This window comes from Ovis aries, chromosome 13 (genome assembly GCF_016772045.2).
Source record: "Ovis aries strain OAR_USU_Benz2616 breed Rambouillet chromosome 13, ARS-UI_Ramb_v3.0, whole genome shotgun sequence".
Lineage (NCBI taxonomy): Eukaryota > Metazoa > Chordata > Mammalia > Artiodactyla > Bovidae > Ovis > Ovis aries.
Window position 1 is genome coordinate 60,302,134 of NC_056066.1, and position 70,643 is coordinate 60,372,776.

General features: G+C 48.9%; 3 protein-coding genes across 7 annotated transcripts in view; all 3 read right to left on the reverse strand.

Annotated features, from left to right (window-relative positions):
- TRIB3 (tribbles pseudokinase 3) overlaps positions 1-8,302 on the reverse strand; it is an 11,477-nt gene extending 3,175 nt beyond the window's left edge. Inside the window, exons 1-4 of one of the 4 annotated variants that reach the window (XM_042229966.2) lie at positions 7,995-8,302; positions 6,004-6,205; positions 4,012-4,302; positions 156-448 (exon numbers count right to left, since the gene is read on the reverse strand). In XM_042229966.2, coding sequence (XP_042085900.1) covers positions 156-448; positions 4,012-4,302; positions 6,004-6,141 — 722 coding nt within the window. In that variant the 5' untranslated portion in view covers positions 6,142-6,205; positions 7,995-8,302. Of the gene's footprint in view, positions 1-155; positions 449-4,011; positions 4,303-6,003; positions 6,206-7,793; positions 7,907-7,994 lie in introns of those variants that run through there. The other 3 variants (XM_042229967.2, XM_027977042.3, XM_042229968.2) reach the window with 3 other exon arrangements.
- Positions 8,303-33,654: 25,352 nt separating this feature from the next.
- NRSN2 (neurensin 2) lies at positions 33,655-40,096 on the reverse strand. Of its 2 annotated transcripts, none has more exons than XM_004014464.5 (3): positions 40,041-40,096; positions 37,170-37,364; positions 33,655-35,557 (listed from the first exon to the last, which is right to left on the reverse strand). In XM_004014464.5, exons 2-3 carry the CDS (start codon positions 37,353-37,355, stop codon positions 35,132-35,134), a joined length of 612 nt encoding a protein of 203 aa, XP_004014513.1. In that variant the 5' UTR covers positions 37,356-37,364; positions 40,041-40,096; the 3' UTR covers positions 33,655-35,131. The 2 variants fall into 2 exon arrangements, with proteins under 2 accessions (XP_004014513.1, XP_012044374.1); XM_012188984.5 differs by lacking the exon at positions 40,041-40,096 and adding an exon at positions 38,607-38,741.
- A 13,024-nt stretch (positions 40,097-53,120) lies between these two features.
- On the reverse strand, positions 53,121-58,010 carry SOX12 (SRY-box transcription factor 12). Its single transcript, XM_027977043.3, has one exon. The coding sequence runs from the start codon at positions 57,627-57,629 to the stop codon at positions 56,685-56,687; it is 945 nt and encodes a 314-aa protein (XP_027832844.1). The 5' UTR covers positions 57,630-58,010; the 3' UTR covers positions 53,121-56,684.
- Positions 58,011-70,643: the final 12,633 nt, after the last annotated feature.

The window sequence follows — 70,643 nt, forward strand, 5'->3', positions numbered from 1 at the left end:
TTCCCCTCAACAGCATGAATCTCCTGATAGAACCGGCTGAGAAGGCCCCATGGCTTCTGTGGTATTCTTGCCAAAAAATGCATCACCTCAATCTAAGCGTGACCAGAACATCAGTCAAGGCCAAACTGAGGGGCCTCCTCGGCCGCCACACTCACCTCTCCCGGTCGGTGAAGACGAAGCGCCGTAGCTTGAGGTCGCGGAGGACCAGCCCGTGCTGGTGGCAGTGCGCCAGGGCGGCGGCCATCTGGCGGAAGAGCGCGGCGGCCTCGGGCTCCGGGAGGCGACGCCGGCGGCGCACCAGGCTGTGCATGTCCCCGTGCGGCCGCGGGAAGAAGGCGTAGAGGTGCTGCGTGCCGGCCAGGACCTCCGCCGGCCGGGCCACGTGGCCGTGATGGGGCAGCCTCCGATAGGGCTCCAGCACCGCCAGGCTCTCGCAGGCCGGGTACACCTGTGGGCAGAGCGTGGTGTGAGCATGGGTGGGGACTCCAGGGGGCAGGCAGCAGGGGCCGGCCTTGCAGCAGGTCACAGCCCATCCCTTAGGCACTACTGTGGGCTGGGCCCTGTGCCCAGCGCTTCCACTGCATGTCACTCAATACTGACCAAGCTGAGGGCTGCCTGACCAGCAAGGAGCAGAGCTAGGATTTAAATCCCTGTTCTCCATCATCTGTGCTCTTAGCTACAAGCTCATGTGCTCTTAAACTTGAGATAATTCAAAAAGATATCAGGTAACCAGAACAAAAGTAACTAAAACAAGAGGAATCTGGAAGAGCAGACAATACAGAAGTAACGTTAAGTCCTCATCATCCATCGTGGCTACCATTCTCTAGCATTCACTTCCCACCCACCCTTTCCTTCATCCCACAAGCAGGCATTGAATGCCCACCTGTGCCTGCCGCTGGGACTATAACTTGACTGACAGCCACAGTCCCTGCCCTCCTGGTGCCCACAGTCCAATACATGAGACAGTTAAACAGGCCAAAAAACTAAATACTTACAAATTCTGATGAGCATTGCAAAGGAATGCTGGAATCAAGAATATTTTGGCAGGAGACACCTATTTTAGAAAGTATAGTCCAGAAGGGACTCTGGGGAAGTGACCTGAGTGACTGAGATGCCCAAGGAGTAAGCTTTCCGGGTGGGAGGCACAGGCAGTGCCAAGGCCCTGAAGTAGGAAAGAAACTGAGCTGCTCCAGAAACCCAGCCAAAGCTCAGTGTGGCTGGAATGTGAAGGAAGGTGGGGCCTGTGGTGAGCATGGTGAAGTTATGGGGAAAGATGCTAGGGGCTTATGGACATTAGATGGAAGCCATTCCATAGTCCTGAAAGGATGTTCAGAGGATGGTGACTTGGAAGCCACATGGCTCATCACTGGCAGAGCAGTCTATGCACTTTGGTTTATCTGCCTTTAAACCCTTTGCTTGTCATTTTGTCTAGGACATATAGCCAATAAAAATAAATAAAGCATATACACATTTAATCCATGAAAAGATGTAAGTACATGTCTTAAAGCAATTGGGGTGGCTTTGAGTAGACAATTCACAGACGGAGACTTTTTTAAAAATCAGAGAGGCAAGCGCATCCCTGCCTCTGAGCATTTACACTTGCTTTTCCTGCTACCTGAGCATTCTCCTCTAGATACCCACAGGGCTGGCTCCCCCAGTTCAAGACACTATTCAAGTCACCTCCTCCAAGGTGGACTTCCCACCTAAGATCACCTGCACCTTCTCCCCTTCCCTCTCCCCTTTCTCCTAGCTCCTAGTTTTTCTCTGTAGCAGTTAAGATCACCTGATACATGTGTTACTTATTCACCTGCAGCATGAACTGTGGTGGCACAGCTTGGCCCACTTTTTAGCCATATGTGGTGCATATTGCATGATGCACGGAGTATACAAGTGCTCACTGAGGGTTTGTTGAATTAATGAATAAGGCGATAGCCTAGAAAGACAGGATGTTGATCTTTCTACATGCCGACCAGAAAAGCCTAGGCAATGTGGAAACAGAAGGTCAGCTCCCACAGTTCACGCTGGGTGTACGGACAGGCACTCCTAGTAGATTGCCCTAAATGTTCCTGGGTATCTGGGGTCATGTGAAAGCTTCTGACTTCAGCTTGCCATGGTCATGCCTTTCAGTATGGACCAGAAAAAACCTGTGATGCTACAGGAAGGGGACCCAGAGTTCATGGGTTCCCTAGAACACCTGGGGTAGACCTCGGAACCTGCATCAAGCGGCCAGAGCCCAGGTAAGCTGGTGTCTGATGTCCAGATGTGGCCCCGCCCACTGCACCCCCATGAGCAGGAACAGGAGCCACTGCTGCTTCTTCCCCTCATCCCCCAGCCAACTGGATGGAGGCGTCAGTCCCCCTGCCTGTCTGTGCCTTCCCAAGGAGTCCTAGCTCCCTTCCGCCCCTCCCTGTGTACCTGGGTCTCCCCTATCCTCCTTACCTCTGCCCGCCAGAGCAAACCTGCCCTGCTTGTATCTGAACCACCTGTCCTAGCATGAGGTCCAAGGCTCTGGGTTGAACCTGCCTTGGCCCAATTTCAGCTCTGACACCTCCTGGCTTTGTGAGGTGGCAAGTAACCCCGGGGCTTCCTGGGTGGCTCAGACAGTAAAGAACCTGCCTGCAATGCAGGAGACCTAGGTTTGATCCCTGGGTTGGGAAGATCCCCTGTAGGAGGGAGTGGCTACCCGCTCCAGTATTCTTGCCTGGAGAATTCCATGGACAGAGGAGCCTGGTGAGTTAGAGTCCAAGAGGTCGAAAAAAGTCAGACACAACTGACTGACTAACACTTTCACTTTCGAGTAACCACAGCTTTCTGAGCCTCAGAACCTGTCCTCTCTCTGTAGAATGGGCCCTATAATAGTAACTATCTCATAGACTGTGTGAATATTAGAGAGGATGCAGACTGCATGATCAATAGAGTACCTCGTGCACAGTAAATACCTACGATTATGCTTTCTCAGGGCCTTCCCCGGTGGCTCAGTGGTAAAGCATCTGCCTGCCAGTGCAGGAAATGCAGGTTTGATCCCTGGGTTGGGAAGATACCCTGAAGAAGGAAATGGCAACCCACTCCAGTATTCTTTCCTGGGAAATCCCACGGACAGAGGAGACTGGCAGGCTACAGTCCATGGGGTTGCAAAAGAATCGGACATGACTTAGCAACTAAAACAACAGCAACAAATGCTTTCTCATCTCTGTCCTTGTGGGCTGAGACCTGGCAGTGTCCTGTAGGGGTCACGAGGCTCTGCCTATTGCCTGAATTCTGTCAAGAACCCTGATTTCTGTCAGGAACCCTGGATCTTGCCCTAGGATCCACGTCTGATGCCATGTGGCTTTATACACGGCCCTTCTCTCTTGACCTCAGTTTTTCCATCTATAAAATGGTCACGAGTAGGCCCAATGACCTCCATGGTCCCAGGAGTTCTAATGTCTACCATATCTCATCCTTCCCTGGTGCAAATACCTTCAGTGGCTCCCCACAGCCTCATGGGGCTTCTTCGTAATGCTTTCACAATCCGCAGCTGCCAGCTCTCGTCTGTCAGCCCTGTCTGCATCCCTTTCCCGCTCTAGCCATAATGAAGTCCTTTTCATGCTCTGAAGTGCCATGTTCACTTCTCTTGGCCTCTGACAGCTATTTCCCCTTCCTGCAACCCCCTTTTCCCACTTCTCCTTGGCTGACTCCTCCTCAGCCTTTTCTGACTCTGCTTTCTAATATACTAGAGGTTTCTCTTTGCACTTCTGGCCCCTAAGCCTCACCCCAACAACATTTATCACACTATACAGCCTAAGCTCTGTATTCCCCCAGGGCTGAGACCATCTGGTTTACCTTTCTGGTGTCGGCTTGGCCTGGGTATTCACTGGCTGCTTCCCCAGAGAGCTGGGTATTCACTGCGTGCTTCCCCAGTAAACACAAACTAAATTAATATAAGGGGCCCTCAGCCCTGGCAATTCTTTGGAGCCAAAGCCTTTTCCCAGCCCTCGTGATGCTCATGGAGATGGCCTCTGGGACATGTACCTTGCAGATGTACTCCATGCCTGTGGGGCAGTGCAAGGCTCGATAGGTCTGGCCCCCCTCCTCGGGCTCCAGAAGAACATAGGGTCCAAGCCTGGAGGGAGTGGTCACATTGGGAGCATGAACAGGAGCTGGTGGTGGGTTCAGGTTCAGCGGGCACAAGGGTAGCCTGGGCTGGGGCCCACTTCGAGCTTGCTTCCGGCTGGGACACTCAGTGTCTAGGTCATCATCCAGCTCCAACCGCTTCTTTCTGGAGGGGGCATTTGCTGGAACAGCCAGAGGGCTTGCTCGCATCTAGAAAGAAGGGGAGAAAGGCACTGAAGTCAGGCTACTCGGCTCCTCTCTTCCTCTGCTGGTGGGAGGTTACACTGGCACAGCCTTTATGAAGGGTGACTTGGCAGCGTGCATTAAATAAACAAAAGCATATACCCTTGACTCGGTGTCCCACTTTTGAGAATTTATCTTCCAAATAAAATGCTCACCAAAAAAAATTAAATACATGAAAGGCTGCTCATCAGTGTCTTGTGTCTAACAGCAAAAAGTAGGACACTCTCCCACATGTCGAGCAGTTGGAGGTTGGTCAAGCCATCATGATACAGCCACATAGTGGAATACTATACAGCTCTAAAAAATGCTCAAGAACTCTCTATATACTGATGCAATGGTGCTAGTACAAAGTTATTCCTACAGCCCATATGATAGAATCAATTAAACATCCATTGTTAGGACTGGTTAAATACATTATATTTCACCATATGTAAAATAGTTGTAGCCATTTAAGAGATTGAGGAAATCCTTTATGTGCTAATTGGAAAAATCTCCAGAGTGAACTGTTAAGTGAAAAAAAAATAAGTACAGAGGAGAGATGGACTTGATGATTGGTGAGAAGAGAAAGAGACTTTGTACTGTCTCTGTTGAGTGCTGTAGCACAGGCAGTTATTACCTCTGAAAGGGAGGGAGGAATGGGAGGAGGGAGAGGAGGAGAATGGATGATGAAGGATGATGCATGAATGATGTATATACTGAATGTACATATGAATGGATGTTTCTGGAATGACTAAACGTATTGTCAAGTGAACAGAGCTAGCTCTGAAATACATGAAATGATCTCATTTGTTTAAAAACCCCACAAGTGTGTAATATGATATGTGTGAAAGTGTTAGTAGCTCAGTTGTGTCTGACTCTCTGTGACCCCATGGACTATAGCCCTCCAGGCTCCTCTGTCCATGGAATTCTCCAGGCAATAATACTGGAGTGGATAGCCGTTCCCTTCTCCAGTGGATCTTCCTAACCCAGGGTTGAATGTGGGTTTCCTGCATTGCACGCAGGTTCTTTACCATCTGAGCCATCAGAGAAGCCCTATTTGTATACACAGGTGCGTAAATGCACAGGAAAAGGTCTAGAAGAACCCAGGCTAAATTGGCCACAGCAGCTTCTGGCCTTCTGGGAGACTCCAGGAATGGAAGGGATTTAGTAGGGAGGCAAGGGAATGTTCAATTTCAGTATTTTAAAATAAAGATTCTACATTTATTTAGTGCTTGGGTACTTCAAAACAGATGGAGTTTCTTTCTTTTCTCAAATGTGAACTTCGTCTGCAATCAACCGATGGCCAAAGAGCTACCAGAATCACAGGATCTACGTGTGGAGTTAGTCCACCAGCCAGCTCAGTTTTACCATCAGGTGAGAATGAGGCAGGGAGGCAAGGTGGCTGGAAGCCCCAGGATCCAGTTACTCAACTGCACAGGAAGCACCTCCCCCCACCCCGCCCCCACACAGCTATGTCACTGTGTGCCAGTGTGGTGCGAAGAGGAGAGGGCAATGGCATGTTAGGGCAGAAAGGTTCTCTCCAGGACCCATCTGCCCACCCATCCAGGTTCCAGGGGAGGAACAAGGTGTTAAGGACAGTGGACTGCAGCCAAGTAAAGACCTTCCCAACAGTCCCAGGTAGGATTAGAGGGAACATCACTCAGAGACAGTTCTCAGGCTGATGCCCACCTCTCCAGTCTTGCTGCTCCCAAATGCATGGGCTGCCTTGGGAGGGAGGGAGCCACCATCTTGAATGAAAAGGCATAATCCCGTTTTGGTGAGAATGCAGTAGGGTGTGGCTGTCATCAGATATTCCCTGGATTTCATTCTGTCTCTGACCCTTCCTGGCTGGATAGCCCTAGGCAAGTTTTTCAGACTTTTTGTGCCTCATCTGTAAAGTGGAAACAGGATGCAAAGCCCGTAAGATTTTGTGATGATGAAATGAAAGTACAAATAAATTAACATGGCCCTGTTGCAGGGTGAAAGTGAAAGTGGAGTCGCTCAGTCCTGTCCGACCCTTAGTGACCCCATGAACTGCAGCCTACCAGGGACCTCCGTCCACGGGATCTTCCAGGCAAGAGTACTGCAGTGGGGTGCCATTGCCTTCTCCACTTGTCACTGCCAGGCACTGTTAATTCAGGAAATGGTCACTACCATTGTCTCATTACTATTATTATTCATAGCTGAAGATGCTGAAGTGCTACCTTTGGGAGTCTCAGAAACTTCCTCAGGGATGAGGCTAGGATAACACTCTTTACTGCACTGGTTCTTCCAGAAGTAAAGCAAGCTGATCCCTAGGTGTGTAGATGTTTTGTGTCCTGCAAAGCGAGACTCCCTGGAGTGACTCTCCCATGGCTACATCTGTACCCCAAGCTGCTCTGGCCTTATCTAGGGCTCAGGGTCTGGTCCTGCTCGGGATGAGCTCCACTGGACAGATGGGGTAACTGAGTTTATAGATGAATATAGGAATTTGCAGGCCACAGGGCAAGATTAGAATCTCTGCAGTAGGATGCAGGCAGCCCCTAGTTTCTACCTCTTGCTGGTCCCTGACCCTCTCAGGGGAATAGGGTGGGTCACACCAAACACACATAGTCACATAACCCAGGGCAGACAGGTGTACACGCGCCCCTCCCAGGCACATTCGTCCAAACCGGCCCGCCACGGGACACACAGCTGGCCCTCCACCGGCAAGGGTGCAAGCACACGCACCGAGAGCTCTCCCAACTATACTCACGACTGTAGGACGGACACCAACAAGGCCACACGCTCAGTCTGTACCCCCCACCCCCACCCCAAGTTCCCACCGAGAAGGCAGTGGGCGGACTCGCCACACCCTCAGCAGCTGGGCTCCTCCCTTGGGAGCGGAAGCGGCGCGGCGGCAGGAGTACCGCTAGGTCCCCGCCCGCGACCCCCAGCAGAAGGTTGAGCGGAAACCGAGGGGCTGCTAGAGGACTGGGAGGGGACCGGCAAAGGGAAGGAGGCTGGGCCCTGGCGCTGAGATAAGCGGCCTTGCCCGCACACCCCAGAATCAACAGGCATACCACACACCATTGGCAGAAACAGAATACGCGCGCATCCTACAGCTGGCGAACCGGTGGTCATCAGACCCGGCACATCTGTGCGCTCGCACAGCGTCCAGGCCGCCCTTGACCCCGCACCCGCCCCGCCCACAGGCACCCCAGCGCGTCCCGGCACGGCCAATACCTGCCGCCCAGTGCCCAGGCCTCCGCATGGTCCTCGGACACACGGCCCCACCCGGAACCCACCGGCCCACGCGGACTCCGGCAAATCCTCACGAACACTCTCACAGGTACTCAGGACCACCCGACACCCAGGGACCCCACAGACCTCCCCGCACCCAACCACGGACCTCCCCGCACCCAACCACACACCTCTCCTGTCCGCCCCACACTCAGACAGACTCGGACCGCGCACACCCTCCTCCCCGGGACACTCCTCCCCGCCCCGAGGGGATCTACCGTCCTGCAGCCAGATCGGCCACACTTGGCGACCCCGCGCCCTGCGGAGCCGCGTCACCTGGACCCAGCGGGAACACTCAGCCAGCGTCGCTCCCTGGAAGGCGGGCTTCCTTAAAAGTTGTGTGTGTCTGTGTGTGTGTGTGTCACTCGCGGCAACTTCAGCCGCCCCGCCTGCCCGCCCCTCCCGCCCCCACCGAGTACCTTGCCCTAGCACGCGGCGGGGTCCTGGCGCAGAAAGAGCTCAGGGTCGCCTGGCACCCCTCGGGGGCCCGTGCTGCTCCGCCGCCGCCGAGCTCGGCTCCGGGTGCGGCTCTGGCCTCGGTCCCTAGCAGCCGGACGTGTGCGGAGCCGCCGCCGCTTCCGCTGCGAGTGTCTCGGGAGAGCGGAGAGCAGGGCTCCAGCTCCGGCCCGGGTGATGTAAACCTGAGTTAATCAGCCACCGCCTGATGCCCTCAGGCCGGGGATTGCACCATCCCTCCCCCCCGAGCCCCGCCCCCACCGCCTGTCACCTCCAAGCGCGCCCCGCCCCTCCGCGAACAGCTAGCCGTCCCGGAACCCCTCCCCATGGCCCTCTAGGGGTGTTTTGCCTCCACCCCCGACCCCTCCCGCTCAGCGGTCGAAGATTGAAAGCGATGCCAGAGGCTGGCTCTCCCTATCACCTTGGAAAAAGCATTTTGCTTTTCTGAGTCTCAGTCTTCCCATCTGTTAAATGGAAGGAAGAACACCCTTTCTCAGGATGGGTGGAGGAGAAAAAAAGCAAACCCTAACAGTTCCCTGGGTACTTCCCTGGTAATAAAGCACTTTCCCACCAGTGCTTGATTGATTGTTTAGGAGAACCCTGGGCCAGCAGGAAGCTCCATTCTCCCCATTCTAGTAAGGGGCAGCCTGAGGCCCAGCTATGAGAAAACAACCCAGGAGCTTTGCAAAGACCACAGACTTAGGGGCTGACTCCCGGCTCAACAGAACCATTGTGGTGCCCTGGAGAGGCCTGGGGTCCAGTGGGCTTCACAGCACTCACTTGATGCAGGCACTGTAGCCTGGAAGTTAAGAGGAAGTACCCTGGAATCTGATGTTTTCAAACTGTGGTGTTGGAGAAGACTCTTGAGAGTCCCTTGGACTGCAAAGAGATCAAACCAGTCCCTCCTAAAGGAAATCAACCCTGAATATTCATTGGAAGGTCAGATGCTGAAGCACCAGTACTTTGGCCACCTGGTGTGAAGAGCCAGCTTGTTGGAAAAGACCCTTGTGGGAAAGACTGAAGACAGGAGGAGAAGGGGACGAGAGAGGATGAGGTGGTTGGATGGCATCACCAATTCAATGGACATGAGTTTGAGCAAACTCCGGGAGATGGTGAAGGACAGGGAAGCCTGGCATACTGCCGTCCTTGGGGTCGTAAAGAGTCGGATGAACAACTGAGCGACTGAGCAACAACAACAAAACCCTGGAACCAGTCTGCGTAAGTGAGCCCAGACTCTAACTCTGCCAAACCCACTGTGCTACGTCAGGAAATGGATTAAATAAGTTAACACGTGTCAATTGCTTTAAACTCTGTGGCACGCGGCTGCTGCTGTTCAGTGGCTAAGTCATGTCTGATTCTTGCTGTCCCAAGGACTGTAGTCCACCAGGCTCCTCTGTCCATGGGATTTCCCCAGCCAAGAATACTGGAATGGGTTGCCAGTTTCTTCTCCAGGGGATCTTCCCGACCCAGGGATCAAACCTGTGTCTCCTGCATCACAGGCAGATTCTTTACCACCGAATGGTGGAAGCTCAGTAAACAGAGTGGGAGACTGTAGAGGCTTAGAGAGGAATGGTACCTATAATAGGACTTGCACCCCAGGCTGGGAAGCCCCGGTGCCAGTTGCTGTTTGGTGAAGCATCCCTATGCAGCCCCAGAGAGTCCAGTCTCCTTAAGGCCATGATGTTTGAATTCACCAATGTCAAAAAAAATAACTCCTGCAGGCAGAGGTTAATGGGAGGCAAGTGGAGTCACCTTTGTTTCCCTGGTTGCAGACCTCCAGGGACCAGCTCACCTGTGTCTCAGAGTCTTCAGGGCACAGCAGGAGGCTGTTCTCAGGTCTCATTTAACCCTGCTGCTGCTAAGTCATTTCAGTCGTGTCCGACTCTGTGCGACCCCATAGACGGCAGCCCACCAGGCTCCCCCGTCCCTGGGATTCTCCAGGCAAGAACACTGGAGTGGGTTGCCATTTCCTTCTCCAATGCATGAGAGTGAAAAGTGAAAGTTAAGACGCTCAGTCGTATCCGACTCTTAGCGACCCCATGGACTGCAGCCCACCAGGCTCCTCCCTCCATGGGATTTTCCAGGCAAGAGTACTGGAGTGGGTTGCCATTGCCTTCTCCATTTAACCCTGGAGACTCCCAAACCTGGGAGGAATGAATGAACTCATTTTCTACACCAGGACCTAGACTCCTATGGACACATCCACAGCTCTAGAGGGCAAGGAAAGATTGGCATATTGTTTTCCCAACACCTCTCCGAAACCAAGCTGTGGCTGGGTTTGCTTGTACAGTCATAACTTTTGTTTCATGCTGTGTCAGACCCTGATCCAAGTGCTGGGAACTCAGCAATGACCAGACCAACTCATCCCTGCCCTCACTGATCTTATAAATCAGTGGAGGAGACAGACATCTCTCAGGAAAATAAAATCAATAAACCAGAATTATTTAAAATAGATTATGCATCATGTGTTTTCTTAAATAAATAGCATAGATTTATTCTCTATCAGATAAGACTGAGAGGTGGCTATTTTTAGTAAGACTTATCAGGAAGGTGATATTTAAACTAAGATCTTAAAAAAGATAGGGAGTGGAAGCATGTGAGAAGAGACAGAGGAAAAAGTATGTGCAATGGCCCTGGGGCACTTACAGAACTGTAAAATGGGCAGTGTCACTTCTAGTCTATAGATGAGTCAAGACCACCCAGCTTATTATAAGAGGCAGATCTGAGATTTGAATCTGGGGCAACTGACTCCAGTCCCCACAGTGTCCAGGGACATTTCACAATCTTTGCAACCTGACAGCCTCCTCTAACACTTGTGGTATGGTCACTGGAATTGTACCTTGGGCATGGACCCCAGGTCTGGGGACCTACAGTTAGGGGTATCAAATCCCAATTCTCTAGACCAGGACTTTTCAATAGAACACGGCGTGAACTGAATATGTAGTTTCAAATTTTCAATTATGCATAATATAGTCTATTTGATCCTATTTGTGTATGTATATATATATATATATATATATAGCTTATGATCATATCAACAGATGGTAAAAAATTGTTAACGAGATAACCTAAATTTTTTTTCATAGTAATGTCTTCAAAATCTGGTATAGGACTTCCCTGATGGCTCAGTGGTAAAGAATCCACCTGCCAATGCAAGGGACATAGGTTTGATCCCTGATGTGGGAAGATTCCACATGCCGAGGAGCAACTAAGCCCATGCATCACAACTACTGACCCTGCAAGCCCAGAGCCAGTGCTCCGCAGCAAGAGAAACCATAGCAGTGAGGAGTCGGCGCTCTGCGATGAAGAGTAGCCCCACACTCGCCGCAACCAGAGGAAGCCCATGTACAGCAACAAAGAACCAGCACACACAAAAATAAATAAAACTTTAAAATCTGGCATATATTTTACACTTAGTTTGGATACAAATCAACATGGAAGCTAACTGTCAGTGACTAAAGTAAAATTGTCAGTGGTTATAGTAAGTTAAAGTATCAAAACAGTTAAGTTGTGTTTAATGGAGAAACTGTTTCACTTGTTTTAAACTTAAAATTCAAAAAAATGAAAAGTTCAGTTCCTCTGTCACCCTGTGCCTGTGTGCATACTCAGTCACTAAGTCGTGTCTGACTCTTTGTGACCCCAAGGGCTGTAGCCCTCCAGGTTCCTCTGTCCGTGGAATTTTTCTGGCAAGAATACTGGAGGGGGTTGCCATTTCCTCCTCCGGGGGATCTTCCTGACCCAGGGGTTGAGCCTGTGTCTCCTGTGGATCCTGCACTGGTAGGTGGATTCTTTACCATGAAGCCACCTAGGAAGCCTGTCAGTCGCCCTAGCCCCATTAAATGGTCAATAGTTACCTGCAGCAAATGCTGTCATACTGAGACTAAGAATCCTTGGCTCAGAATCCAAGGACTATAGCAAAATGTGAAGAGCCTGTTGAGTCTACAACAAAGATGCCAAACAATCTTGAGCCTCAGTTTCTGCATCTATAACATGAAATTAATGATACCTTCCTCGCATTGTGGTCCTGAGGATTAAATGCACTGAAGCATCCTTATGTTCATAGTCAAACCACATTTTCTGGGTTCAAATCTCACCACTCCTGAGTAGGGAGATTTGGGGTAAGCTACTTAAACTCTCTGTGTCTTAGTTTCCTCATCTGTAAAATGAAGATAATAATAGTACCTACTTCATTATTTTGTCAGGCTTCCCTGGTGGTTCAGATGGCAATGCAGGAGACCTGAGTTCAATCCCTGGGTGGGGAAGATTCCCTGAAGAAGGGAATGGCAGCCCGCTCCAGTGTTCCTGCCTGCAGAATTCCATGGACAGAGAAATCTGGCGGGGCTACAGTCCATGGGGTCACAAAGAGTTTGTTGTGAGGATTAAATGACAGTGTTTGTGAAGTGCCTGGAATATAAATCTGATATAAGCATTTGTTAAAAAGTGAGAAAATAGATGGTAACCAACACTCCCTCCTCAAATTAAATGCAAAATATATGCACTTTTCTGAAAAGAGAGTTTGGCTTTCATGAATTTCCTTCTCTCCAGGCTCAGAACATCCCTCTACCTAGATGCCTGAGCCAAGCAGGCTGCACTTCTGTTTACTGTAGTTCTGAGGATGCTCGGTGCCTCCAGGAGGAACTCTAGGGAGGAAGGGAGAAGGGATCGTGAATGGCTGTCATAGCAGCCACTCCTGCTTCCTTCCTCTGCACCCAGACCTCCCTGGTTCCTGCTCCAAGCCTGAAATTCCACCATTGGTGTCCTTCAAACGTTCCTCTTTAGGTTTTTCCCCACAAAAGTGAAATGATGGCTTAGGAAGAGTTCCGGTTGCATTCCAGGTCTGGCTGAAGTCATTTGCCTTGTGAGATGGTGGGCAAGTCACCTCCTCTCCTTCTTGGGAGCCTTAATTTTCTCATGTGTAAAATAGGAAGAGAGTTGTATTAGGTCAGGGTTTTCCCCAATATGTTACACGCATACAATGCCAGGAGGTTTTAGGGTCTCAAGACTATTAAATAACATTGAATCATACTGTGATACGCGTATTTTCTTCTGATTTTCTTCTAGTTCTTGAAACTACTGGGGAAGAAAATCTCATTTAACAGCATCTGTCTTTTTAACACCTCACTGGCAAGGAAGGGAGAGCAGAGCTCAGTTCAGAACCTTCAGCAAGAAATGAGATTTGGCTGGGATTTAAGAATTTTGTTTTGCTTTCCTCATATTTAATTATACAGTTACTTCCTCTTTATGGCAAATGATAGCAGTTTTCCAGTTGAGGTCAGTGATTGAAATTTTCCCTTTTACATAACTTTACCTACGGGTTTGTTTGTTTGTTTTTTAAATGACCTGACTGAAAAAAAAATACTATGAAACTATATAATACAGATGGGTAAATGGATTTGGGCCGATCAATTTGGGAGAAATTGTGGATTATTCAAGAGTTACAACTCAGTGCCTGGGCTCCTCTTGGGGAGCATTTATTAGGAGACTAGGCACCTCCCCCTTCTCTAGGGTTTCCCAGGGGCTCGGCAGAAATCCCTCAGCATCAGGATCTGGATCAGGCTGGGCGCCAGGAAAGGCAGGAAAACCAGCGCTTGGGCAGAGCACTAGCCTAGTGGGGGCCCTGTGGTGACAACGGCTTTGCTAGGTGATCCACCTCTACCCCACGGGCCTGGGTTTTCTTCACGAGAAATGTGATTCTTGTGCCCATGGATCCAACATGGCCCCGTGTGGGTGCCTCCCTTACATCATCTCTGCCTCCACAAACTTCTCCACCAGCTTGCTATTTTCATCCCTGGAGGCAGGTGAGGAAACCGGGGCTCAGAGAGGTGACATCGCTGGCCTAAGGGAGGGGCTAGGCACTGGGATTTGGAGCCACACGGTCTTTGGATGCACAGCCTCCTTGGCCGGTTCCAGTTGGATGACACTGAGCAAGTCACTTAACTACTCCGAGACCCACAGCCCTCATTATAAATCGAACTGGGGATAGATTCCTCCTGGTAGGGTTACTGGACTGCATACCATTATGGAGAGCTATTATTGGATTAAATGGAGAGTTATATGAGTGAGTTCATTCAGGTAAAGAGCTTACAAGAGTTCCTGGCACATGGTAAGCACTTGATGATATGTGATTAATATTATTTCCATGGGGCCCAGGCTGCTAACTCTGCCCCCAAACAGACAACCCTTGAGAGCTGAGCATCCCCCTGTGGCATGCTTGAGCTGTGCCTTCCATCTACTTTCTCATGGAATCCTGACTACAACCCTGTGAGCTAAAAGTAAGCTTATGCCCATATTATAAGTGAGAAACCAAGTATCAGAGAGAGGAAGTAACCGGCCCAGGTTCACACAGTAAAGCGGGAGTGTTGAACCCAGATTTGTATGGCTCCAAAGCTCATGTCTTTGGAAAAGCTCTGTTTTTTCCAGTAGTCATGTTGGACCATAGAGAAGGCTGAGGGTCGAGGAATTAATGCTTTAGAACTGTGGTGTTGGAGAAGACTCTTGAGAGTCCCTTAGACTGCAAGGAGATCAAACCAGTCAATCCTAAAGGAAATCAGTCCTGAATATTCATTGGAAGGACTGATGCTGAAGCTGAAGCTCCAATACTTTGGCTGATGGGAAGAGCTGACTCATTAGAAAAGACCCTGATGCTGGGAAAGATTGAAAGCAGGAGAAGGGGATGACAGAGGACGAGATGGTTGGATGACATCACCAGTTCCATGGACATGAATTTGAGCAAGCTCCGAGAGATGGTGAAGGGCAGGGAAGCCTGGCCTGCCACAGTCCATGGGGTCGCAAAGAGTAGAACACGACTGAGCAACTGAACAAAAAGCTCACGTCAGTCCACCAATTCAGGAGTCTCAACAAGAAAGAGCGAAAGTTCCCGGGGAAGCCCCACGCCCTCTTCAAGAGAAAGTGGGTGGAGCCGGGAACCCAGGAGAAAAGCTCGTTTCTGGTTCTGACCTTGCCTGGGACAGTTGGTGACCTTGTTTGGCTCAGGGTTCAGTCACATAATTACGGTTTTATGTGTGTTGAGGTGGCACTCTCCGGACTTCCGGGGATCCCCACTCCCACCTTTACCTAACCCCTGGGGGCGGAGGAAGCCCCGGCTCCGCCCCCTCGCTATCCTGGCGTCCTGCCCCGTTGAGTTGCTGACTCATCTGATCCCTGCCCTGCCTTCCTTCTGACCTGCCTCCTCCCTGTCCTGAAGCCACCAGGGTCAGGAAAGGAAAGAGATTATGAGTGTTCAATCCAGGCCACTGCCTGGCCTTCCCTTTCTGAGAAAAGCTTGCAGAGTGTGGGGTGGAGAGTGCTGAGGTGTTCAGCCAGCAGCCTGTTGCATCAGAGAGCCTTGCGCAAGGCACCCTCCTGGGTCAGGCACAGAGCCCTGTCCCACAGCCTTACCCCCACCCCACATTACCCCTACCCCATACCCTGGGGTAACAGTGGGGATGGTTAGGTATTGTTGGGGACACTGAGCCAGGCTTGGACCCTGGGGCATGACCTAGCCCGGGCCAGAGATGGAGGGGAGGGTTGTGGCTCGTGCTGTTCATCTGTCTGCCGGTGGCAGAGGCATGGAAACTTAGACTAGAAGATGCTTCTCAACCAGTCCAGGCCAACCCACCCATTCAGCCCCTCCCTGGAGAAAGAGGAGACTAGTCCGGTGCCCTGGACTGACCCCGGGTCATAGACCAAGCCTTATTCCCTGATTGTGGACTCTGACTAAATCTTGACCTAAACCTTCAGATGTGGCCTAAGCCCTGATCACTGTCCCCAGTCATGGCTAGATCCTGACTCTGGTCCCAGGCTGAGTGCTGAAAGTAGATGGGGCACCCACCTTCTCCCATCTTGACCCCTGACCTAAATTCCAATGCCAGCTCCTGACAGCTACAGTCCTGCAGACAGACTTAGCTCTAATCCATTACCCTTGACCCCAGTCTCAGCTAAGCCGCAACTTTTATTTCAGGCCCAGAGAATCAGGAACTGCACTCAGGCGCAAGCATCGATAGGTTGGCATCTGCTGGCCTCCTTTCTGAGCATCTTACGCCTTCCTAGGATGAGGATGGCCAAGGGGCTGGGTTGAGCTGGGGCCCCATGGAGCTGTCCTCTGATTACCCCAGGACTGTGACTCAGCAGGGTGGGGGCTGGACAGAGTCAGGCAGGGCCACTGCGGGGCGGGGGTGGGTGGGAGGGGAGCAGTGCAGGGGAGGGGGCCTGGGGCTGAGGCAGGTGCTGAGTCAGGGCAGGGAGAGAAAGGATGATGTCCCTGAGGTTAGAGATACGGGTGGCAGTGAGGGGGGCCCTGTGTCTGGAAACAGGTGGTGTATGTGGCTAGCTGAGACCATTAAGATTAAGCAGCTCAGCCCAAGTCCTATCTACCTCCATCTTCCCATTTATTGCCATTTTCCAAGGAAAGGGAGATAGTGAAGGACAGGGAAGCCTGGCCTGCTACAGTTCATGGGGTCGCAAAGAGTCTGACATGACTCAACCACAGCAGCATCTATGTTTTTCTCACTCAGAGCACCCTGTTTTTTCCCTTCATAGCACATGTTACAATTTGAAATTATACACGTGTTTCAGTTCAGTTCAGTCACTCAGTTGTGTCCAACTCTTTGTGACCCCATGAATCGCAGCACGCCAGGCCTCCCTGTCCATTACCAACTCCCGGAGTTCACTCAGACTCACGTCCATCGAGTCAGTGATGCCATCCAGCCATCTCATCCTCTGTCGTCCTCTTCTCCTCCTGCCCCCAATCCTTCCCAGCATCAGAGTCTTTTCCAATGAGTCAACTCTTCACAGGAGGTGGCCAAAGTACTGGAGTTTCAGCTTTAGCATCATTCCTTCCAAAGGAATCCCAGGGCTGATCTCCTTCAGAATGGACTGGTTGGATCTCTTTGCAGTACAAGGGACTCTCAAGAGTTTTCTCCAACACCACTGTTCAAAAGCATCAATTCTTCGGTGCTCTGCCTTCTTCACAGTCCAAATCTCACATCCATACATGACCACAGGAAAAACCATAGCCTTGACTAGATGGACCTTAGTCAGCAAAGTAATGTCTCTGCTTTTGAATATGCTATCTAGGTTGGTCATAACTTTTCTTCCAAGGAGTAAGCATCTTTTAATTTCATGGCTGCAGTCACCATCTGCAGTGATTTTGGAGCCCCCCAAAATAAAGTCTGACACTGTTTCCACTGTTTCCCCATCTACTTGCCATGAAGTGATGGGACCGGTTGCCATGATCTTAGTTTTCTGAATGTTGAGCTTTAAGCCAACTTTTTCACTCTCCTCTTTCACTTTCATCAAGAGGCTTTTTAGCTCCTCTTCACTTTCTGCCATAAGGGTGTTGTCATCTGCATATCTGAGGTTATTGATATTTCTCCCGGCAATCTTGATTCCAGCTTATGTTTCTTCCAGTCCAGTGTTTCTCATGATGTACTCTGCATAGAAGTTAAATAAGCAGGTTGACAATGTACAGCCTTGATGTACTCCTTTTCCTATTTGGAACCAGTCTGTTGTTCTATGTCCATTTCTAACTATTGCTTCCTGACCTGCATACAGATTTCTCAAGAGGCAGGTCATGTGGTCTGGTATTCCCATCTCTTTCAGAATTTTCCACAGTTTATTGTGATCCACACAGTCAAAGGCTTTGGCATAGTCAACAAAGCAGAAATAGATGTTTTTCTGGAACTCTCTTGCTTTTTTGATGATCCAGCAGATGTTGGCAATTTGATCTCTGGTTCCTCTGCCTTTTCTAAAACCAGCTTGAACATCAGGAAGTTCATGGTTCACGTATTGCTGAAGCCTGGCTTGGAGAATTTTGAGCATTACTTTACCAGCATGTGAGATGAGTGCAATTGTGCAGTAGTTTGAGCATTCCTTGGCATTGCCTTTCTTTGGAATTGGAATGAAAACTGATCTTTTCCAGTCCTGTGGCCACTGCTGAGTTTTCCAAATTTTCTGGCATATTGAGTGCAGCACTTTCACAGCATCATCTTTCAGGATTTGAAACAACTCAACTGGAATTCCATCACCTCCACAAGAATCAGAGACAGTGAGTACAAACAACTTTTTCAAAGACTTTTGCTACAAAATGGAGTACAAAAATGAATGGTAGCTGTGGGGAAGGTTGCAGAGTCAAGGGAAGCCTGTTGTCTTAAAGATCGATCCATTTACTGTATATTGATGAATCCATTCAACCATCATTTACCATCAACCTGTCCATCCACTATTCACCACACATCTGCCCAAACATCCATTTCTCATTCATAAGCTAAGAAGTTTTTCCTGAACCTCTACAGGAGACCAACTCCCGTGCCAGGCACTGCAGTGCTGAGTGGAGGGAAAGAAATGGAGAACCCAGAATCTGGTGATGATGGCTACTCAGTTTAAGTGAATTGAATGAATAAAAGAGCGAGAAAACAGGGTGTCTGCTTTCCAGGTCCTTGGTCTAGCAAGAGGACACAGGATGTCAGAGCTGGGGCATTGTATGCATGTCATCTAGTACAAACCAGAGAGGAAAATGTCTTGCCTGAGGTCATCTGAAGGGCCCACAAAAGAACCAGGATTCACACCTGGCTCGCCTGTCCTGGCAGACAGGTATTTTTTCTCTCCCAGGACGTTCTGTCCAGGGGGACAGAACTTAACTCGGAGCAGGAAATGTGTGAGAATACAATATTTTCAAGAGGGCAGATTTGAAAATATTTTTATTTATGTTTTGGTGCAAAATTCAAAAGGTTCAGTTCAGTTCAGTCATGTCTGACTCTTTGCCACCCCATGAACCACAGCATGCTAGGCCTCCCTGTCTATCACCAATTCCCGGAGTCTACTCAAACTCATGTCCATTGAGTCGGTGATGCCATCCAACCATCTCATCCTCTGTTGTCCCCCTCTCCTCCCGCCTTCAATTTTTCCTAGCATCAAGGTCTTTTCCAATGAGTCAGTTCTTCGAATCAGGTGGCCAAAGTATTGGAGTTTCGGTGTCAGCATCAGTCCTTCCAATGAATATTCAGGACTGATTTCCTTTAGGATTGACTGGTTGGATCTCCTTGCAGTCCAAGGGACTCTCAAGAGTCTTCTCCAACACCACAGCCCAAAAGCATCAATTCTTCGGTGCTAAGCATCCTTTATAGTCCAACTCTCACATCCATACATGACTACTGGAAAAACCATAGCTTTGACTAGATGGACCTTTGTTGGCAAAGTAACGTCTCTGCCTTTTAATAAGCTGTCTAGGTTGGTTATAACTTTTCTTCTAAGGAGTAAAAGTTGAAAGTTAAGTCACTCAGTCGTGTCCGACTCTTTGTGACCCCATGAACTGTAGCCTACCAGGCTCCTCCATCCATGGGATTTTCCAGGCAAGAATACTGGAGTGGGTTGCCATTTCCTTCTCCAGGAGACCTTCCTGACCCAGGGATTGAACCCAGGTCTCCCACATTGTATGCAGACACTTTACCATCTGAGCCACCAGGGAAGTCTCTAAGGAGTAAGCATCTTTTAATTTCATGGCTGCAGTCACCATCTGCAATGATTTTGGAGCCCCCCAAAATAAAGTCAGCCACTATTTCCAATGTTTCCCCATCTATTTGCCATGAAGTGATGGGACCAGATGTCATGATCTTAGTTTTCTGAATGTTGAGGTTTAAGCCAACTTTTTCACTCTCCTCTTTCACTTTCATCAAGAGGCTCTTTGGTTCTTCTTTGCTTTCTGCCATAAGGGTGGTGTCATATACATATCTGAAGTTATTGATATTTCTCCTGGCAATCTTGATTTCAGCTTGTGCATCACACAACCCACCTTTTCTTATGATGTACTCTGCATCTAAGTTAAATAAGCAGGGTAACAATATACAACCTTGACATACTCCTTTCCTGATTTGGAACCAGTCTGTTGTTCCATGTCCAGTTCTAACTGTTGCTTCCTGACCTGCATTCAGATTTCTCAAGAGGTAGGTCAGGAGTTCTGGTATTCCCATCTCTTTCAGAATTTTCCACAGTCTGTTGTGATTCACACAGTCAAAGGCTTTGGCATAGTCAATAAAGCAGAAATGGATGTTTTTCTGGAACTCTCTTGCTTTATCAATGATCCAGCAGATGTTGGCAACTTGGTCTCTGGTTCCTCTGTCTTTTCTAAATCCAGCTTGAACATCTGAAAGTTCACAGTTCACGTACTGTTGAAGCCTGGCTTGGAGAATTTTAAGCATTACTTTACTAGTGTGTGAGATGAGTGCAATTTGTGGTAGTTTGAGCATTCTTTGGCATTGCCTTTCTTTGGGATTGGAATGAAAACTGATCTTTTCTAGTCCTGTGGCCACTGCTGAGTTTTCCAACTTTGCTGACATATTGAGTGCAGCACTTTCACAGCATCATCCTTTAGGATTTGAAATAGCTCAACTGGAATTCCATCACCTCCACTAGCTTTGTTCATAGTGATGCTTCCTAAGGCCCACTTGACTTCACATTCCAGGATGTCTGGCTCTAGTGAGTAATCACACCATCGTGATTATCTGGGTTGTGAAGCTCTTTTTTGTATAGTTCTTCTGTATATTCTTGCCACCTCTTCTTAATATCTTCTGCTTCTGTTAGGTCCATACCATTTCTGTCCTTTATTTTGCCCATCTTTGCATGAAATGTTCCCCTGGTATCTCTAATTTTCTTGAAGAGATCTCTAGTCTTTCCCATTTTATTGTTTTCCTCTATTTCTTTCCACTGATCACTGAGGAAGGCTTTCTTATCTCTCCTTGCTATTCTTTGGACTCTGCATTCAAACAGATATATCTTTCCTTTTCTCCTTTGCCTTTTGCTTCTCTTCTTTTCACAGCCATTTGTAAGGCTTCCTTAGAAAGCCATTTTGCTTTTTTGCATTTCTTTTTCTTGGGGATGGTCTTGATCCTTGTCTCTCGTACAATGTCACAAACCTCCACCCATAGATCTTCAGGCACTCAGAAGGTACAGGGGGTTAAAAATCTCCCTCTCATTTCTGTCTCCAGCCCCTTCGTTCCTCTTTTTGGAGGCAATCAATCTCATGTGTTTCCTTTAAGACATAAGTTATGACTATTTCCCCCTTTTTTATGCAAATGGGGTCATACATACAGTCCTTCAGGTTGCTTTTTTCTTCCTATTTATCTAACAGTTTGTCTTGTGGATTATTTCACATCAGTTCAGAAAAGCATTCCCTGATTTTTTTTTCCAGCTTTGTAATATTTCCTTGTGGGGATGTACTGGTTTATTGCAACCATCCCTTGTGATTGAACATGTCATTATTTCCAGTCTTTCACTGTTACAAACAATGCTGTGATGTTTATCCATGTGGGAGTAGAGAGAAAGGCAGAGGTAATTTCCCAGAAGCTAAATCAAAAGTTTGTGCAGGGCTTCCCTAGAGGCTCACTGATAAAGAATCCACCTGCTTGCCAGAAGTTTGTCCTGAATCCCTACAGTGCACCAACTCCCATGCCAGGCACTGGAATGTGGTGTGGAGGGAAAGAAATGAAGAACCCAGAGTCTGGCGGTGGTAACTACTCAGTTTAAGCGAACTGATCAAATTAAAGAGCAAAAAGACACGGTGTCTGCTCTCTAGGTGCTTGGTCTAGCAGGAGGACACAGAATTTCAGAGCTAGGGCTTTGTCTGCATGTCGTCTAGTACAAACCATAGAGCCCTAAAGCCCATGCTATGCAATAAGAGAAGCCATCACAATGAGCAGCACCCACCTGCCACAGCTAGAAAAAAGCCCTAAATAAATAAATAAAATTATTTTTTCAAAAAATTTGTCCATTTTCACTCTTGGTGCAAATTTCTGGATGATACTCCATTAAGATTGTGCCAGTCTACCTCCTGATGTGAAGCGTGTGAGAGCTTTTTTCCCCGCAACTTGGGCAGCACAGGGTGTTATCGAAATTTTTTATCTTTATCTATCTGATTCAAAAAAAAATGAAAGTGACTTCATGCAGATTTGTATGTTTCTCTCGCTCTGACAGGTGAATCTTTTCACATTTTATAGCTACCTATGAAGCAGAAGTGGAAGAGGAAGTCCTCAAATTTTGTCCTGCCCTGGCTGTCTCCGTGGTGGGCAGTGAGTGACCCATCTTGGGAGGTGACCCCAGGGAGGTGCAAGGAGGCCCAGAGGTCAGCTTGTCAGGGGCTGTGCTTCTGAAAATGCTCAACTCCCTCTGCTCCCTCTGATCCTGGTTCTCCTCCTCCTCCCAGATGGGCTGTCTCTATCATCTTCTCCCATCTCTGCACCCCTATAGGTCACCCCAAATCTCCCACACCCCTTCCTCAGGAAGCCCTTCCCCTCTTCCTGCCATTTAACCTTTCCTTGGCCCAGAGCTTTTGGAAGGCTGGGTGAAGGTAACATCCAGCCCTCCTGCCTGGTCCCTTAAGACATCAGGGAAGGATTTCCCTGGTGGTCCAGTGGTTAAGAATTTGCCTTGCAATGCAGGGGACATGGGTTCGATCCCTGGGCAGAGAACCAGGATCCCAGATGCCTCTGGGCAACTAAGTATGAGAACTTCAGCAAAGACCCAGTGCAGCAAAAAAAAAAAAAAAAAAAAAAAGATAGGGAAAACACTAGAATCTCAGGCTGTCTCAGCTAGTCACTCTGTATTTGGGTACTTAGCGATGGTCAAGCCCACACGCCTCATTGTGGGTCAGAGTGCAGAGTTAGTGTGTGCTGATGTGCATACGTTGGTGTGAGTCATATGGATGTGTCTCTGAGGCAGCATGGACAGACCTGGGCTGGAATCCCTACTCAGCCTCCAATCAGCGCCCTGCCTAGCCGATTGGAATCAGCCAGGAATCTGCACAGTTCCCAGGAGCAGTTTCAGACCCCTGCCTGGCTTGCTGAGTCATCTCCTTCTCCACCTACCTCATTCCTTCCACTCCAGCCATTTGTCCTTTTCTCTACTCCTTGAACAAACCAACTTTTTCCTGCCCCAGGGCCTTTGCTTTGGCTGTTCCATCTGTCTGGAACTTCTTCAGGCTCCTCCTCCTCCAGGTTGCAGGTCAAGTATCACTTCCTCAGAGAGGCCCTCCTTGAGCGCTCCGGAAGCACGGTGCCCCACCCCAGTCCCTGAGGTCTGTTCTAAGCCATGCATGCATGCATGTTCAGTTGTGTCTGACTCTGTGACCCCATGGACTGCAGTCTGCCAGGCTTCTCTGTCCATGGGATTTCTCAAGCAAAAATGCTGGAGTGGGTTGCCGTTTCCTTCTCCAGGGTATCTTCCCAACCCTGGGACTGGACCCGCATCTGCCGTGTCTCTTGAATTGGCAGGCAGTTTCTTTACCACTGAGCAACCTGGGAAGCCCTTTCTAAACCATAACTCCATCTTATTTTATTCATAGTACTTGTCAAGGTTTGAAATGATCTCTGTGAATTAAATTGCTGTTGCCTGTCCCTCCTGCCCCCACTGGAAGGAAGAAACCCTGAGGGCAGAGGTGCTGCCTCTCCGTGTCTAGAACACAGCTGGGCACCTTCTACGTATCCAATTAATAACTGTTAAATGAAGGAATGCAATGTGCTCGGCACATGCCTGACATATAATAAAAGCTCAAAATTGTATGATTATATAAAGGCTAGGGGCTAATATGACTATATATGAAAAATAAGCAACTTTGCTCAGCAGTGCTTACAGTGAGTCCCGTGTGATGCTATGTCTTGGGAGAAACAGAGATATGAGACCCAGTGGATGCTGTTGAGGAATAGGTGATATAGCTGGGAAGACAAGGACTGAGGAAAAATAATTGTCACGTATTGAGATCATGATGCTTTGAGTTATTCGAACAGCAAGATTGGAAGTGGTTATTATCAATCCAGTTTTTAGATTAGAAGCTGAAGGCCATGCCTAAGGTTACCCGACTGGTCAGGGTATCTCCAAAGCACTTAGCACAGTGCCTGTGCCCAGAGTGGAGACTCAGTGGCCACAGTGCCATTTACACACCTGTTTGGGCCTCCCTAGAATGTTTCCAGTGCTTGGGATGCGGGGCACATGCCTGGGCACACCCCTTGCACACAGGACTAGGAAGGTGACTTTGGGTTGCATGTGTTCCTCATAACTCTTGGGGCTCCTGGTGGAGAGTTGGTGTTGAGAGCACCGGGGGCCTCTCTGTTGGGAGGTCTTTAGCCCTGGGGTCCAGCGTGTGGGCTGATAGGAAGGAGCAGCTTCGATGTAGGGCAGGGCAGGGGCAGGTGGGGGCTGGAAGAGGAAGGAGGAGGCTGCACTGGTGTTCACAGGCATTGGCAGATACCAGGCTGTGAGCTCATGTGCGCGCGCGCACACACACACACACACACACACACACACACACACACACACACACACATTGTAGCATGCTGAGGATTGCTCACACTGTCTGAGCCACTTTGTGGGTCAAAGGTCCTCCCAGGCCTCCAGCCTGACTGGTCTCCCTGGAGCTCTCAGCTTGGCAAGGCAGGACTGTGTCCATCCTGTTCACCGAGCATCCCCAGGGCCAGCCCCGGGCCAGCCCAGGGGAGACGCTCAAGGCTTGTAGAGAAGATAAATTCACCCCCTTCCTCTTTCCATCATTAACGTATTACCCCTTCCTTCACTCACCATTCACTCAGGGCCTCCAGGATGGGGCTGCACTGCTCCCTCCCTCCCTCACACAGCCTGCATCCTCAAAGTGCCCTTTCGATTCCAGGTCCTGGCAGCTCTTCTGCCAAACCCGGTCCTGGACACTCCCCGAATGCACACCCAGTGGACAGCCTGGTTTCCTCCCTCCTTGTCCCTGCCCTGATCATATGTCCTGGGCCAGATACTTATGAAACCTTGTGAGTTCTTCCATCAGCAGGCTCCTGATGGCCTGATGCCCAGGGCCTGGCTTTGAATCATGTGCTCTGGGGCTTGGTGAGGCTGAGACAGGAAGTTTGCAGCCCTCAGTTGATGCCACCCCAAGCTGAGACTTGGAGCGGAACCAGAGTCAGTGGTCCCATCAACACACACACCCATGGAGCACACCTGTGAATGGACATGTGAGGATGTGGCCGGGAACAACACGTGATATGTTCAAGGTCATAGAGGATGTCAGCGTGGGAACCATGAACACAGTCGTGCAGAGTGTTCACTCATGAACACATCTGCACAACAGAAGAGAGAGACTCCACTTCCTAATATCACAGGACCAGAGCTTCAGTATCATCTATTTAGTAGCCGTGTGACCCTGGGCAGGACATTTCACTTCTCTGAGCCTTATCTTTACTTACTTACACACTGTAGATAGTCAATACATGTGGCAGCCAAAAAAAAAAAAAAAATCAATAGTAACGTAAGTGCAAATACACACTGTCGGTATGTCTACAGAATGTCATCACAATAACTTATACCCCCACTGGAGTGCACGTGAATATATATTGGTGTACACCCACTCATGTAACATGCTTATCCGAAGGCTTGTGTATGGTCCCATCAATATGCATATGGATATATGTGTCTGTGAAGTCATTTTTTTCTAACAGTGCATACCATCCCTGGGGTGGTTTTCCAGAGGATTTTCTCAGCATCTGCCATGGCAGGAATTGGTGCTTATTTGGGTAGACCCATATATGTTTGCCTTTGTCTGTGTGGACCTGCGAGGGATTCTGAGTACAAACCTATCCCTTATCAGGCCGACTAGCTGGTAGAATCTGTGCTGATTGGGTTATTTCTACAGTTATGGATGCCAGTGTTATGGAACATTCTAGAGCTGGGCTGTTTGGGTTCCGATCTCATCTGTGTGAACTTGGGCAGGATGCTTCAACTCTCTGAGCCAGTTTTCTTTTTTGGGAGTTGGAAATCATGGCAACTACTTTATGGATGTCTGAGGGCCAGAAGAGTTAGATAACGAGAAGTGGTGAGCACACAGCCCGCTGCAGACAAGCGCGGGGTGTGCTCCTCCCTGAGTCTCCCCGAGTCTGTCCTCTGTGATGCCACACTGCCCCATCCTTCAGTGACAGCAGTGGCTCTGCTGTCTGCCCACAAGGCTGTCCTGTCCTCTAAACTGTGAGGCCCTGGAGGGCAGGACCTTGCCTGAGTTATCTCCAATTAGAACCTGTGCATTGCCAGCTAATTCTGAACCACAGATTTCTGTTCTTCCTCGACAATAACTGGCATTTATTTAATATTAGGCATTTCTGGGTGTCAGGCATGGCTGAAAACTCCTCAAGTCTTCAAACAATCTCAAGGGATTGGTATCCTTGTTGTTCCTATTTCAGAGACAAAGAAACTGAGAGGTTAAGAAACGCCCAGGCTCATACAGAGACTTGAATCCCAGTAGACTGCCTCACTCTCAGCCCGCTCTCATTTGGGATGAACAGTTTGGGGCATGAATGTTGCTGAATTCCTGGCTCCTGGACTCCTCAGCAGGCTCTCACCCCACCTCTGCTAATACCTCCCCACCCATGTGAATATCCTTTGTTTCTCTCTCACACCCTAGGGCTCTCTCAGCTCCCTGCCCTGGCACAGAGCCCCCAGAGGCAGACGGTATCTCCAGGTCACCCCTTCTTTGATCCAGTAAGGGGTGAGGTGGAGGAGCTCCCTTGAATCTGGACTTAAGAGATAAACACACACATGCCCCCCACCACCCCAGCAGGAATAAGGGGGGAGGTGCAAGCCCGCAGAAGGGAGAGACAGCCTCTGGGTGATGATGTGTTTGGTGTTTGGGCTTTGGATGCTGCCCATTAGCCTCCCTGCCTCTCCCAGGTCTTCCCACCTCAGAGATAAGAGGGCATGAAGGCTGGTCAGAAGAGATGGGAATACCAAACCACCTGACCTGCCTCTTGAGAAATCTGTATGCAGGTCAGGAAGCAACAGTTACAGCTGGACATGGAACAACAGACTGGTTCCAAATAGGGAAAGGAGTACATCAAGGCTGTATATTGTCACCCCGCTTATTTAACTTAGATGCAGAGTACATCATAAGAAACACTGGGCTGGATGAAGCATAAGCCGGAATCAAGATTTCCAGGAGAAATATCAATAACCTCAGATATGCATATGACACCACCCTGATGGCAGAAAGAGAAGAAGAGCTAAAGAGCCTCTTGATGAAAGTGAAAGAGAAGAGTGAAAAAGTTGGCTTAAATCTCAGCATTCAGAAAACGAAGATCATGGCATCTGGTCCCATCACTTCATGGCAAATAGATGGGGAAACAGTGGAAACAGTGTCAGGCTTTATTTTGGGGGGCTCCAAAATCACTGTAGATGATGACTGAAGCCATGAAATTAAAAAACAGTTATTCCTTGGAAGAAAAGTTATGACCAACCTAGACAGCATATTAAAAAGCAGAGACATAATTTTACCAACAAAGGTCCGTCTAGTCAAGGCTATGGGTTTTCCAGTCATCATGTATGGATGTGAGAGTTGGACTGTGAAGAAAGCTGAGTGCCGAAGAATTGATGGTTTTGAACTGTGGTGTTGGAGAAGACTCTTGAGAGTCCCTTGGACTGCAAGGAGATCCAACCAGTCCATCCTAAAGGAAATCAGACCTGAATATTCATTGGAAGGACTGATGCTGAAGCTGAAACTCCAATACTTTGGCCACCTGATGTGAAGAACTGAGTCACTGGAAAAGATTGACGCTGGGAAAGATTGAAGGCGGGAGGAGACGGGGAAGGCGGGAGGGGAAGGAGGAGACGCGACAGAAGATGAGATGGTTGGTTGGCATCACTGACTCAATGGACCTGAGTTTGAGTAAACTCCGGGAGTTGATGATGGACAGGGGAGGCTTGACGTGCTGCAGTCCATGGAGTCACAAAGAGTTGAACAACGACTGAGCTACTGAACTGAACTGAGGCTGGAGGAAACAGCTTCCCTCAGGTGCAAGGAAGCTGTCAAACTGCTGAGTCGCCATCACCTTTCAGGAACACTAGAGGGCACCCTTGAGGCAGCTATAAGCTGTAAGTCTATTTAGCGTCCCCGTGGAGAAGGCGCTGGCACCCCACTCCAGTACTCTTGCCTGGAAAATCCCATGGACAGAGGAGCCTGGTAGGCTACAGTCCATGGGGTCGCGAACAGTCAGACACAACTGAGTGACTTCACGTTCACTTTTCACTTTCATGCATTGGAGAAGGCAATGGCAAACCACTCCAGTCTTCTTGCCTGGAGAATCCCAGGGATGGGGGAGCCGGGTGGGCTGCCGACTATGGGGTCGCACAAAGTCGGACGTGACTGAAGCAACTTACCAGCAGCAGCATGGGCTCCTTGGGTTTCCAGGAGCCACTGAGGCCCAAAGCCTTGAGTATTCTAGTGTTGTTGGGTGGCACCCCCTACAAAGGCCAATCAGGTCAAGGTGGTTGATAGTGTTCAAGTCTTCCATAACCTTACTGATTGTCTACTTGTTCATATTGAGACAGAGAATAGAAATCTATGCCATGGCTTTGAAACTCTCTCAGGGAGGTCAGTGAGGTGACTGTAGGTCTCCTGCCATGTACTGGTTTTCCTGGCGGATTCCTTGGTTCATCCAGTGGGAAGGGTGAACCTGATTCCTGTTACTCCATCTTAACCAGAACAATTATATTATTTTTTAAAGTTTTTTTTTTTTTTAATAACTTTAGATTTACAGAAGACTTGCAAACTCAGTAGGGGGAGCTTCTACATACCCTTCAGCCATGTCTCTTTGCTCTCCTGCAATCATTCACAGTTTCTTGGCCTTTCCTTGTTTTTGTGACCTTTACAGTTTTGAGGAGAGCTTGTCACATGTTTTGTAGAATGTCCTTCAATTGGGGTTTTCTCATAATTAGGCTGAAGTTCTGGATTTGGAGAAGAACCCAACACAGGTGAAGTATGCTTCTCATCGCATCATTTCAGGGACCCATATGTTACAGGGAAGAACAAAAATCTAACTATATGTTGGATCTGTTTCTTTTACTTTGTTTAAGCTGTGTTGCTTTTGTTCACTAAAAGTATACTGTATATATACAATGGCCTGCTTTGGGGAACCCTAACCCTCTGCCTAAAGGTTAAGCCAAAGTGCCTTTGTTCAGGAAAACATTCTGACCCTGTCCACCTGTGAATGGCTACCAGAGAGAAGAAATTAACACATCCCCTCCCAGGACTGGCCATTCCAGGAGATACCTGAAAGATTTATGGACTTCCTCACCTCCTCTCCCTGAAGAAGGAATTCATAGGGCCTGGACTCCATCTTAGGCCTGTTCATGCTTATCATGCTCGGCCACCTTTCCAATGTGCTCTGAACTCTGTGTTTAGTGCCTATGAAAACAACAACAGAAGGATAAGATCCCCTCCAGACAGGGGAACCTTGAAGATCGTATCTAGGTTACTCATCGCCTAAGAGAAAACATACACTAATCACCCCTTCCTCCAGACAGGCCATAAATTTTTCTGTATCTGTCGGAGTGTAACCTCGGGTTTATTGATTGTTGGTGAATTCTTTGACTGTTTGAGCACATGAGCACATAGCACGTGAATGATGGGGTTATTGGGATTGTATTTTCCTTGGTTTATGTAAGTCTCAAGGAATTTGGAGTGGTGGGTTCAGACACGTACACATGGGGTATAAAAGATTTTCACAAATGCTGGTCGGGGTCCTTGGCTAAGAGGTGACTCTGCCTTGGGCCCGCCGGTGTAATAAACGGCACTCCACTATTTGCACTGTCCTTCTGAGTGAGTTTGTTTCCTGGAACTCATGGCTACAACACCCCTCTCTGCTCTATAAAAGAAATTGGCATCCAGACTCTGATAAGAGCGTTATTTTGAGACATTAGTCTGCCATCTTCTCCATTTGTCGGCTTTCCTTGTAAAGTCTTTATTCCCTACCTCAACACCGTCCCCTGAATTACTGACCTGCCGTGAGGCAAGCAGAGCAAGGCTGGACTTGGTAACATATAAAACCAACTAAACTTGATATTGGAGACACGAATGTTGATCATTTGCTTAAGGTAGTGCCTGGTAGACGTCTCCACTGTGAGGTCACCATTTTTCTCTTTCCACATTCAGAAAACAAGTTGCCGAGTCTGGCTCACACTCTAGGGGGAGGGGAACTAAGCTTCACTGCCGGACAGGGTGGAGGCCGGGGGTGTGGAACATCAAAGGACCTGTGGACACATGTTAACTGCCACTACCATCCCACCTATGGAAGTTAATAAATATTTGGAGAGGAGATACTTTGAGACCACGAGATCTACTGTTTAGCTTTCAAGTTTCACCCACTGATTTTAGCATTCATAGGTGGGTTTCACCCGCAGCAATGATTCCTGCAGTGTGCTCAGGGTGATTTCCCTATTTCTCTCAATTCTTCTGCATTTATTAATTAAAAATTCTTCTGCAAGGAAGATCTGTACCTTCTCCATTATTAAGTGTATTCAGTTATATTATTTTTAAAATGTTAAGATTAATTATTTTTTTAAATGTAATATTCACACCATTCAAAATTCAAAATGGATAAAAGAGCATGTGGTACTAGGGTCCCTCCAACCCCGATCCAGCCACCCAGCCACCCAGTCCCCAGTGCCCTCCCCAAAGGCAACCAAAGTCAAGAGAGATTTTACACATATACCAGCAATGTCCATACCGATTCTTCTTTTTATGCAAGTGGCTTAGAGGTGGTCATAGTGCTGCACCTGGCGCTTTTTCACCTAACAGTTTAACCTGGAGATCAGTTCATGAAGTGCTTTCTCATTCTTTTATGTAGAGTACCCGTATGTAAGGCTACCAGGGTTTATGAACTAGTCCCTGTCAATAAACATCGGTGCGTTATTTCCAAATGTTCTCTGTTACAATGTTGCAGTTCCAACATGTAGAACTGAACCTTCAGGTTTACCTGCTCAAGAGGTAGGGGTCTACTTTCTATTTGTATGTTGCTAAGCTGCCTCTCTTGTATGCTGTACCAGTTCACACCCCACATTAATTTCCTGGGGTTGTTGCATACAAAGTACCATAAATTAAAACAAAAATTTATTGTTGCATAGTTCTGAGGCCAAAAGTCTGATGTCAAGGTGTCAGCAAGCCTTGCTCCCCTCTGAAGGCTTTGGGAAAGAACCTTTCCTCGCCTCTTCCAGCTTCTGGCTGCCACGAACAAACCTAGGTGTTCCTTGGCTTGTAGACACATCAGTGCAGCCTCCGCTTCCATCTTCATGTGGCTGTCTTCCCTCTGTCTGCGTCACATCCAAGTTTACCTCTTCTTTTTAGGACACATGTTATTGAATTTGGGCCCATCCTAATCCAGTATGGCCTCATTCTGACTTTATTATAGCTGCAAAGACCTTATGTTCAAATAAGGTCACATTCACAGATTCCAGGTGGATATGAACTTTGGGGAAACACTATTTCACCCAGCACACACCCCATTAGCAAAGTATGAGAGTTAATCTCTTTCAACATTCTTCAGGGATTCCAGAGAGAGTTGGCATTATTGGGAATGAATTCTGGTTATTGGATTCTCCTCCGAAATGGGATGCTCTGTAGGGATGAGGCTATGGGGAGGCCTGAGACTTACTGGGGTTACAGACAAGTGCTGGCTGCCCATGTGGCAGGTGGAAACAAAAGATTACGTGACATAGATATTCTGTGTTGGAGTGGAGTGGCTCCGTTTTCTGGACAATCTTGTCCGCATGAAATTCTATCCCTGGTCCTAATCAGCTGTGAGAGCAAACCCAGAAGGTCAATGGTCACACATGGCAGCTCAGAGTCTGAAGCTGTCCCAGAAATCTGTCACGTGCAGTGCTCAGATTCTGAAGCAGATGTTTAAAATGAATGCCACCTCATATAAAATCTTGGATTCCCAACTTCTCTGGAACAAAAAAATCTCTGAACACTGTTCACATTTCCACCTAGCAACAAACATCTGGATATACTTGCGAGCACTTGATGTTGTGCCCCCAAGTCTGAGCCTTCACACCAAAAGGCAACACAGTGCAGGGGCCCAAGCTGCAGCCTCAGGCCGATTGCCTGCATTTGAGTCCAGCTTTGCCCCTACTTGGTGGCCTTGGAGAAGTGGCTTAATGTCTCTAAGCCTCACAGTCCTCATTCATAAAATTAAGGTGGATCTATTCAACACTTTTCTGTTGAGTATCTACTAAGTGGCAGGCACTGTTGTAGGCACTTGGGATATGTCTGTAAACAAAGCAAAGATCCTTGCCCTTGTGGATCTCATATTATGGCAAGAATAGACAGGTAACAAACGATGCTAGAACACGTAAGTAAAATTATCTGGTATTTGGAAAGTGATAAAAAATGTTATAGGAAAGCAAACACCCAAAGTACACAGGGAACAGGGAATAGGGGCATGGTCACCTTTTAAAGGCTCACTGAGAAGGTGACATTTGCATAAAGACTTGAAGGAGGTAAAGGGACTGACTGAGTGCTAAACTAAGAGCATGCCAGCGGGGAAGAAGAGCTAGGCAGAGGGCTTAGCCAGATGTCGGGCTTGATGTTGGAAGAACAACCAGGAGGCCGGTCTGGCTCGAGGGGGACAGGACGTGGGAGCTGAGGCCCCACAGGATGGTGGGAGCTGAGGCTGCAGGAGAAGACAACGCAAGAAGAGTATCAGCAAATCACATCAGGCCTTGCAGGCCACAGGGAAGATTTTGGCTTTTACTCCAAATGAGGGGGAAGCCACGAGAGGATTCCAAGCAGAGAAGGCACACTGCCTAGCCTATGTCATCCAGGATGTGTGTGAGTGCCCTGTAAAGATCAAACTCTGTGCGTGTTGCATACTTGCACACATGTGTGGGCACACAGAAGCAGGAAGCTGGGAGACCGCAGAGAGGCAGGTGCAATAATCCAGATGAGAGTTCCCCATGGCTCCATCCAGGGAACTGGCCTTGCGGACGATGGGGAGCACTGAGGTACTGATGCATCTCCCAGGGTGAGTTGACAGGACTGGCTGGTGGCTTGGATTCAGGCTATGAGGAGTCAAGATGACTCCAAGTTTATGGCTGGAGCCGCCACTCTCCTCAGGTGTGGGCGGCAGAGGAGGGCAGGTCTGGAGCGGGAGGGATGGCAAGGAGATTGGTTTGGCATAGCAGAGTTGAGATTCACCGTGTAGGCGAATTCATGTGGAAATCCAAGCCTGCAGCTTGGGACCCACCTCATAGGCGCTAGTGGTAAAAAGCCCACCAGCCAATACAGGAGACGGGAGAGACATAGTTTCGATCTCTGGGTTGGGAAGATCCCCTGGAGGAAGGCATGGCAACCCACTCCAGTATTCTTGCCTGGAGAATCCCATGACAGAGGAGCCTGGCGGGCTACAGTCCATCAGGTCGCAAAGAGTCGGACACGACTGCAGCGACTTAGGATGCACCTCATAGGTTGTCGTGAAGGTTCAGTGGGCTCCTGTCTGGAAGGCCCTGAAAACAGGGCCTGGCCTCCAGTGAGTGCCAGAGGAGGCTAACTGTATTTATTTTCCTGGAAAAGATCCCACTTTTAGCTCCAGCTCTGGCTCTCAGAACCCCCTCCTCCCATCCTTCTCAGAGATGAGGACAGATATTTGTCAAGTTGGCTGAGAAATTTCCCATCTCACCTGTAAAATGATGATAATCATCCACTTTCTCAAAAGATTATTGTGAGGAGCACATGAGAAATAATGGACCTAATTGCCCAGCACACAGTAGGTGTCATAAAAGTCTCTTTCTTCCCTTCCCAGCCCCTGGTGGTGAGGGAGAAGAGAAGCAAAGTCAGTATCCATGTCAGCTGTTTATTGAAAGGCAGGGGGAGGGGCGGGAGGGTGAAAGATGGGGAGAAGCAGTAAAGCCTGCCTGCTGGAGGAGGACTGAGGACCCTCCCAGGATGGCCTGCCCCAAAGCCCCCTACCCTCCCATACCCCAACTCCTTGAGACTGAGGGGGGATGGTAGAGGCATGAGCCTTGGGCCTCTTTCTCCAGCTGTCCTGGAGCTCCCCCTAGTGGTTGGGAACAGAGATGCTGCATTTGGCTGAGGAGATGGACCAGTGCCTTCAGAAGGCACATTTGTTGCAGTGTGAGGTCAAGACCTGTGGCTGATGGTTTCTAGGTGGGTGGGCTCTGAGGGGCAAAGACATTTCAGTTCTCCTGTCTTCTAGCTCTTAGAGACCATTTAAAAGCATGTCCAAAGTATCTTCTGAGCCACTTGGGACCATTAGGCATCAGCCAGTCTCTCTGGGAGACTAGACCCTGATGTTGGGAAAGATTGACAGCAGGAGGAGAAGGGGACGAGGATGAGAGGTTGGATGGCATCACTGACTCAATGGATACAAGTTTGAGCCAGCTCTGGGAGAGGGTGAAGGACAGGGAAGCCTGGCGTGCTGCAGTCCCTGGAGTTGCAAAGTTGGACACGGCTGAGTGACTGAACAACCACAGCAAGTCTCTCTGGGCCAAACCTGTGCCACCCCTGGGGGGTCCCCTGAAGGCCAGGAAGGCGTAGCATCCTGCTCTAGCCGTACAACAAGATCTAGAGTCTAGAGATGTGGGTCCAAGTTCCTGCAAACTCAAGCAGGCAGACTGCCAGCCTCTCTCAACCACCTTATCTGTAAACTGGGACTAGCTCAGAATGGGGTGGACTCAGGGGCTCTGGCAGCAAAATGCACAGAAATCATACTGTAGGGGGTCAATGTTTTCACACCATTCTGGTCCTAGTGAGAATCTTTGACTCATCCCAAGGCATCCTGGTGCAGCTGACAGAGGGAGGGGTCATTGGGTAAGAAGGACCCTACTATCCCTCCCCCATCTTTGCCTATGGCAGGTAATACTTATATCCTGGGGAGAAAAAGAAAGTCATGGAACTCTAGAATCTGGTCCACATCGTTCACAGTACAGAGGCAGGAATCGATGCTCTGAAAGGGTAAGGGACTTGCCCAAGGTCATATAGAGGAAAGAGTGTGGACAGGGTGAGGGAGATGTTTCCTGTTTCTGAATGGCCTTGTAGAGGAGCGATGGGTGGGCAGTTTTGTGGGGATTCAGGGAAGGCTGGCATCTTGGATGAGTTAGGGCCTCACCCCTGGGAAGGGACACAGAGATGTGAGGTCCAGACTTTCTGACTTGGGGTTGGGCCTTCTAGGGGCTTCCATGGAAGGGACCCCACTGAAAGGGATAAGTTAGGGATATGGTGGGAAGATGGGCTGTGGTGGGAAGGAGGAAGCCTCTAAACCCCAGGTCTGGCTCCTCCTCTGGCTGCATGGGCAACTCAAAAGTCCCGCTTGGGCTGGATGGTCTGCACAGAGGATTGCCCAAAGTGGCTGGTGGGTTGCGGGAACCAAGACTGGCCACTGGCATCACGGAAGATGGGGGACAGCTGCTGCTCCAGCTCATCCCCGAAGACCTCCACTTGGCTGTCGGCTTCAGTGTCCAAGGGTTCCGCCTTGGTGTCCTGGCCCAGCCAACCAGTCATGGCCCAGATCAGGCAGATGGCCAGCAGGGTTCCAGCTGCCCCGCAGAGCACTGTGCCTGCCAGGCGGCAGGTGACCAGGGCCTGGTTGTAGTCGGCTGCCCGCTGATCCAACACCAGGAACTCACCCTCTCCGATGCCCTCCAACTTGGGGGGCACTGCATAGCCAGTGATCAGGGCCGCCATACCCAGCAGCAGAAGCAGGGCACCAGAGGATAAGCTGATCTGGAGGGAGGCAGACAGATTGGGAGGTAGTCAGAGTCCGCTGGGGCCCCAGGCCAAGGGATCACCTTGGATCCCAACTGCACTTTAAGGTAACCCTTTAAGAGATGGGGTCATAGACACACCTACTAGGATCTGACAAGAGGCACAAACTGTCATGTTCTATTTGGAATCTGGAGGACTCTGGACTAATTTCCTTTGAAGCCCCCACCCAGCAGTGGATTTCTTCTGCCAGCCTTGATTCCTCCCCCATCATCCTCTGGGTCCCATCTTATCCCTCTGTCCCATCTACCCTCTACCTCTGTCCCTCTGTTGGGTTAACTTCTACACATCCCTCAGATCACAGGCATCTCAGACCTCATCTCTTCTAGTATACCCTTGGACAGGGTCAAGTACCCTGCTCTGTACTCATGCAAACTCTGTGCCCATTACTTTGGTTATTATGTATATGGTGTCTGCCCACTATACCAGACTGAGAGCGGAGAAAGCCATGACGTCAGAGACAGTCTGTCTGGGCTCCCGAGGGGGCTTCTGTGCCTAACATGGTGCTCATACAGAGCAGTAGCTGAGGGAATGTTTGCAGAATGACTAAATGAACCATAACTAGGAGTTCCTCAAAGACAGGGGCCACATCGTCTTAAATTCTGTGTCCCCCAAAACCTAGCACACTGCTTGGCAATAAGGAGGTGCTCAAACACTTAAAATATATACTTTCTCCTGGAAGTCTTCCCTGATCACCCCAGGCACTGAGGGCATTTTCTGTCCTGGCATCCTATGTACACTGGGCCCGAGGTTGTGCATTCACTGTGCAGGTTGGCATCTCGCCTTCCCACTAGAGTGAAGCCTTTTGAAAGCAGAGAGGAGGGACCCTTTGTCTCAAACTTGGTACGGTATTTATCAAAGAGCACTGTAAATACCTGCTTCATGCCACCTCCGTACCTTTACCCACACGGTGCTCCCTAACTGACCCCTCTCCGTGGCTGCTAAGGACATCGACTGTTTGTTTCTCCCATGTCTTCCACTTCCCTGGCAACAGTCCCTCAATATATCACTGGGAAGCCACAGGAAGATCTAATGAGGTGAATCCTTCTTCCTACCAGTCAGCACATACCATCGCTCTGGCCATAGTCATTAGCTCAGGGCTTGGCAAGTGACCCAATCAGAGCTGATGCAAAACTTGCCAGTACTTCTGCAAGTGAAAAGCATTGTTTCTTTTCTGAAGGAAATACAGGAGGAAATTCTGATTTCCTTCAGATGGTGTGGAATAAGAGACTGAGGGTCATCATGGAAGCAGCCATTTGGAGAACACGTGGGGGCTGCCTGATGCTAAGGGGCTGCAAGGGTATCACAGGGAGGCTGAAGGAAACCTTGAGTCTTCAGGGTGATGGTTTGAACTGCTGGATCGAACTTTGCCTGAAGACACTCAACCTCTGGTCTCTTCTATAAAATAAGTAATATTTCCCCTTTATTCTTGAAACTCATTTGAGTTGGCTTTCCTGTTGCCTGAACATGCAAGATTCTAACTTGCTACACAGTCCCTTTCCTTTCCATTCACTGGTCCCACCTCCTCCCTGAAACCACAGGACATCACGAGTTGCTCCTCTTCCCATCTTACCTTCCAGCACAGTGTGGGCCAAGACTGGTGAGGGCACAGTACGGGAGGCCCCTCAGGGTCATCGCTGAGGGTGGTACCTGCACAGTCCTCGTAGAAGAGGTGTAGATAGGAGCGGACCCCATACCATTTGCCATCTTCCACATTAGGGCCTCGGCTGCAGCTGCAGGGACGGTCACAGCTCGGCATCCTGGGTCCCTGTGGGGTGGGCCAGGTGCAGTGGACAGAGGGAGGGGTCAGTGAGGGCTGCCCATGGAGACTCTCCAAGGACCCCTGAGAGGTCATGCTCCTTTTACCTCTCCACACATTATAGGCACCTCACACTCAGCAGAGCCTGCCCTTCGGGAATGCTGGCCTGTCTTTCCCTGAGTATAGTGAGAATGAGCCAAGTCCGTGCATGTTTAGCCCATAGCCCGGCAATTTGTTGGTGGCAATAAATGTACATGTTAACTCTGGAGGTAGCCCAGGCTGGGACTGTGGGTTCTGGAGCCTGACTGGCTAGTTTGGAATCCAGGATCCACCACATCCTTGCTGTGTGACGTCCAACAAGTGTTTTCACCTCTCTGAGTCTCAGTTTCCTCAGCTGTAAAACAGAGCTGATCATATACCTGCTTCATACAGTCACTGTGTCCAGTGCCAAGAAATGATAGCTTCTGTGATTATCACTCTGATGTCTTTGTTGTTTCATCCTGAACGTCTCGAGTCCCATGTCTAGAGTGAGAGCTCCTCATCTCCATTTCTTCTCCAAATGTCTTCCCCTTAATTTCCTCGCCTTTCAAGGTATTCTGGGGGTTAACTGCCATGGCTGCCACTTGTCCCACAGGGGACAGCTCCCCGAACTGCAAGGTCCTCAAAAATCCCTCCCCAGGGCTGCCCTTTCAGAAGGCAAAAATCTCTAAGTCCCAAGACATCTTGACTCCACAGAAGGTGACAATCGGAGGCCTTCAGGCTACAGGGTTGAGGTTCAAGATCAGATTTCTATAGACACCTTTCTAAGGACCTTGCTTCTCACAAGTGGAGACACTGAGGCCTAGGGAATGGAGGGTATCCTTAGGACTAAAAGCAAAGGGGCTGTGAGATGCTGGGAGGGACTGGGCTCCCCTCCACCCCATGATGGCTCAAAGGCCCTCTGAACGCCTTCAAACAAAATGAAGTAATGTGCTCACACTGAAGGATAAAACAAATTTCTAGCCCCCTCTCATTTCTAAACTGTGGCCCTCAAATCCTTGTGTAGAGAGACTCACCAGCACACAAACAGATACCACAGTAACACACATACACACATACACCAGAGACATACACAGATAGATGCACACACACACCCCCCCCAACACAAACACACAAACACCACAGAGACATACAGACAGCCACACGTAGACCACGTAGAGACACGCAGCACAAAGAGACACACCACACAAACCCATATACACAGACACATACACACAGCGCGTATTGGAGGTAATCCTATGGATCCACACCGGCACACAGGTGCGGCTTAAAAACTCGCCCATAAATCGTAGCTCTCCACAACTCTCACCCAAAGCGCACGAGGGGAACGGAAAAAGTGTAAAAGACATCGCCCCGCCCTCTCTTCCGCAATTGACAGACAATGGGGAAAGGGCAAGACCAAAAGCGAAAGACGGAGAAAGAAGACCGACCGAAGTCGGTGAAGAGAGCCTGCGGCGCGGGGGCGGGGGCGGGGCAGGGGGCGGGGGGGCGGGGGTGGGCGGGGGCGGGGGCGGGGGCAGGGGCGGGGGCGGGGCAGGGGCGGGGGGGCGGGGCAGGGGCGGGGGGGGGGGGGGGGGGGGGGGGGGGGGGGGGGGGGGGGGGGGGGGGGGGGGGGGGCAGAGGCGGGACTCTACAGAAGGGTTGGCCAGAGCGGGGCCCGCCCAGGGGAGGAGGCCGGGGTGGGTGAGAAGACAACCACCACTGATGGATGGTCCTAGGGGAGGGGACAGGGAGGGGCGCGGGGGTTCGTCCGCCTGGGTTAGCTCCTCCCTTGCATCTCAATGTCCCTTTTCTCCAAACCCACACGATCACCTGATCCCACTGGCGTCGGAGCAGGAAGGTGACCTTGACGCTGACCCCGCGCTCGTCGACCTGGCCCCTCCCTTTCCTTTTAGGGTTGCCAGGAGGCGGACAGGCGGTGTGGGGAAGGGAGGGAGAGGATGCTGACGACCCCGGACCTAGGTTGCCATAGGAACCGCCAGGGAGCTGTCCTTAGGCAGGAAGCGGGAGGAGCTCCGGGAAGAGGAGGGGGCTCCTGGGTTCGGGGGATGGAGGCTGCGGCCAGGAGGTGAGCGATGACAGGCGCAAGGGCCAGAAGATGGATGGAGTCTCTCGCCTTAATGGGGTCTCAGTTCTCCTTCCCAGACCCCCAGACCCTCTCACTCCAGCATCCAATGTCTCTCTGGCCAGAAGGTGCCGGGGAGGGGGTGGTCGGAGGCCCAGGAAAGCAGGCCAACTCCTCCCGCCCCCTAACTCACACTGTTTCAGACCCGACCACAGGTTCCCTGGTCGAGATTAAGCGCATCCTTTTCCCTAGAGGGAAACTGAGGCAGAGAGGGGTGGGGATGAGTTTTCCGCAGAGAGGTGGGTGGGGTCTTGTCCTGGAGGCCTCCGCCCAGCCTATCGACCCTGAAGGGTCTCGGAGCGTGGGGGCTGGTGCGGGGTGGCTGGTGAGACCTCTGACCCCTGCTCCTTCCCTGGGACCCCACCTCCCAAAGCCCGAGGCACACCAGGGCTGGGGCACCGCCGTTCTGCCAGAGGAGGGACACGGCCAAACTGGGGATGCGGCAGGGATGGGGGGCTCTCCGGGTCTTGGGAGGAGGAGGGGCGGGGGTCGGGCCGCGCGTGGAGCGGGGCTGAGCTCACCTCTTGGTCCGCGGTCTCTGCTGAGCGCGAGCACAAGCAGAGCAGAAGCTGGTTGTGTTGGCGCCTGCGCCGCAGTCGGGGGGCGGGGGGTGACACGGGGGTGGCGGGGGCGCCAGCCCGCCCCGAGGGCTGGCTCTGCAGATTGCGGACCCCTGCAGGGCTGTGAGCCCCTCTCCCCTTCCAAGAAGTGCCTTCTCCCTCTGAGACCCCAGACCCCTCGCGGGGACCCCACCACCTCCCTGGACCCGACTCCCTCATGCAGTCCCTCAAACTCCTCCCCTGACTGCTCCATCAATCTCTCAGCCCTCTGACTGAAGACCCTTGACTCTGCTGAACCTTCACTTCCTCACTTGGAGAAAAGGAAATCAACCCTGAATATTCATTAGAAGGACTAATGCTGAAGCTGGAGCTCCAATACTTTGGCCACCTGATGTGAGGAGCTGACTCTAGAAAACACCCTGATGCTGGAAAGATTGAAGGCAGGAGAAGGGGACAAGAGAGGATGAGGTGGTTGGATGGCATCACCGGCTCAATGGACATGAGTTTGAGCAAACTCCAGGAGATGGTGAAGGACAGGGAAGCTTGGCACACTGCAGTCCATGCAAAGAGCTGGACACCACTGAGCAACTGAACACCATCATTTCCTCACTGCATCCTTGGTTCCCTCTGGGCCTCCATCTCCCTCAGGGACCCCTCACTCCCTCCTCTCCTGGCCACAGCCCCATCCTCTTCACAGACTCCCTGCTCTCTCTTCCAGCCCCCACCCATGGTTGAGCCCCACCTTTCTCCCCCTGGGTTCCTACTAAGAAGTGCCCTCCTGATTGCATCAGAATCCCCTTGTCTGACTAAAGTCCTCACCCTCTCACCGAGTCCCCCATCTTTTGTCCATTCTCTCCCTCTGTGAGTCCCTACCCCTTGCTGAGGATGGGCGCCACTTAGCTTCAGAAGGGAGCTGGTGTGGGAGAGGAGGTGTTGGGGGAGACAAGTTCTTTCTCTTCTGGAAGGATCCTCCCTTGCTCTCTCTCCCAGCATACCCCTAGCTCCATCCTGGGGAGTGTGTGTCTTCCCGCCCATCTCCCTGGAGAGCCAGCCCTTGCCAGGCAGCCTCATTCCTTGTCATGTGTCCACCCACAGCCTGGGCTTTGTCCCACTTTTACTGTATGGTCTTGGCAAAGTCACCACGCCTCTCCAAGCTTCTTCAGGCACCACTGCACACATGTGCTTTCATGCCCTGAGTGTCCAGTCTGTCTTTCCTTGGGTTGGAAGTGGGGGACACAGGGATGCATGAACTCTGCAAAGTGAAGACACTTCCTCTTCACTCACTATTGTATCCCCGAGCCTCACATGGCACTTGGCATTGAACTGGGAGCTCAGTAGACACGTATTGAACACAGACTAATAGTAGCAAATATACGATGCTCCGGGAGTGCAAAGGGTTTCTTTAAGTGCTTTGTATGCCCTGCTTACACACTTTTAATTGCATATGTGTGTGTGAGAGAGGGAGAGAGGAAGAGGAATTCCTGGAAGTCAAGACTGAAGCCCTCCTCTGTGACAGGAGATGAAGCTGGAGAGGCAGGCAGACCTGAGATCCTTCAAGGCCTCACAAGCCAAGGTAAGGAATTTGGCTTTCAACCCAAGAGTAGTAGGGAGCCATGGAAAGGTTGTAAAGAGGCAAGGGATGTGCTCTGATCTGCACTCTGAAAAGATCTGTCTGGCTGCCAATCCCTTGGAAGAACAGGATAGAAAGCTCAAGCATGGTAACAAGTCAGTCAGTCAGTTCAGTCGCTCAGTTGTGTCTGACTCTTTGTGACCCCATGAATCGCAGCACGCCAGGCCTCTCTGTCCATCACCAACCCCCGGAGTTCACTCAGACTCACATCCATCGAGTCAGTGATGCCATGCAGCCATCTCATCCTCTGTCATCCCCTTCTCCTGCCCCCAATCCTTCCCAGCATCATGGTCTTTTCCAATGAGTCAACTCTTCGCATGAAGTGGCCAAAGTATTGGAGTTTCAGTGCCAGCATCAGTCTTTCCAATGAATATTAAGTACTGATCTCCTTTAGGATGGACTGGTTGGATCTCCTTGTAGTCCAAAGGACTATCAAGAGTCTTCTCCAACACCACAGTTCAAAAGCATCAATTCTTTGGCGCTCTGCCTTCTTCACAGTCCAACTCTCACATCCATACATGACCACTGGAAAAACCAAAGCCTTGACTAGACGGACCTTTGCTGGCAAAGTAATATCTCTGCTTTTTAATATGCTATCTAGGTTGGTCATAACTATCCTTCTAAGGAGTAAGCGTCTTTTAATTTCATGGCTGCAGTCACCATCTGCAATGATTTTGGAGCCCCCCAAAATAAAGTCTGACACTGTTTCCACTGTTTCCCCATCTATTTGTCATGAAGTGATGGGACCGGATGCCATGATCTTAGTTATCTGAATGTTGAGCTTTAAGCCAACTTTTTCACTCTCCTCTTTCACTTTCATTAAGAGGCTTTTAGTTCCTCTTCACTTTCTACCATAAAGGTGTTGTCATCTGCATATCTGAGGTTATTGCTATTTCTCCCAGCAATCTTGATGCCAGCTTGTGTTTCTTCCAGCCCAGCGTTTCTCATGATGTACTCTGCATAGAAGTTAAATAAGCAGGGTGACAGTATACAACCTTAATGTACTCCTTTTCAAGCTATTTGAAACCAGTCTGTTGTTCCATGTCTAGTTCTAACTGTTGCTTCCTGACCTGCATATAAGTTTCCCAAGAGGTGGTCTGGTATTCCCATCTCTTTCAGAATTTTCCACAGTTTATTATGATCCACACAGTCAAAGGCTTTGGCATAGTCAATAAAGCAGAAATAGATGTTTTTCTGGAACTTTCTTGCTTTTTCCATGATCCAGTGGATGTTGGCAATTTGATCTCTGGTTCCTACGCTTTTTCTAAAACCAGCTTGAACATCTGGAAGTTCACAATTCATGTATTACTGAAGCCTGGCTTGGAGGATTTTGAGTATTGCTTTACTAGTGTGTGAGATGAGTGCAATTGTGCAGTAGTTTGAGCATTCTTTGGAATTGCCTTTCTTTGGAATTGGAATGAAAACTGACCTTTTCCAGTCCTGTTGCCACTGCTGAGTTTTCTGAAGTTGCTGGCATATTGAGTGCAGCACTTTCACAGCATCATCTTTCAGGATTTGGAATAGCTCAACTGGAATTCCATCACCTCCACTAGCTTTGTTCGTAGTGATGCTTTCTAAGGCCCACTTGACTTCACGTTCCAGGATGTCTGGCTCTGGGTGAGTGATCACACCGTAGTGATTATCTTGGTCGTGAAGATCTTTTTTGTACAGTTCTTCTGTGTACAAAGGAGAACAAAGGAGGCTCCACATTAGAGATGATGTCTCCTTGCCCAGAAATCAATGGATTCAGAGATGTTGGGGGTAAAATGAAGTGCCGGAATAGCAAAAGATTGGAAACAGGTCTTCCCTGGTGGTACAGTGGATAGGAATCCACCTGCCAGTTCAGGGGACACGGGTTCGCTCCCTGGTCTAGAAAGATGCCACATGCCACAGAGCAACTAAGCCTATGCACCAGAACTACAGAGCCGCTGCTCTAGAGCCTGTGAGCTGCAGCTACTGAACCCACATGCTGCAACTACTGAAGCCCAGGTGCCTAGAGCCCGTTCTCTGCCGCAAAAGAAGCCACTGCAATGAGAAGTTTGTGCACCGCAACCAAGAGTAGCCTCCACTCACCACAACTAGAGAAAGCCCTGGCACAGCAATGAAGACCCAGTGCAACCAAAAACAACTAACTAAAAAAAAAAAAAAAAGATCGGAAATAACCTGCAGCAGTTTTAAAACATGGCTGCAAATTCCTTAGTGCTTCTCCTACAATGAGGTGGGATATAGGTACCCTCTCTTTGTATCTTGGGTGAGTCAACGACTGCTTCAACCAACAGAATATGGTGGAAGTGATGCTCTGAATTTCATGGCCAGGACATGAAAGGACAGGCACTTCCCCTAGAACTCCAGTTTTTGGAGACGTGAGGTACCATGCAAGAAGTCTGCTGCCCTGAGGCTACCATGCTGTGAGAAAGCCAGAATCATATGGAGAGCCCGCAGTAATCACCATCCCACCTGAGCTTGGTCTGTGAGTCATCCCTGTTCAAGCATCAGACAAGTGAAAAAATGCCAGATGATTCCTGTCTGCAGTGGTCTGAATCAGCTTCGGCTCCGATGATGTGAGAGAGGGGATGGATGGATGGGATTGGGGAGTCAATGGGAAGGGATGAGGTCACATGTTTAGGTAGGTGGTTTGACATTGAGCCAGCAGAATAGGCAGGAGTCAGTGTCTTCTGAGACCCAGGGAAGGAGAGAATGAAGGCCACCGAGAAGAGGGACATGGTGTTCATGAGTTGAACTCTGGAGTCAAACAGAGCCAGTCTTGAATCCCCAGTTCTACCACTCTCTGCTTACGTGATTTCAACGCTCTGAGCCTTAGTTTCCCTAACTGAGATAAAATCGAGACGATATTAACGATTACCTCTCAAAAGGGTTATAAGAGTGAAAATGAAATGTGTATAGATAACGCTTAGCAAAGCACCTGGAACAGAATAAGAACTCAATATATTATGGTCATTACTACCATTTTTATTGTTTGCGGGTGAGGAGGGAAGGAAGCTGAGTGACAAGAAACGTGATAAATTGAATGTTCTTTAGGAAAACAAGAGGTGTTATCAATTAAGAAACTGAGGGCTGATAGCTCCAGGGTGGAGCATCTGACTGCAGAGAGAAAAAGGTTTTAGTACCCTCCCTTTGAAACACCATTTCAAAGGGTGGTAAAGCAGACACAAAGGCCACATATTTTATGATTCCATCTATATGAAATACCCAGGCTCAGAAAATCCATAGAGACAGAGAGCAGATTAATGGTTCCTAGGGGCTAGGATAAGGGAGGAATGGGAAGTGACTGCTTGGTGGATTTCCTTTTGGGGTGATGAAGATATTCCAGAACTAGATAGTGGTGATGATTGTATAGCATTATGAATATACCAAATGTTGCTAATGATACATTTCATGTTGTATATATTTTACCATTTTTTTAAATGGCGGTAAAGATTTAGACACTCAGTGATGATAATGATGGTGATGGATACCACGTATTAAGCATTTACTATGTGCCAGGAAATTTTACTTTTCAATAACCTTATGAGATAGGAGCTATGATAATTCCCATTTTATAGATGGTAAACCCTGGGTGTGGGAAGGTAAGTCTCTTGCCTGAAGTCTGCCACAATGTGGCAGAATCTGAATTTGCTCTGATGGTTTTATGGCTGTGATCTGTGGAGACAGCAGTCTGCATGGCTGTGACTTTCTTTGGCAATGTCAGAACTGGGAGAAAAGAAGGCTGCTGGTACCCCAGCTCCTGGATTAGGGTTCCCTTGAATGGGTGGGGCAAAGGAGAGGGTGATGGGGGCTGCAGAGAGAAAGGGAGAGAGCAGATTCCGTGATGGACCTCATGACAGATCCTGGCTTCATGAAGAAGGCAGCCTAGGAGGGGAGCAGATGGACCTGGAGAAGATGCAAGTATTCCAGGCTGAAGAGCTCAGTGCAGTCCAAAAATAAGCGGATGGGAAGGAAGGGAGTCCAAGTCAGAATGTGGGACCCTGTAGTCAAAGATTTTAGATGTGAAAACTTATAAGAGATGAGAAGGTCCAGGTCAGCCCCATCCAGTAGAGTTTTCTGCAAAGACAGAAATGTTCTATATCTGTGCTGCCTATACCAGAGCTAACTGGCCATATTTGGCTATTAAGTATATGACATGTGGCTAGTGCAACTAAGGAAGCGAATTCCAAATTTTATATAATTTTAGTTACTCTAAAACTTAATTTAATTTGTTTTTGTTTTTAGGCCACTCTGTGAAACTTGGTTCCCTGACCACAGATGGAACCAGGGACTCCTGCAGTGGAAGTACAGAGTCCTAACCACTGGATTGCCAGGGAATTCCCTCTAAATTTAATTTTAAACAGCCACAGGCGGTTAGTGGCCACCATATTGGACAACCAAGTGTCAGTGGTATAAATCTTGCTGCTAGGGCCTTACTTCCGGCACAACTACTGCTATCTCAGACCCCCATCACCCATTCCCATCCACCCAGTGCTCTTGCTCTACCCCTAGTGGGCTCTTCTCTGCATTGCAGCCATGATGATCGTTTAAACTGTGGGTCAGATTCTCTCATTCCCCTGCTCAAAACCCTCCAGAGCATCTCATCTTACTCAGGGTAAAAGGAAAAGACTGGTGGGTTAAAGATGGCCACAAGCTCTTTGTCACTTTGTTCCTCCTCATCTGAGCTGGCCCGGCGTCCACTTTAACCAATAGAATGGGATGAAGGTAATGCTCTGGACCTGGCTTTCAAGGGGAACAGCTTCCTTTTCAACCCCCTTGTGGAATACTCACTTGTGAAATTCTCCCTCTTGGATCCCAGTCCCATGCAGAAGAAACCCAAGCTGCATGAAGAAGCCACCTGTAGATGCCGCGTTTGATAGCCCCAGCCAAACTTCCAGCTTACAGCTAGCACCAACTACTGTATTAGACAGCATCATGTGGGTGAGTCATTTTGGATGTTCCAGCCTGCTTGAGCCCCCAGATGACAACACATGAGCAGAAGAACCATCCTACTGAATTCCGTAAACACACAGAATCTTGAAAGATAACAAAACAATGTTGTTTTCAGGTATAAGCCGTGCAATAGTTTGCTTATGCAGCAGTAGATACTGCAAACCAGTCCTTACTGTGGCCTCTAATTGCCCCCCCCACCTTTTTTGAGCTCCAAGATCACTGCAGATGGTGACTGCAGCCATGAAATTAAAAGATGCTTGCTCCTTGGAAGAAAAGCTATGACCAACCTAGACAGCATATTAAAAAGCAGAGGCATTACTTTGCCAACAAAGGTCCATCTAGTCAAAGCTATAGTTTTTCCAGTAGTCATGTGTGGATGTGAGAGTTGGACTATAAAGAAAGCTGAGTGCTGAAGTATTGATGCTTTTGAACTGTGGTGTTGGAGAAGACTCTTGAGAGTCCTTTGGACTGCAAGGAGATCCAACCAGTCCATCCTAAAGGAAATCAGTCCTGAATATTCATTGGAAGGACTGATGTTGAAGATGAAACTCTAATACTTTGTCTAGATGCGAAGAACTGACTCATTGGAAAAGACCCTGAAGCTGGGAAAGATTGAGGGCAGGAGAAGGGGACAACAGAGGATGAGATGGCTGGATGGCATCACCGACTCAATGGACATGGGTTTGGGTAGAGTGTGGGAGTTGGTGATGGACAGGGAGGCCTGGCATGCTGCAGTTCATGGGGTTGCAAAGAGTCGGACACAGATGAGCAACTGAGCTGAACCCCAACCTTACTTCCATCTTTGATCTCATCTCTTCCATTCCCTCACTCACTGGGCTCCAGCCACACTGGCCTCCTTGTTCTTCCTTGAATGAATCCAGCACCCTGGGCAAACTCCTACCTCAAGGCTTCAGAGACTTTGCACCTGTTTGCTTCTGTGTCTGTCTTTCTTTATTTTCTCTAGCTATCTGCATAGCTAGTTTCTGGCTTTATTCAGAGCTCTGCTCATATGTAATCTTATCAAAGAAGTTTTATTGGATCACTGTGATAGAGATATATACTACTCACCAAACTTTCATGTGCTTCACCCTTGAGGTTAGACAAAGCCATGGGATTTGTTCTGGCCAGTAAGCTACAAACAGAGTGATGCGTGTCACTTCTGGGCCAAAGCATTTGTCTGGTTGTTATTAATATAACAAACCAACTCAAAACTTAGTAACTTAAAACAGCAACGATCGTTATTTTGCTCACAAATCTGCAACTGGCAGGCCTCAGTGAGAAAGTTTGAGCCTGTTCAACTTAGCATCAGCTGTGGTGGCTTGACTGGAGGCTGGGATGAGCCAGTTCCAAGATGGCTTGCTAACATGGCCAGCAAGTAGTTGGTAAAGGCTCTCAAGTGGGAGCTCAGCTGGGGCTGAGGGCCAAGGGCCTCAGTTCTTCTCCATGCAGAACTCTCCACAGTTTCTCGAGCTTCCTCACAGCCTGGTGACTGGATCCCCAAAATGAGAATTCCAGGAAAGAAGAGATGAAAGTTGCAAGTTCCTCAAGACTAGAGTCTAGAAAGTGGCCCAGTGTCACTTCGACTCTAGTCTGTTGGTCACAGAAGCCAGATTCAAGAGGAGACACTCAGCAGGAGAAATGTTAAATTATGTGGGGGTTGTGTAGCTTCTCATAGCAAATCTTCCACTGACTCAAAAAGGCTTTTTTTCATTCTGAGTTTGTATCCAGGTCTCCAAAGAGATTCCTTGGTCTTAGACTTTTTTTTGAGGAGAAAAAGCAGAACATGAGATTCATTTAGTTAACAGGAAACCCTGAAAACAACCGAGGGTGAGAAACTGGGTTGCTAAGAAACCTCTGAGGATGGGGGAGAGGGTTGGCGTCCATTGCTAGGCAACCTGGAAGAAGTTAGACATGCAGGTTTCGTAGGTTCCTGGAATGCCAGGCTGGATGCTCTCCTAAAGACGTCTAGTCTGACCACCTAACTGTACAGATGGGGAAACTAAGGCCTCAGACGGCAAGGTGATTAGCCCAAAGTCCCTCCAATTTCTCAAGAAAAGTAAAGACAAATGGCATGGGAGGGCATTGTCACTGGATAGAGCTGGTAGCTGAAAAAGTCTATAAATCAGTAATGACATCAACCACAAACAGCCCTGAAGGCCAGGCCAAGAAATCTAGACTTTATCCTGTAGGTGATAGGTAGTCACGACAGTTTTCGACAGTGGTCAGATTTGTGTGTTCAGAAGATCCTTGGGATGCAATCTGGAGACCCAGGATAAAGTCTAAATGCCTTCAGGGCCCTTGATGTTCTTGCCAGTCTATCTCCTTTCTCCCCACCATTCCCTCTAGCCACAACCAACTTCCTTCCATGTCAGCCTCTCTCTTTAAAAAAAAAAATTATTTATTTTTAGCTGTGCTGGGTCTTTGTTGTTGTGCCAGAACTTTCTCTAGTTGCTTCAAGCGGAGATTGCTGTCTAGTTGCGGTGTGCAGGCTTCTCATTGTGGCCGCTTCTCTTGTCGCAGAACATGGGCTCTAGGGTGCTTGGGCTTCAGTAGTTGCTGTGCACAGGCTCAGTAGTTGTGGTGCATGGGTTTAGTTGCCCCTCAGCATGTGAGATCTTCCAGGATCAGAGATCAAACCCATATCCCCCTGCATTGGCAGGTGGATTCTTCACCACTGAACCACCAGGGAAGTCCCATATCAGCCTTTCTTGCCAAGTCTTCCCTCTTGAATTTACTGGTGTCTAGAAAGCTTTTTCCTTCCCCTGCATCTGCCTCATCCTGCTCTTCTGACTTTAATTGGTGCGTAACAAACTGTCCCCAAAATTAAATAGTACAAATATTAATAGCTGCTGTTTCATTTTGCTCATAGGCTCTGTGGTTCAGGAATTCAGACAGCGCAAGAAAGGGTGGGGGCTTCCCAGGTGACACAGTGGGTAAAGAATCCACCTGCCAAGCAGGAGACATGGGTTTGATCCCTGGGCCGAGAAGATTCCCCTGGAGAAGGAAGTGGCAACCCATTCTAGTATTCTTGCCTGGGAAATACAGTGGGCAGAGGAGCCTGGCAAGCTAAAGTCCATGGGTCACAAAAGAGTTGGGCACAACTTAGCAACTAAATAACAGCAATAAGAGGGGATGGTTTTTCTCTGCTCTATGAACCTCACCTGGGAAGACTTGAGTGACTAGGGGCTGGAATCATCTGAAGTCTGCTTCATTCGTGTTTCTGGAGCCTCGACAGTGTCTGTATCACCTGGCACAACTGCACGTGGTCCCTCCATGTGTTTGGGGGCTTCTTCATCATGTGACAATCTCAGGGTTGTTGGACTTCTTACAGTAGTTCAGTGTGACCTAAGCTTGGAAACCTATAGCGTCATTCCTGCATCCCAGCAGTAACAAGCGGATCACACAGACCAGTCCAGATTCAAGGGGAAGGAAATTCGTGGGAGGGATGTCAAAGAACTTGTAGCCATGTCCTAAAATCACAACAAGCCACGGAGGTCTCAGTCACAGCTTACACATCATCTCCTCAAGGAGGTGACCTAACCACACCCTGCTCCATGACTGGATTAAGGCCCTCCTCTGTGTCCCCCTAAACCCCACTGTCCATCTCCATCAATGCATTTCCATCCCTGTGTTTATTGGTCTTTCTGTTCCTCTGACCTGAGGGTTCAGTGAGGATGGATCATGTCTGTTCTTTCACCTTTGTACACCCAGCTGCTAGCAGAGTGTGGCAAAGCAAGATGTTAATAAATGTTTGTTGCTTGGGTAAGCAAATGAGTGATTCAATGATCTAAGGCATGGAGCCCAATGCAGAAGCCATTCCTTCCTTATCAAGTTTACACACTAGTTGGAGAGATACATACAAAATAAAAACTGTACGTGATAAATGCCAGATAGCTATAAATGCTATTATGAAAAATGAAGCAAAGTAAGGAGCTAGCATCAGGGGGAGGGTAATACTTTATATGAACTGTCAGGGAAGACCACTCTGAGTTAGTGACATTGGAGCTGAGACCAAAGGAAGTGAGAGAGTAAGCCAGTGGTATCTGGGAGAAGAGCATTTCAAGCAGCGTGAACAGCATGTGCAACGGGCCTCTGGTGGATGTGTGCTTGGCAGTTTTGAGGAACAGCAAGGAAGCCAGTGTGGAGTGTGGTGGGAGAAGGGAAAAGTGGCAGGAGATGAGCCCCAGGGTAGGCCACAGGCCAGATCCCACAGGGTTTCACAGGCCATGATGAGGATTTTCTTTGGCTTTTAGTCTGAATGAGATGGGATCCACTGGAGAGTTTTGAGCAGAGTTCAGTATATAGTCCGATCTATAGTTGAAACAGATTTCTTTGATGGCTTTGTGGATAACAAGCCTTTGTGATTAGGGCAAAGCAAGTTCAGTGAAATGGCTGGTGCAGAATACCAGGCAAGAAATGGTGGGGGTCTGGACCAGGAGAGTGGCCTTGGACAAGGTGAGAGGTAATAGGATATAGGACACACCGTGAAGATAAAACCAATGGTCTATAAGGATAAGCAAGCTGTGAAGAAAAGAAGAGTCAAGGATGACCCAGAGGTTGTTGTGCTTAGTTGCTCAGTCATGTCTGACTCTGTGCAACCCCATGGTCTGTAGGTTGCTGGCCTATTAGCTATATAAGATGTTGTGAAGATGTGGGTGGAGCAGCGGGCTTGGCCAGATTGTGGAAACTAGACTTCATTTTTACATATACTAAGTTTCAGATGCCAATTAGGTGTCCCAGGGGAGATGACAAAAAAGCAGGTAGACATACTGATTCTAACAGTGTTGGGCTGGAGACATAGGCTTGAGGCTCTACAGTTCTGATAAAAAGAATTCTAAGATGGCTCCCAAAATTCCTCTCTCCCCTCTGTGTGTGCCTAACACAAACTCTTCCTCCCAGTGTGGGTGAGACCAAGGAGCATGATAGATGTTGTTATTGTGATTGCTGTTCAGGTGTTCAGTCCAACTCTTTGTGACCCCATGGAGTGCAGACCAGGCTTCCTTGTCCTACACCATCTTGGGGTGTTTGCTAAAACTCATGTCCATTGAGTCGGTGATGCCATCCAACCATCTCGTCCTCTGTCGGCCCCTTCTCCTCCTGCCCTCAATCTTTCCCAGCATCAGGGTCTTTTCCAATGAGTCGGTTCCTCCCATCGGGTGGCCAAAGGATTGGAGCTTCAGCACCAGTCCTAATCAGCATTATTTTGATTAAGTTACATTATTGGCAAAGGTGAAGGAATTTCATAAATGTGATCCAAATAAATGTGATTAAATTAGTCAAAATTTATTGAATCAAAAGGGCCATTTCCTTTGGTGAGCCCTTTTAAAGCCCTCTTCTTTGAGCCAAGGGACTTGAAGCTGCAGAGATTCTCTTGCTGGCCTTGACAAAATAAGCCACCATGCTGAGAGGGGGCCTGTGAGGAAAGAAACTGAGTGGCTTTTAGGAATCCAGAATGGCACCAGCTGACAGGAAGAAAACGGGCCTCAGTCCTTTAACCACAAGGAACTGAATTCTGCCCACTGCCACGTGATTTTTGGAAGAGGACACTGAGCTCCAGAAGAGAGCACAGCTCAGCCAACAGCTGGACTGCAACCTTGAGATCTTGAGCAGAGAACCCAGCTAAGGACTCCAGGCCCATGGAGATTATGAAATAAGAAATGCATGTTGTTTTGTCATCAACTTTGTTGCATTTTGTTACATTGGAACAGATGGTCAATACGTCAGCCTATAGGCGTTTTTAAAGCCCTGGAACCAAACGGTTCAAACAGCCTATGCCAGGAACCTGACCCAGAGCTGTATCAGAGAGCGTGAATGGAGGATTGGAGTGGGTGGGACACACCCTGCCAACCGCCCACCAATGCTTCCTACTTCTTTCAGCCACTAGGTGTCCCCAGAGCCCACATAAGCAGGTATACCTGCACCTTTCACAGGTCAGAATCCATTTCAGAAGGAAATGGAAGGAACCAAAACAATGATCTCTCTTCTATTCCTGGTTCCCTCTCCCCCGCATCACCCTGGGAGCAGCAGGGTGGGAGAGTGGGGGTAGGACTAAGGCCTCCGAAGGGGAGGCGGCTGGCCCAAGGCCCGCAGTGCTCTAGCACCATCTCTGGCTTGGGGTTTTATACACTCCCTGCCCTGCCCCCTCCCAGGGCATTGTGAAGGGCAAATAGACCGTTAGCCTCTCTCTCTCCAGCCTAGGCCAGGGGAGGGACTGCAAATGAGAACACCACCAGCAGAGGACTCTGGAGTGACTTGTAGGCTGAAGCTGGGGTTTCTAATTGACGCCCGACAGGAAAGAGTGGAATGTGTGCAGCCCCAGGGTGGGGAGACAGTTGAACTCCTCCTGATGGGGTGGGCATCAAAGGTGCCCAGCTCAGCTGCAGTTGCTGGGCCAGTGACCCTATTCCCTTTGTCCTGTCCCTTCCACCCTCTGTTGCAGACTGGGTTTTCCAGAAGCAGACACTGAGACTAAGTTTCAGGTGCAAGATATTTATTAGGGATAAAGACCTGTGAAAAGAAGAGGGTGGAGGCAGGATTGGGTACAGGAGGTCAAACTGTGCTGCCAGCGTGGACAAGCCCAAGCCTCCCTGAAGGGGCCCTAGGATGAGTACCCCGGGGTGCAGGGCAGGGCAGATACTATGTCTGTCCCACCTGAAGGTTGGAACTTAAGTGGCAGGGATTTATACTTGCATACATTCAGACACCAGATGCAGGCTGCCCTGGGGTGAATCAGTTCTCTTCCTCACCTTTTCTTTCTTAAAGGTTTTGTTTTGGTTTGTGGCCATCTTGTTTTCAATCACAGACTATGAGGAAGCATTCACTATAATTCCTGTACTCCCAGACCCCTTCTGTAGATGCCCAGACCTCCCAAACCTGCTCTAGTCCTCTTTTAAAACATCCATGGTATTCCAGTCCCAAATACCCTAAATGAGGTCTGAACACTTGGCCTTGGTTCTTACTGGGCAAACACACTTTGTCCAACCTAAGGAATTCACTGGATCTGGTAGAGGAAGAATAAGGGGGACAGGGGTCAGTGGGACAAAAGTTTTGAAAAGCCTTGGTCTCAGTTCCCAAAACACACTGGTAAGAATCTCAAGGACTGGAATCATCACGGCTTCTGCTGCTCTTCTTCAATCATCCAGTACATCTACATGAGGGGCCAGTTACATGCTAGGCGTGAGGACCAGCCCCACAGCTCCAGACCCCGAGCTACCAGCCTAACACTATCTGCAGATTCAAGCTGGGAGAGGCAGCACCCTAAAATAGCACTTCACTAGGAGACAGAAGCCAAAATTTAGGGCCCTGTCTCTGACCCAGGCTGTTTGAAGGCCCTTTACAAGTTGCCTCTGCACCTTTGCCCTAATATCCCTCCTCTGGACAGTGGAGTAATACAATTTATGGAGCACCATGTTAAATGCCTCTCACCTCAAACTTTACTCTGAAGCAGGTGCTATTATCATCCCCATGTCACATAAATGGAAAAAAGAGTCAGGGTAAAGTTAATGTGCTCAGGGGCACACAGGTGCTCAGCAGTGGTATCAGGCTTTGGGCCCAGACATTGTGGCTCAACCCTGATCCTTTTTTTAAATTTTTAATTGAAAAATAATTGCTTTTACAGTATTGTGTTGGTTTCTAACAAATATCAACATGAGTCAGCCATGGTCAACCCTGATTCTTAATCTTCATTAAGGTCAGGGTCAAACTGATGCCCTTGGAACCAGGTGTGCCTACACAAGTGTTTCACTTGGTCCCTAAGGATTTAAAAAATATATTTGAACCAACTTTCATTTTGAAATTGAGATGTTCACAGAAAATCCAGATTTACATCTTCTCTTGAAAAATTTAGCCCCCTGGGCACAGTGGGCTGCACTCCCATAGGGTCACAACTGGCAGGAGGTGAGCCATTGCTCCCCTTGAAGTGGGTCATGAAGCCAGTGTCCACCCAGACTCTCATTCATTCATGTCACCTGCCTGGCCTCTGTAGGGACAAGCCTGCCATCCTTAATGAAGACCAGGAGTCCTGAGATGGGGGGAGCAGAGAGACCTAGAGGGGCCAGGTGCCTCCTTGCCTGGAACCTCGAGCTCTTCCTGCATGGTGCTAAGTCACAGGGACTTGAATCTGTCAGACTGTTTGGGGAGGGTTGAGGAAAGGCAAAGACATGTAGAACCACAGGGCGAGATGGGGCAAATACACTTTATTCAGTCCTGGCGTAAGTCCTGCTGTGGGTGCCAGTGCCCCAGATCAGAGGGACCCCTCCCCTCAGCTACGAGACTAGTTCTCCAAGACCACAGACAGTGACATCTCTTCACTCACATGACGTTTTCTGGGATTTTTCATTGTCTTTTTTTTTGTTGTTATTTTTCTTTAAAAAAAAAAGAGAGAGAGAGAGAGAAAGAGAGAAAGAGCGCGCGCAAAAAGGCCCAGAGCCGGAGCACCAAGCTTAAAGGAGGCAGCTGGTGGCTTTGTCAGCGACGGGAACGCGTGGGGCAGAGCCCTGCAGAGACCCTGGGCAGGGGTCCCGGAGGACTCTGGGACCGTTTGTTCCTGAGATTTGTGTGTGTGAATGAGAGTGTGTGCACACCCGGGAGGGTGAACACACGCCGGTGAGATACAGGTAGTGAGGGTAAAGGGGGCATGGGGAGGCCGGAGGGGCGGAGCTTGAGCGGGGAGTTGGAGGGAGAGAGTAACAGCATCAGGGGCAGGGTTTCCCAGGGGCACCCCAAACTGGACAGAGTAGCAGCTGGGCGCCAACAGGACACCACTACTCTGAACCTCCCTTCAGTCTCACTGGCCCAGGTGATGGTCTCTCAAGCCAGCTGCTGAGAAGGGGGGTCTTTTCTTGCTTCTTCATCTGCTATCATGCCTCAGTCTCAACCCCCTAGTTGAGTACCGACGTGTTTGTTTCTCCCACTGAATACTGTCTCTGTAGGCAAAGGGATCTGGATGACAGGTAGGGGCGGTGGGCTTAGGAGGGAGTCCAGGCTGGGAGTGTGCCCTGAGGTGATAAGGGCACTTGGGGAGGGGGTGGGGCGGACAAAAGGACCCTGTCCCCACACAAACGACTACATGTCTTGATTCTGAGTTTTCTTTTTCTCTCCTGAAGGATTTCCAGAGAAAAACCCTGCCCCCCAATTCCCAGGTGGGGGAAAGAAAGGTTGGCTTCTTGGAACCAAGACAGGCTGTTGAGGCAGTCAAGCAGTCGGTGTGGGGGGTGGGGGGTTGTGGGGGTGCATATGGGCTGGGCGACCCCGTAAGGGGAAAGGGGCTATGCCACTTGGGAGTTCCAAGCTCCACACCAACCCTTCCGGGCTGGCTAGTCTTTCTCCCCCTTCCGACTGCTCCTCCCATTTAAGGCAGTGACGCCCCGTCGGGTTGAACGGAAGCCGTGGCTCCTGGATCAAACGATTTCTCAGGATCGCTCTATATCCGCCCCCCTTCTTCCCAGAGCGGCTGACCGAGGCTAGTGGTTCAGCAGGGACCAGCCCCCTCCTCCCAAGAAGCATTAGGCATGCGCAAGAAGGGGGCGGGGTCCCAGTGCTCCCGGGGGAAAAGGAGCGTGCCCCTCCCCCTCCCCGGGAGGGAAGGGCAAGGGAGGAGGGCGCAGGGCCGCCCAGCTGCAGCGCCCCCCTAAACGAGACAGAAGGCGGGCTGGGAGCAGGCGGAGGGAGTCTAGAGCCAAGGGCAGGGGCGTGTCCTCCGGCCAAGAGGAGGGGCGTGTGCAAAATGGGGGAGGGGTACAGGTCTCTCGGAGAGGATGGGAGGTGTATCGGAGGGGGGGGCTGGCTGCTGGTGGCTCGCGGGAGGGGGCAAGATGGGGAAAGGCTCGGATGTCGGAGAAAGGGTGGGGGTTGGGCTGTCTTGGGGTGTGTCTGCGGGGGAAGGGCTTGTCTGGATTTGAAGGGGGATGGGCACGTCTAGGAGGGGGGAGGCTGTGCGGGAGATGGGGTGCCAGCCTCGGCCTCCGAGGGGCCCCAATACCTGATTCCTGTATGTAAACAGCTGGTTTGGGGGCGTGCGCGCCCCGCTGACGATGGGCTCAGTAGGTGAAAACCAGGTCGGCGATGCTAGACGGGCGCCAGTCCCCTGCGATCATCTCGGTAACCTCGGGGGTGCAGTAGTCCGGGAACTCGAAGTGCGACGTGCCCGAGGGGGGCGGCAGGTCCGGATCGCGGTCCAGGGCGCTGCAGTCCAGGCCCGCGGGGCCGGGGGGCCCCCTGGACAGAAAGCCCAACGGCTCCTCCCCCGACGCCACCTTCTCCTCTTCGCCTTCCTCGGCCGCCGCCGCCTCCTCCTCCTCTTCCTCCGGCTCCTCGTCCTCCGACGGAGTTGGGGAGGCGGCGGTGACAGCCGCCCCCTCGCCCGACGGCCCTTGGGCACGCTCGACTGGTCCTCTGGCGGCCCGCCCCGCCGGGACCATCCTCCACAGCTCGCGTCCGGGGGTCTCCACCAGGCGCACTTCCAGCAGCTCCTCGTCGTCTTCGTCGTCGTCGTCCTCGGGCGCCGCCGCGCCGCCCCCTAAAGGCCCTCCCGCCGCTCGGCGGCCCCCGCGGCCAGGCAGTTGCGGCCCGGGCTTGAGCCTGCTACCGCCGCCGCCGCCGCCGGGGGGGCGGGGCCGCGCCTTGGCGGGCGCCCCCTTGCTCTTTTTGCGCGGCCGGTACTTGTAGTCCGGGTAGTCCGCCATGTGCTTGAGGCGCAGCCGCTCCGCCTCCCGCACGAACGGGATCTTCTCCGAGTCCTGCAGCAGCTGCCAGCGGCGGCCCAGGCGCTTGGAGATCTCGGCGTTGTGCATGTCGGGCCACTGGTCCATGATCTTCCGCCGTTCGTGCTGCGACCACACCATGAACGCGTTCATCGGTCTCTTAATGTGGCCGCTCGGGGTCTTGCACCAGCCGGGCTCACGCGCCCCCTCCTCGGCCGGCCCGGGCCCCGGGGGCGGTGGCCCGCCGTCCCGCTTGGCCCTCGCGCCCCGCTGCTGCACCATCGCGCCTGGGCCCGGGGCCGCTAGACGCCGCCGGGGGCCGTCCGCATCCTCCGCGGCTGGGGGTGGGGGAGGAGGCAGCAGCGACGGAGGGGCGGCCCCGCCCCGCAGCTCAGCCCGGCCCCCGCGAGCTAGGGAGCGAAGAGCTGGGCGCTCCGGCCCAACGGACGGCGGGGGGGAGAAGGTCAGCGGCGCGGTCTCAGGCGGGCTCAGCGCGCCCCCGCCGCCTCCGGCAAGTTGTGCCCCGCAGCGCGCCACACATTGTTTTGCGGGGGGCGGAGGAACGGCACCCCTCAGGCCCCGGCGGGCTCTTCTTGCAGCCTCCTGCTCGGCTGCGGCCCGCGCGCGCCGCTCCCCACCCTGCCGCCTTCCAGTGTCTTTCTCCCCGCGCGGCCCCGCCGGCGCGCGCGCCACCCCTCCCCCTCGCCGTCTGCGGGCCGCTGCGGCGCGCGCGGGGCCGCCCCGTGTAAACACCGAGGTGCCCGCTCGGGCTACGGCCGGGCCACGCCTCGCGCTCGGGCTGCGCGTCACCCGTTGCTGGGCAGAGAACCTGGTATTTGCATCTCCCAATCGCTGGCTGCCGAAGCGGGGCGGGGCTCGGGCTGCCAGGCTGGGCGGTCTGGTGGCTGGGATTGGGGGTGTCGGATGAAGTCGGTTTCTTTTCTTAGGCTGGGGACTAGCGGGAGGGTGAGGGGACGCCGAGCAGGCTTCCCATCTGGCTCCCAAAGTCAGTCCCCGCCCCGCGTTGCCTTTGAAATTTTAGCTTACTCAGTGACACCTGCCGCCAGGTAGGACCTCGGCTCTCTCCTTTTTAGGGGGCGTCTTTTTGAACCGTCCCAGAGCAGAAGGTGAGGAGACGTAGGCTCAGGAAAGCTCTTTAAGGGGACAACCTCATCGTGTCATTGATGTAACCCTTGCCTAGTATCCAGCCACATAGGGGCTCAACAAATGTTTTGGGTCCGATGAACCAAACCTCTTCACATTTTTCTCCTCCTTTGAGGCACCACGCGAGTCCTGAGAAAGAAGGGCACATGCCGCCCACTTTCCAGGTGCAAAACACCAAAGATCTGCAGATTAGGACTCATCCTAGGCTCGCGGTCCCAGCTCTCTCTTCCCTGCACAGCGCACGAAGGGGCCGGGACACCTCGCCTACCAACTGAGGGTCCTGAGTAGGGCGAACTTCCCGCTTTTCACAGTTCTTAGGCGAGGTTTGAAGATACGTGGGTGCCCCATTCTCAGGTCCCACACCCACATCGCGGCCAGCCCGGTGCCAGACTGGGGCGCGATTGCCCCTCCCGAGTCTGGAAAAGCGTGCGCGGGCACGGGGGCGGAGCCCGGCCAAGGGGCGTGTACGAGGCGCACGCTCGAGGCGCGTGGCGGGGAGGGGCTGCGCGCTCCCATCTCACCACGTGTGAGCTAGCTCGGGCACTGCGGGGCGTGTGCTGCCCCTGGGGGAGGTCACCTTCACCGCGCGCACGTGGGCCCGGCGATGGGATGGGGCGCTGAAGCGTCGCTCCACGGAGTCGAGAGCTGGGAGGGGTCGGGGTGAGGGTCTGTAGGGTAGCATTTTGCTGGGGGCATAGTGGGCAGTATCCAGGCTGGAAGGTGCGGGTCTCAGGCTGTAGACCTCACCCACCCCTGGACGGGCGGGGGCTGAGAGCGCAGCCGGAAAGTCTGGGGTGGGGAGGAAGGGTCGGGGTGCGGCCCCGCAGATGCTGGGGGGCGGGGTGATGCTCTGGGTGCCCGGGAGGGAAACTGGAGCTTCGGTGGCGGGAGGGGGCGACTCTTAAAGGCACAGGGCACTCGGAAGGGAAAGGTTCTACACCCAGCCAAACTGTTCTTCCGGCCTTTTATTGGAAGCTGAGATCTGACGATCCCCGAGTTTAAACCTTCACAACGGTAGCCTGGACGGTTCAATGCTCGATGGAGTCAGGATTCCTGTATTCATATCTCAATGCCTCCTTTTGCTTGCCCTTAAAATAGAAAAAAGCAGTTTCTTCCTCATATGGTTATTTTACAGATTAAATGGGATATAGATATTAGAATTTCAAGTACTTGTCTCCTGAATATTCCTCAAACACAGAAGGCTTGGACCAACCTCAGGGCCTTTATAGACGCTGTCTCTTCAGCCTAGGAAATTCTCCCCCATCCCCACATGGCTGGTCCATCTCATTCTAGCCTCAGTTCACACTGACTCTGGAGATGGCCTGCCCTGACCACTCTCTGCTGTTGCCCACCCATTCCCGTGTCTCAGCTACACAGAATTGTAGGTCTGTGACAGTTTTATCATTGCCCATGATTGGTTCGGGTCATGGTTGTATATACTTATTTGTATATAATACAGTAAAACCTGGTGACATCAGCAGCTCAACACAAGAACTGGAACATGGATAACAACCTACCTTCTCCTATGAACTCCTTTCCCATCCCATCCCCTGCTTCTTCTCACCTGATGTAATGTTTATCCTAAATCTTCTCTTATACTTAAAAAAAGATGAGCAGCTTTATTAAGATATAATTTATATACTAGACTATTTACTCATTTAAAATATACAATTCAATGAGATATTAATTGAGCTATGCATCCATCACCACAATCAGTTTTAGAGTATTTTCATCATTCCCCAAAGAAACTCTACTCATTAACTCCTCCATCTCTTCCTCTTCTGTAACCCCCAGCTCTAGGCAACCATAAATCTACTTTCTGTCTCAATAGATTTGCTGCCCCATTTTACATTCCTATCAGCAGTGTATGAGGGTTTCAATTTCTCCTTTCTCTTTTTAAAATGTTTTCTTAAAAATACATTATCTTGCCTTTAGTTTTAGCATAAAGGTATGCTGTATGTAATGCAGGAGACCTGGGTTGGGAAGATCCCCTGGAGAAGGGTAAGGCTACCCACTCCAGCATTCTGGCCTGGAGAATTCCATGGACTGTCGCAAAGAGTCAGACATGACTGAGCAATTTTCCCATGCTGTATGTAATACTCTGCTATTTACTTTCTAATTATTATAGTGGTAAGATTCATCTGAATGATTGCACCTGTGTAGGGTTCCTTCATTTTTCCATTGCAGGGATGTACTACAATTTTTCTATCTAGTGTCCTATTCCTGGACATTTGTGTTATTGCCAGGTTTTTGGTCTTATGAAGAATGTTCCTGTTAACAATCCTAAATGTGTTCCTGGTGTTCAAGTGCTGGAAGGTCTCCCAGGTATCTTATGGGAAGTGTGGTGGCTGCCTCTGAGATATATGAATGCTGTACCAGATTACTTTTCCACCAACAACATAGAAGAGATCCTCTTCATCTGGACATCTTGTCCAAAGTTTGGTATTGTTAGACTCTTTAATTTTTGCTTGCATTATTCTAACTCCTCACCCTTTCTCTTTGCTTTATACCACTCACCACATTTCAGAATATTTTATTTGTTCAATTGTTTTTTGCCCATCTCCCCTCCACTGGACTGCCAGCTCCAAGAGAGCAGAGATTTTTGTCTTTTGTTTCCTGCTCTGTCCCTAGGAGAGTGCCTGGTGCACAGTAGGTACTCAATACATATTTATTAAATGAATCACAGTCAGTGGTCAGATTCCTCTGGGAGCCAAGGGAAAGAAGTGAAATTTTGAAACCCAAACCCCAAAACTCCTGGCTGCCACTGAGATGTGGTATTTATCTGTGCACACAGATTACCCTAAGTCATTTCACATAGGAGTCCCAGAGTCTAAACCTTGCAGGCCACAGGAGTTCAAGGTCGGGCTCACCACTGAACTGTTTAATCCAGACTGTGGCAGGTAGACGCTAAAATTCTCAGACAGGGTTTTCCCTGGTGGCTCAATGGTAAGAATCTACCTGCCAGTGCAGAAGACACGGGTTCGATTCCTGTCTGGGAAGATCCCGTGTGCTGAGGAGCAACTAAGTCCACGCACCACAGCTGTTGAGCCTGTGTTCCAGAGCCCGGGAACTGCAACTACTGAAGCCCCCAAGCCCTAGAGCCCTGGTCCATCCGAAGAAAAGCCACCGCAGTGAGAAGCTCCAGCACCACAACGAGAGAGTTGTCCCCACTCATGGCAACTAGAGAAAAGCCTGCACACAGCAATGAGGATGCAGTGCAGCCCCCCAAAAAATTATTCTTAAAAAAATCTTTAAAAAGATTCTCAGAGAGATGCTCACCACCACTGCCCTACGAGACTGCCATCATCTCTTATCTGGTACCTGTCCAGCCTCCTTTCTGGTCCCTGTAACCAGCATGTCTCCTTCGATTCAATTCTCCTCCCTGAAGCTAGAAGGATGTTGTTTTTCAGTCACAAAACTGCTTGTGCATCTTCCCTTCTTAAAACCCATCAGTGGTTTTCCCATTACTCTCAAGATAAACACTGGACTTTAACTTAGGCCAAGCATGATCTGACCCTTGCTCACCTATCTGACTCTCCTCTTTGAGTTTCTCAGTCTTGAGTCACTTTCAATTTGTGGAAAAGGCTGAGCTGACTCCCCACACAGGGTGCTAGGAAGTCCGTTCTCTCGCCTTTCCAGCACTCCTGCCTCGTGTCTGCCTCTTTAGAGCTCTCCTAACCCCATGTTCCTTTTCTTCAGAGCACCAGTGACCTGCCTAGCTCGTCTGATACTTTAACAGAAAATTTAAAAATTTAAAAAAAAAAATTTATTTGGCTATGCTGGGTCTTAGTTGTGGCGCACGGGCTCTTTGTTATGTGCCTGGGCTTTCTCTAGTTGTAGGAAGTGGGGACTCCTCTTTAGTTCGCGTGCTCAGGTTTGGGTTTTTATTTATTTACTTGTTGCCGCTTGTGGGCTCAGTAGTTGAGGTGCATGTCGTTGCCCCAAGGCATGTGAGATCTTAATTCCCTGACTAGGTATCGAACCGTGTCTCCTGTATTGCAAGATGTATCTTTTACCACTGGACCACAAGGCAAGTCCCAGAACAGATAATTTTTTAACACCCACTTTTGTTAAATGACAGTATTTTCAATAAGCATGAAACACAATGAATAATACTAATGGTAATGGCCAGATAAGAAATGTGGATGGTGAAAATATTCCTTTATTAAACTTTGTATATGTAGTCATGTCAGTAAAAGTAAATATTATAGTACAAAAAAAGGGAAAGAGTATTTGATCCATACTTTCCAATTACTTTATTTCCTTGCAAAGAAAAGAAAATAAAAAAATGTACCCACATAGCAGTCTGTTGCAATAATTCCATCCCATTAATTACATTAAAATTAAAAAATAAGAAAATACTTTAAAAATAAGAATCAACTTTAATGTTAAATATATGATTCAAATTGGGTAAAACATAATTTTTCTAAATAATAATATTGTATATATACTATTTTACTAAATAATAAAATTTGCAGTTACCACACACTGCAGTTCACTGTTTCACTGTTTTGAATTTTAAATACAAAAGCTTCAAGTGGTCACATAGAATGGCAGAATTGAAGCAACTCAAGTTCTGGTTCTTCAGCTTCCTAATCACTGGGCTATCATTGTTTATTTTCAATCTATTGTTTAAACACAGCCATATGTTGTACCAAAGGGGCTAGAGACACAAGTACTCAGGAAGCGAGCTTGAACAATTCTGGACTGTTATGAACTTATTCTCAAAACTAACACGTATAACTGGCTTGGTGTGTGTTAGGGGCTGAATGTATAGCTGGAAGTGTTGTGATATAAGTCCCTGGTGGGTGATACTGTCGACTAGTGTACAAGTGATTAAAATATGCCAATTCAAAGCTTATAAATATATCATTAGGACTCAGGTTAGACCAACTACTTGATTTTCAGGGAGGAATGTCTTAATCTGTGGCATGGTTTAGAATTGTGGGCACATGGTAATAATAAAATGCAGACAGACATTCAATCAGTTTTATTGTTTTCAGATTCTCTGCAGACAATACACCCTCTCATTGCCTGCAAGGTCCTACTTGGTACACCATGGTAGAGCAGGAGCTCCATGGGCTCAGAGGACCCACCTGATTTCCACTTTCCCCAGCACCTAGCACATCTTGGGACAGCGCAGCCTTGTTATTATCCATGCAGTGAAAGGAGGAAGGCGCCAACTCGACTGTGGGCATGGCTGTTACAGCACCATGCAACTTTCCCCACCCTGAGTCTAGTTCTAAAACATCAGTCTTTGAACTGGCATGGTCCTCAAAGACATTCATAATAAAGAGAGAAAGCAATAGGAACAAGGGAATTCATTTTTTGATTCATCTAAATGTCTTCTCTGAAAAATTCAACGATTATGATCATATGTGAATGTGTGTATATATTCCAGGGCTCTTTTACTGACTAACAGGAAAGAACTGCACATGGGAGAACTGCATTGCTCTCGAGCACTTAAATACAGCTCCTGCAAATTGAAATGTGCTCAGTACAAAACTATCACTGGTTTTCAGATAGCACAAAAAATGTAAACTATCATGTTAATATTTTTGAGATTATAACATTTTGGATATATTGGGTTAAATCAAATATATTAAAATTAATTTCACCTGTCTATTTACTTGTGGTTTTTCCTGGTTGCTCAGTGGTAAAGAATTTGCTTGCCATCACAGCTGACACAGGTTCAATCCTTGGGTTGGGAAGATCCCCTTGGAGAAGGAAATGGCAACCCACTTCAGTATTCCTGCCTGGAAAATTCCATGGACAGAGGAGCTTGGTGGGTTACAGTTTGTGGGGTCACAAAAGAGTAGGATACGACTTACCAGCTAAACAACAAAAACTTTATTTTACCTTTTAAAACGTGGTTTCTGGGGTCTTCCCTGGTGGTCCAGTTGTTAAGAGTCCAGGCTGTCAATGCAGAGGGTGCAGGTTCCATCCCTGGTCAGGGAACTAAGATTCCACATGCCACGTGGCATGGCCAAAAAAAAAAAAAAAATGAAATGTGGCTTCTGGAAAATTTAAAATAACACTTAGAGCTTGTATTATATTTCTAATAGGCAGTACGAATACAAAAGATGGAGATTTCCCTCATTTTTACTTGGCAAAATAAAAAGCTGGCAATCTGTTGTCCATCTCCAAATTTTAAAATAAGTAGTTTTTTTCAAGGGAGGAAGGATTTTATTTTATTTACTTCTCTGTGAAATCCCCCAAATCTTAAAGATCCTAATGGAATTATGGGTTGCCAGTCCATGAGATACAGTTTGAAATTCAGAGAAGCACGAGGCAGAGAGGAAAGACCAGAACTGGGAGCATGTTCATGCGGAGAAGAGGACAGCATCAGAGGCATTTCAGCAGCACCAACAGGACTGGTGGACTTGGGGAATAATCAGATTGGGAGGAGGAAGGGGAAGGAGACTAGATGAGGAGCTGACTTTATTTGGATATCTGGCACACCCCATTGGCACACTTCCACTTCTCCTAGAATATAATTCTTACTCCTACAACCTGACTCTGAAATTCATTAGATTTTTCCTTTGGAGGTGACCATATTTTTTTTATCATGAAAGGGGATACTATTACTAATTATGCTGGAACAACAGAGATAAACTGAGAGTGCCTGGGTAAACTGGGAAATAAGTCATTCTCCTCTTATTGGCTATATATAGAGGACTCCCATAGATGACTGAGAAGTAAAGCATGGACATACTGGGGCTTTAAACAATCAAAGCATCCAGGATCTGAAGTCAAACTTTGTTCAATATTGTGAGATTTTACAGAGTTACTTCAACTCATGTGCCTCAGTTTTCTCATCTGCAAAATGGGAGAGCATAATAGTTTAGGACATGGGACATGGTAAACAGTCAGTGAGTTGTAACATGAGCAACAACCAAAATACTCTATTGTGTGTATTCCCTTTTTTTTTTTTTTTAAAGGTACAGAAAGACAAAATATAGAGATAGCAAAAAGATCTAATGGTTGTCAGGGTTTTGGGGGAGAGAGGGTTGAAAAGGTGAAGCACAGAGAAATTTTTAGGGTGGTAAAACTCTTCTATTAATATATAGTATAACTGTGGCTACAAGACCTTACGCATTTGTCAAAACCCATGGAACTATACGATAGAAAGAGCAAATCTTAATGCATAAAAAATTATAAAAAATAATTTAGAACATAGGGAGAATCCCAAAATGGAAGGCAGAATGTGACAAAGCAATGAAACTGTATCACAAACATATGAAACAACCCCACTAAAGGCAGGGGTGAGGTGGGGGTTGGGGGGTGGGGGAGGACCCTGATTTAAGTAATTTTAGAAATGAGCAGAGTCTGTAAAACTAAAAGCAAAAGAAAGTGTACAGAAAGTTGATAACTTTTCCCACAGGGGTATGGGTTAACAATACTGATACTGATATACATATATACTAGAATTAAACAATTAAGTAAATGGCTGGTGGATGATGGGAGCCAGATTTCTCATTGTTGGAGTGGGAATTTACAGATAAGCAAGGGGAGGAGGTTAGAATGATTCATGTGGTAATAGATTAGAGTTGAAAATATAAATAGAACCTCATAACTAATAGCTTAGTATAGATGTAGATGGTTACATACAGAACTATTCATAGATATGTGTATGTACACAGGTTAGCATATATAAACTTATTTCTTTGTTTTGTTAGTTGGGAAGGCTTAAAAGAAACATCTGAGTAGCAATAAGCACACTTAGGGTCGAAATTTTGGTTTCTAATGCCATTCTCTAATAGGAGGAGTCGGGGTTTTTGAGAAACAGCTAATTTAGGACTGGGGCAGGGAATATACGAGATGAGTCTGAGATAACATATACTACCAGAAAGTAAGTAAGTGCTCAACAACAACAAAAAGACACACAAAGATAGGAATATATCAGAGGGACTCAGGAGCCAACTAAAAAGGCTCCCAAAGGCCAAATCTGGACCAATTTGAGCGACAAAATTAAATAGTACTGGATTATAACCTAAAGTATGAAATAAACATCTGTGAGTCCACTGATATAAATAATGACTGAATAAATAGAGGAAAAGAAACACACCTTCAGTGCAGAAAATTTTCAAATAACTGAAGTATAATAGACACTCTGATAGAACATTCCTCCTTACTATTTAGTGTGGGCTAAACATAGCTACTTTCTTCCAAAGAGGAGAGCAAGGAAAGGGGTAAAAGAAGAGTAACTTTAAGGTAGAGAAACCTAACAGACACTACTTTAGTCAGGGCATCAAGGTCAATATCAATTGTGATAAGTCCTGTTGATGTCTGACAAATGGGCACAGCCAAGAAGAATCTAAGGAGACATGAAATAAATGCAGTGTGCCATCCTAAATGGGATCCCAGGACAGAAAAAGGACATAAGTAAAAACTAAGGAAATTGGCATCAGCTATGAGATTTAGTTAATAATGCACCAATGTTGATTTATTAATGGTAACAAATACACCATATTAATATAAGTGAAAGTCGCTCATTCGTGTCCCACTCTTTGCAGCCCCATGGACTATACAGTCCATCAAATTCTCCAGGCCAGAATACTGGAGTGGGTAGCCTTTCCCTTCTCCAGGGGATCTTCCCAACCCAAGGATGCAACCCAGGTCTCCCACATTGCAGGCCGATTCTTTACCAACTGAGCTATCAGGGAAGCCCATATTAATGTAAGATGTTAATAACAGAGGAAACCGGATGAGTGGAGGATATAGGAACTTTGTATTATCTTCTAACAATTTTTCTGTAAATCTGAAACTGTTCTCAAAAATAAAGTTTGTTTTAAAAAAGATGGCTTAAGGTTTTAGAAACACGTTTAGTTTATTTAGACTTTAGCGTGTTAAAGTAGTTACACAGCTTGCCTTAAAAATGGAATTTCTTCAATGGATTAAAAGAAATATTCATTTATCCTACAGTTTCAGTATGTTTTGTCCAGTAAAAGTCGACTATCATTGCTTAGGTCAATGTCTCGGAACTCAGTAACAAACCTCAGCGTCTTTCATTTGTATGCATTTGAAATACAAAGAAAGATGACTAGCTTCTTGATCATTTTAAATTAAATGAAAATACCTATAAAGAAAGACATCCACATAGAGATGATATCAATCCCACTGCCTAAATTTTCATTGCCTAAAATTGTTTTAGTAGAGAACAACATATACTGTGTAATTGGAACACTTTTGTTCTCCTTAAATAAAATAGCAGCCAGATTATTCAGGCTGCAACTGACAGAGGCGTTACTTCTAGTTCCTTCTAATTTGGAGAATTCCTTCTTTTGAAAAATCGAGTCTGTTGCTACATTGAATCAGGAGGGAGCAGGATCGAAGCTCACTGGTGGTGTCCCTAAGCGGAAGGCAGGACTCTAAGCCAAGAGGCCTGCCCATTGGTGGGTTGCTGGGCAGCGCCTGGATGGAGCTCGTGGCCCATTGGCTGCGTCGCTGAGGATGGTATAAAGGACCGCCAAGGCCTGTGCAGCCGGTTTCTACGGCAACGGAGGCTTGAAAGAGCCACTCATATTTCGGCGTTCGTTCCCAACTCCCCCCTTCCGGAGGGGGATGGGCGTCCTGGATTTGACGGCTGGTGGAGGAGGCGTGGGGGCTGGGAGTTAAGGGGACAGGGCCTTCTTCCGACCAAACCAACTTAGCCAAGCAGCATTTGAACTGGGTTCGAGAAACCTGGCCTGCGTGCTCACTGGAAAAAAAAAAAAAAAAAATCAAACAGCCCGTTAAAGATGTAAGAGAAAAATGACGAATAATTCCATCCTCCCTTGACCTTTCATTGATAACATTCAGTATGTGAACGAACACAAAGCCTAGCAGACTAGGAAAGCGATACTTAAGTAGGGAGGAAGGAAGAGGACAGAAGGAGGGAGGATCCCTGATGTGGGATGCAACGTGGGTGTGCAACGTGGCGTGAGACACAGCGCCCTGCCTTTGGGGAGGAAAGTCCAAAGACAGACCCGAAGGGGTGTAAGAGCCTGGAGTTGAGCTTGGAGGAGAGAGGGCTGGCCGGTACACTGGAAGCACGGAGGGGGCGGCAGACAGGATCGTGACTAGGCATTTGGGAGACCTGTCTGCAGTAAGACCCTCGGATTCTCATTCCCGCTGGCCCTACCACCTACCAGATGTCAATGCTTCGACTCTCCAGCTCCCAGTGTCTTTGTGTTTGGAGGATGATAAACAGCACCCACTTCGTTAAGTCGGTGTCAGAACTGAGTTGAGATAATGCCTGGCAACCTCTTAATATGGTGCTGGAAACAGTAAACTGTAGTCACCAGCAGCTATTCCTGTAATTGAAGAAGGGACTGGATTTGGCTAGGTGGAGAGAATAGGAGGTTATCAGTTCATAGGTAACAAGGGAGGAGGAAAGAGCAGTGTGGAAATCTTACATAAGAAACCAGTTTGGATGTCACCTAGAAAATCTTGAGAGATGAAAAAAAAAAAAGTCATGGGAGATGATAGCCAGAGGGCAAAAAGGAAAAAATAACGATGATAGCTACTGTTTACTGAGGGCCTGGCACTCTGCCAAACCCTTTATATGAATCTTTATTTCAATTTCTTATCAGCCCTGATAAGGCAGTTACCATTAAACCCATTTTTCTGGTAAGGAAATGGCTTGTCTGAGCTAAGAAACGACACCACCAAACAGGGATATTTGTAGTGCCCAGGACAAGTGTGCAACTGGAGGCCCATATACCATGTGTCTCTATAGTTAGAAGTGATCCATCAATTTAATGTGTTAAGTTAAATATGGTATCTTCTCCTCCTTGAGGGATCTATTTTCACCACCACCTGGAAGGGCCAGGTTCAAATTAGAATTCCAGGACCCTTGAAGATCAGATCGGGGATGTGTCTGCCCAGGGAGGGCTGCCCACTGGATCCTGTTTCTAACACTTGTCCTGCTACCTCCCACCCCATCAGCTAGAGACCCAGCATGCATGAGTGAACACCCCAGCCCTCACATCCATCTGACTCTTACAAACAGCTACTCTGAGACCTAAGCCTCAGGTCTGTAAGGGGTGTATCAGGCTGCACTGCCCTCAGCTGAGATGAACCCAGGGATGAGGCCATGGAGGCTCTAAATGACCGTAGGGATATTTTGGAAGGGACTTCTGAGGCTTCAGAGAATGGTCTGGAAAAGGAGGGCACAGACTCTGGGTGGGCAGTTCCTCTTGTGCCCACAGTTTCCCACCCCAACCCCTGAGGAGGGGCAGGGCTCAGGGCCAGAGCTACTCTTGCCAGGGGTAAGGAAGTGTTTTGTTAAAGCTAGGCATTCACAATCCACTGGGCCTCATAGTGTGGGAGCCATGCAGGCTTAAGTTTCAATGATATGCCTTCAGAGGAATGGGGAGAATGGTCTGACCTTCAGGCTGAAGGAAACTCTTACCAAAGGTGAGAAGACCGAAGAAGTGAATTGCTTTTTTAAAAAAATTATTATTATTTTAAAATTGAAATGATTTTCAGTGATTCAGATATACAGCAAAGAACTCAATTACATATATATACACATACATACATACATATATATATATATATAGAGAGAGAGAACTTTTCAGATTCCTTTCCATTGTAGGTTATTATAAGTTACTACCCCTTGTGCTGCACAGTAGGTCCTTGTTGTCTGTTGTATATATAGTAGTGTGTATTTGTTAATCTCAAAATTTGCATTTGCTTTTCAAAGATGAATGAATAAGCCCTTATTCAGTAGAGTCAGCAACAGGTGTGCTAAGGGATATTTTGAATGTCATGTACATAGAACAAGGAAGAGTACAGACTACTGTATATAAAATAAACAACAAGGACCTACTGTACAGGGAAGTACATTCAGTATCTTATAATAGTTATAATGGAAAATAATCTGAAAAAGAATATATATATATGTAAAACTAAAGTCATTTTGCTGTACAACTGAAACTAACACAACACTGTAAATCAACTATACTTCAATTTAAAAAAAGGTAAAAAAAAAGATAAGGAGGTACATATCCTGATCTGTAACTGTAGCCAAGTAATCTCTAGATTATCCATGCAATAAATATTTATTGGACTTTTACTATATGCCAGGTACAGTAGAGATGTTGGAACTAAAACCAAGGGCAAAAAAAAAGTCATGTTCTTTGCCCT

What these genes read in the sequence shown, in the direction of transcription:
- NRSN2 (XM_004014464.5), bottom strand. Translation starts at nt 37,355, where the DNA reads ATGCCGAGCTGTGACCGTCCCTGCAGCTGCAGCCGAGGCCCTAATGTG. An exon ending in GGCCCACACTGTGCTGGAAG is followed by an intron (nt 35,558 to 37,169) that starts GTAAGATGGGAA and finishes GCCTCCCTCCAG; the next exon opens with ATCAGCTTATCCTCTGGTGC.
- SOX12 (XM_027977043.3), bottom strand. Translation starts at nt 57,629, where the DNA reads ATGGTGCAGCAGCGGGGCGCGAGGGCCAAGCGGGACGGCGGGCCACCG.